Below are 72,089 nucleotides of genomic sequence, written 5' to 3' on the forward strand. Positions count from 1 at the left end.
AACTAGCCTGCCCCGCCTGTTTCTCAGTCTTGGGGCCACGTGTGGCTAAGATGGCGGCGCCTAACAACAACGTGCAACTGCTACAAGTGTCTTTGGTTATAACCCAGAGGCGGTTCTGTGGGCTGTGACACCCCAGCTCTTCCACCCTTGATGGACAGCTCATGCCTCCCCTTCCTGCCGATCTTAGACCTGATTGGCTCCTGTGCCTCATATTAGTGGCACGTACTTCCCCAATAAACGAGATCTTGCGCTGACTTGACTCCCAGGCCCTCTGATTGTCCTCCGGTGAGGGAGGGCTGGGTGCGGGCCGTCTGTCGACCCTTTCCTTTCTTGGCTCGTCCGGTCTGGACATGCCTTCCCCATCTCTCCTGCGGGTCAGGGAAGCACGGGGGGGGGGGGGACAAAGACCCCGACAATCTAATACCTTTATCTAGTTCCATTTTTCCTCTGTTCCATCTTCTACAGCTACCTTCTGAATGTAGCGAAGATCTGAATTTGCCTTTTGTAGTAAACAAATATGCAGTTATTCCTTTGTAACTGTCACCTGCTCATACTCCTGAATGCATGGTTTTCTATTGTGCAGTTCACCTCTCCAGCTGATTTATCTTTATTTTCTTGTTATTGTTCATCTTGCTTCCTGGTATACTGTGTTCCATATCAACCACCTGTTGCTTAGTGCAGTATCTGTTTTTGCTGAGTTATGTTTCATGTGAGCATCCTATAACACACAGGCCCATATAAATTTACATGCCCTAGTGAGTCAGTTCTTAGAAGCTATCCATAAAGACTCTAGGGAGTAAAGAACTCTCTTATTCCATCTCTTTTATTGGGAATCAATATAGTGGCTACCAAGCATAGTACCAGCAGGAAGGCAATTACTGGAACAATAGTTCCAGAGAATCACCTAGATGATTATAAAAACATGACTTTGAGGGCATCTCCCTCTAAGTTGCTGGTTTAATATGTCTTGACAGAGGAATGGAGTAAGTCCTGAAATACTGCTTAACATATTTCAAGATGGTGTGGGTTTTTCTAAGTCTAAAGACCATATTTTGAAAACCACTGCTTTAGAGCAAGAGGAAAAATGAAAGTTGATCTGCCATAGCTTCCATCTCATAGTACTTTAGCTAGCTTCCCAGTTGTTTGAAAATTTTGAAAACTATCTGTTATGTAATAGCAGACTTAAGGTCCTATGTATAGAAAGATAATAAGGCAATTATCTGTGATGTCATAGAGTTCATGACTTTAAAGTCATATAAGAAAATAAATGCAACTACATATGATGAAGACTATGACAGGGACTAAGCATGATAAAGTCAAAGGACGAAGAAGAAATGATGAAATCTCTCAGGAGAAGTTACACAAAGCTATTTATATAAGTAATATATAAGTCAAGGAGCAAGTACTAGCAGTAGTGGGGAGAACCAATGAAAAAGGTGAAAGTGGGTGAATGTGCTAAAGTACTTTATATGAATGTGTAAAAATAGAACAATTAAACCTGTTGAAACTGTTTCAGAAGGGGTATAGAAATGAAGGAAACCGTGGGTAAGGTGGAGAATATGTTCTATGTATATATGTATGCACATATGTATATGTGCAAATGACCTGAAATCCCCTCCTTCAACTGTTATGTGCTAATAAACTTTTATTTAAAAAATGAAAATGTATCCTTGAAAGAAGGACAAGAGGTACATTCTAGGCAAAAGAGGGTATGTTCAGAGCCATATAACTTTATTTAAAGATTATAGGGAGCTGATAGGTTTTAGTGTGGTTAAGGTGTTAAATGAGGTGAACAGCAAGAGATATTAAAGGGATATGATTGAACAAATAGTGAAATGGAGCCTTGTGTGATCTACATGCCCTTTTCCTAGGTTTGTGAGAATAATTCCAGTGTTTCTATCAGTGGAAAATATTATTAGATTTGAACTTTAGAAATATCACTGTGGAAAGAGGTTGGGAGGAACAGAGAATCTGCAGACAAAGAGAGAACATGGAAGCTCTGGAACTGAAGACCCATCAATTAGGACTCAAAGGTTATTTCAACCTTATTTGGAAATTAGGTTATTTTGACCTCAGTTAGAAATACTGTACAGCCAATGTTCTGAGTAGACTGTGATCTCTACTATCTTTTTATTTTTGCCAGTCCTGGGGCTTGGACTCAGGGCCTGAGCATTATTCCTGGCCTCTTTTTGCTCAAGGCTAGCACTCTGCCACTTGAGCCACAACGCGACTTCTGGCTGTTTCTATATATGTGGTGCTGAGGAATTGAACCCAGGGCTTCATGTATATGAAGCAAGGACTCTTGTCACTAGGCCATATTCCCAGCTCTCTACCATCTTTTTCATAAGTACCTATGGTAAGGTTAGCCTTTAAGTCAAAGCTTAAGCAATGATAACTGAATAGACAAACACATTTATGAAAACCTGTGTATCATTCATTTTCTTTTAGACTTCAGTGTCATTTCTTCTAAAATGGGGACTTGAGAATTTATTTCATTCTCTCCAGAGTATGACAAATGAATGATTGGATATTAATAATGCATTATGTGCTTATTAGGAAGGAAGTGGAAATAGTGATGAAATTTATCACCCAAATGATAACCATTTGAACCTCCATTTATTTGAATACAATTTCTGAAATTATCTCCAAATTGCTTTGGTATAGATAGCTGGAATGAATTAAATGTGTTATTACAGAAGTCTTCAAATGCCAGTTAATTCTTTGGCATAAGTAGGATAATTTGCAGATTTACCTATCCATATGTGAAACCAAGGCATTGCTGGTTCTGTCAGATAATTTTCCTCAATTACATCTCTAGACAATTAAATTGCAGAAAGAAGTCCGTTGCTTCTAGAAACTCCATTCTGAAAGGAGTGAAATTCGTACTCATAAAAGACAGAATACTGGTGATCTAAAAAGAATTATAAAGTAATATCTTTTAAGCTTACCTACTCACTTTCCTAATCGGTGCTTTCCCTAATACCATAGTGTTATCAAAACTAAGACATTTTCATGTTTCTGTGATTTGTTTGTTTCTTCTAATGAGAATGAAAAAGTTCACTGATATAGATTCTAAGTACCAAAGAGAAATAATGCAACAAGAACTACATCTAGATACATAATATGGAGAGTTGTGAGCACAAGAAATTCTAGAAAGAGTTAAAAGCAGGTTCCATGATAAAGGTAATGAAAAATCTTTTCTTTTTTCCCAACAGAATTCCTCTTCCTCAACTATCATAATTTGTTTTAAACTTATTGGTTAATATTTTCTGGCTTCTGACATCAAGGTGCCAGGAAAGATCTATTGTGAAGATAATTCTCAGCTTAAGATACATAGTCCCATATGATGAAAATGAAGTTAATTCCCTCCAGTTCCAACCCACATATTTTGGGAAATTTCAGCCAAACTCATGCTTTGTGGGGACTTAAAAAAAGGATGTTATTGTTCAAAGACTGTGGCTTTCCAAGATTTGACTAGAGTTTTTAAAACCTGCCTACTCTATATATCAATATTGCATGTCTCTAAAGGTATGATGCAATGCTTATTCTTAATTTATTCAACACATTCACCCAGAGTGTTTTATATTTGAGAAACTGCTGAGTGACAAAGTTTATATCACTTTGATAAAAATTAGTACATATTTTTCAAATCATCATGAAGAAATGCATATGAGTATTTTGGAAACAGAATGATTCCAACATTCCAAATTCTATGCCAGGATGCTGAGCAAAGATTTTTGTGTGATTCTAATTAAAGTTTACCTCTTGTAATTTAAATTCTACAGCCAAAGTACAGCTTGATATCTGTTGGCATCTTATCAATAGATAATAGGCGAGAGTCCTATTGGGTCAAAAAGTGATTAGGTGTCTTCAGACTCTTAAACAAGTCCAATAGAAATCGAATCCCTTTAAAATTCATTAGTCTAATGTCACTTTCATGCGCACTTTGGTGCTATTTTATTGAGGTGCCTGTTCTTTTTGTCCTGAACCATTTAAGAAAATTTTTGAGACACAATCTTACCATGTAGCCCAAGTTGCCCTCATACTTATTCCTTCTGCCTCAGCCTCTTGAATGCTGATGTTATAGGTTTGAGCCAGTATATCTGCCTCTTGAACTAATTATTGACTACAAAATTTCTTGTCTGGCATGCAAAGGACACAGAAATCACTCTGTCATAAGAACAAGTGAAAAGCTAAACAAACTGAATTTCAAAAGTTCCTGTCAGTTTTGGCAGAAAATTGGTGATGGATAGTCTAAAATTACAGAGATGACAGATTCAGTGTCTGATGAGGTTCTCTTACCTTGTTCATAGATGACACTTTCTTATTGTATCTCACCTAGAGGCAACTCTCCAGTACTTCTTATGTAAGAGCAAGAATTCTAATTATGAAGGCTTTGTCCTCATGAAAGAATCACTCTCTCAACTCCTAATACCATTACCGTAAAGGCTGAGATTACAACATATAAATTATATGGGAACACAAACATGCAGACTATATTTCTGCAGTATATCCATAAATGGAATACCATTCAGAGATAATAAAAATGAGTTATCAAGCCATGGGAAAAAAGATGGATAAATCCTAGATGTATATTACTAAGTGAAAGATCATCTGAAAAGGTTGTATATTGTGTGATACCACCGACATAAGATTTCAGAGAAAGCAAAACTAAGGAGGTAGTAAAAAGGATTAGTAGTTGCAAGTAGCTGGCGGGGGGGGGGGGGCAGTGGAAGTAGGCAAGGATAGCTAGAATGTTGAGGGCAGTGAATCTATTCTGGGTGATACTACTAACAGTGGATACATGGTATTATAATTATGTCACAGCCTATAACATGTACAAACCAGGAAAGTATGCATGTATGAATACTGTAATAACTGTACCACCCTAGTGCTAGATGCTGATAGGAAAGGTGTGTTGGCATCTGAATGTTGATAAAGGAATTAGAGATATATAGACTTTCTGTGCTTTTTACTCAATTTTTCTGTAAACCTAAAACATTTCTTAAAATCAACTCTATAAAATTTTTAATTTTTATTTTTATCTTTATATAGTTGTACCAAGGAGTTGCCATTTACCAAAGTAGTATATGAGTACAGTGAATCTTTATGTCCATACTGAAGTTTATTTTAATCATTATACAATTATACAAACATACAAACTGGCAAATAAATTAGTGGCAAATAAATTGGAGTGATAATAAAGTACAAAACAGAGTCAAAATATAACTGATTGAAATTTTTTTATGAGATTATTTTTAGTTTCCAGCAATTTGAACCAGAATACAATGAAACAGAAATCCTGTGGTTCCCTGAGGAAAGATTACAGGCTGCATTGTAAACTCTACATGAAATACAGTGAATCTTGATCATTGTCACCTCTTTTATCATTCTCCCTCATCCTACCCAATCCCAACCCTTCCCTCAATTATCTTAATTTTGTAGGTTATGCATTGAACTTTCTTGCTGTATTCTCCCTTTTCTTTTATTAAAATTTTACAGTAATTTGTGAGAAGTGGTTTTCCTATTTTACAAATGAAAAGTCGCCTAAAGGAGAAAGAATACACGAATTATTTTAATTAAATACACTAATTAGAGAACACCTATGTGGCAAACCAAATGAACTTTCTTTTAGAACACTATCTCCTACTGAGCCATATTTTTTAAAGTCCACCAAATCACTGGGAGAAATTAGTGACAACAAATATTAATTTCCTCTGTAACAGAAGCAGATTGGCCTTAGCTCTGGGACTTCATATATTTATACAAAACCACAGCAGATTGGCTTATGAAGGCCCAATTCTTCCTACTGTGGTTCTATGTGACATTGCTTATTAATTCTTGCAAATGAAGGTATAGATAAGATTCTTTATTAACCTGATATATATTTATTATAAACTTCTATAAAACTTAGCCATGAGCTAGATGCTCTGGGAAAGACCTCCATAGCTTCTGTTGGTTTTTTTTTTTGGACACTCCGTGCCTTACATTAGATACTTTTAAGTTATTTTAAGGGAGATGCCTACAAGAGCCATGTTCTTTTCTGGGATCTTTCTATAATCTATCTAGAAACAATGGGAATACAATGTTCTTGAACGAATCATTGATAGCAGCAATGATTTGGGGAAGAAATGTGTTCTACACATGACCCAGGAAATACAAAAGTCAGGGAGATCTGACATCATCATGGACTTGAACTTCTGAATATAAAGGCTAAAAATACTTCAAATCACACTGTTGTTAGGCAAATGCAGCGATTTCTTTTAAGGCAAATGCAGCAATTTCTTTTACCAGTTAAACATAAGCATATTTTATTAAATAGCTGCATCTGTGTTGTAATAACTAAGCACAATTAATAATGTTTGTGGTTTCTGGAACAGTTCTACACGTATAACACGATTTTTAAAAATAGGATTTCTTTAATTACCCCAAACTCTAGTTTTCATATTAATGTCACTTCATTCAATTCTTTATTCAATGATTAATTCCACTTCATTTTCCCCCATTCAGCTATTCAAAGACTACTTTAATATCTACTCTAAGCCTCAGATTTAGTCTTCAAAGAATTCTGTGATTTCTGTTTTTATTGCTTTATTTATTTGATATAAGATGAGAATAACATCTGTTGACTTTCTTAGAAAAGGTACATTCATATGCCTTATCCACTCCTATGTGTGTATCTTCTCTATCTTTCTATTCATACTTACCCTGGGTTTGCATAGTGTATTTGGATTATGTAATTATGTTTATCATCTTCAGTGTGATACATTTCAGTCAAATAAAAATGAATATAGAACAAAATTGTTGTTGTTGACTCTGGGGGAAAATGCTGAAACATGGTTTTTGACAAGGCTTAAATAGTATTGTGTCACTAAATAATGTATTTGCAAAAGAAAGTTATAAAAACCTAATTCATGCTATTTTAAAACTCACCACATCAATCAAATGTGAATGTTACACAATAATGGTCCCTTTCCATATTTGTAAAATGCCACTGTAGGTATATGGTTTTCATGGTAAACATGCCTCTACTTTTTTACATTTGTCACCCTGTATCTAATTTATACTTTTCTGTATATATTCATATACTTTATCAAATACAGTATCCCTGTTGATTTTAAGGAAAATATAGAAGATGGTAGAAAAGTTAATTCAAAATAATATATGAGTCTACTCTAGTTTTTTTTCATCCACATATTTGGAACTAGGAGATTCTGCTTTTCAGTACAATTTATTGCACTAGATATATGCATGACTGACTAGATTATGTGTGAAATTGAATGCTAAGCATGGGTGACCTTGAATATTGCCCTTTTCCATTCTCTCTCTTTCATTCCTTATGATTTTTTCATATCTCATTTATCAAATTTTATCAGTCTACTTTCTCAATGTAGGAAGAGTCTCACGAAGGTGAGAAAACAACTTCAGAGAAGAAAAGTAAAGTAGGGATCCAGTCAGAACAAGTGGAAGCATAAAGGACACTAATGACAAATACTGCTTGCCATATTGAGACACTGTGGGAGATTCCCAAGTTGCCCTGAGATGCTATTAAATTCACACCGCCTGATTTTATTCTATTCCCTTAAGATTTTCAGCAACTGCCAGAAGCTACTTGAAGTTTTTCCAGGCTATTCTCCACCTCTTCTTCCATGTTCTTAATGTCCCCAAATCCATTAAACAGGGTTAATGAGAAAGGATGTAGATTTTTTTTCCTTCAACCTAGTGTGCAATAATAGTATCTTAGGGACTCGTTCCATGAGAAAGGCAGAAAGATCTAAGTGTTCTCTCAACAACATTTGTTCCAATGATTTTACAAACTTCAATTAAAATATTACAATAGTAAGAATGATCAATTTCATGAGAAGATACAGCATATAAATTTTAAATGTTCAAAAATAATCAAATTAATATGCATTTGCATGACTGAAGAAAATAGTTATTTCATCCAAGAAAATGATCAGAGGAGATGACAGTAAGTACTGCAAGTACAGATATCCATCCATGTAGTTAAGGATCCAGATTCTTTCTCTTTTCATGCACTACCATCTTGTAAACATGGGTGTTGGTAATTCAGTAGTGAAGTTCAGTAAGAAGAAACTGGGTTGATTTGGCCACACCTGTCACTTCTTTTTTGCTACTATTCCTGGGGCTTGAAATCAGGGCCCAAGCACTCTCCCTGAGCTTTTTTGCTCAGGACTAGCACTCTACCACTTGAGCCACAGCTCAACTTCTGGTATTTTTGTGGTTAATTGGAGATAAGAGACTCATGGACTTCCTGTCTGGACTGGTTTTGAACTGTGATCCTCAGATCTCAGCTTCTAGAGTAGCTAGGATTCTAAGTGTGAGCTAGTAGTGCCCAGCACACATCTATCAAAAAATTAAGGTTTTCCTAGAAAAATAGTGGTATACAACCCTTTGCATCTCATTACTAGGAGTTGGATCATATGATTGTTTCTAGCACTAAGAAGTTGGTACGCTGGTTTTCTGGTACTTTATTCTTTAGAATGAGAAGAATGGAAGAAGTAGACAGTGTTGAGTTAGTTACTGGGCCAGACAACCAAGAGTATCTGTCACACAAACTAAATTATTTTTATGATTCCTGCGCTTCTTTGCCATAAGTATGTGATTCCAGAAGATACATTCATGAAAATAGGTATTATGGAATAAAACTTCCTACAATGTCTTGTTGTAATAAACTTTTACCCTGCCTATAAATCCCCAGGTTGGTTATTAGGGATTTTTTTTACCATAAATTAAAAGGGGTTTATTATAAATGTCAGTCATTTTATCTAAAGATAAAAAATAATGTAATGTAGATTTTTAAATTATTGAAAGGATTTCTTTTTCACTTAAAAAATTGGGCACTTAAGCTCTTTACCAAAAATTTCAAGTTAAAACACAACACATCTACCATTGTCACTGATTGAAAAACAATGTGATAAAGATTTGAGCAATTAAATGTCATTGAAATATATAATCATTAGGTTTCTAATGAGGATGCTTCTGACAAATAATTAATCAAGCTTCAATAATTTGGATGAATCATCCTCACTCCTTGATTTTGTTTCTTATGAGACATCTTCTCTTTTAATTGGGGGCTGAATACATTTCAAATGATGCTGATAACAATTATTGATGTGTGAATTGCACAGAATTGTGGAAATTTGTTTCACTTGGACAAGAAAAGACAAGCAATTGAGCAATTAAATTCATTACTATCAACTGAGCTTCTAGAAAATCAGCTTAACTGACATTGTGGAATCTAATTTAATTTCTATGTATTATGTGCTAATATAACTGTAGACCAAAGATTTAGCATCTTGGACAAATATTTGACATTAGAAAATAGTTTATATGTCATCTTCTATCACCTTAGATTATATGGAAGAAATAAGTAGGACTTTAAAATGATCTTCCTTAAAATTTTGAATGAAGTACCATAGTATATGAGAATCACTTGTTTACAATAATGTAACTGGTTAGTTAAATCAAGAGCAAGATCCAAATTGTCTTAACACTTGTGTCAGTATGCAGTCCACTAGTTTTATATTTCTCTCTGAATTATGGCCATATCACTATTTCACTTCATACTGCTTGAGAAAACTGATAGAAATAAAAATCAGGAGCAATTGAGAATTTATAAATAGCATTAATATATGAAAGGAAGAGGTTAAAGAACCTGCAATACATAATAATAATACATAATAATGTAGCTTAGCAAAGAAGCTGTAACCTTTTTAGAAAGAAATAAACAAATCTTAGATTTAAAAGAAAAAAGCAAAGTAACCTTATTAAAATGGGATATTAAAATGGGATAAGAGAACAATGACTCTCCATTGTATCCTGTCTATATTGTGTTCTCCAAGAAATCACTTTAAGGGGAGAACAATGAAAATATTTGTGACAGTCAGATGACTGAATTCTCATCTTGGGAGTTATAAAGCTGGTTAAAAAAAGAGGAGGTTTTCTCTTAACTCAGTTTGTATTCTTATATTTTCTGGGCTCAAAGTTTCCTTGCAGGGCTAAAAATAGTTTTCACTTTTTTTCCAACACTATTTTCTGTGTAATTCAATACTAGCTAATAAAAGCAGCCAGTATTTAGTAAGCTTATTTTAATCTGGACCTGCACCTCATTCTTTAAGGCTTGCTTATTGATAGTCACAAAAATCCTATGTGATAATGCAATTGGTCTTAGAATTGATCACACACTGTTCTAGTCCTTTTGGTCAATGCTAGGATTTCTCTTTCCTTTCCTTTCCTGGGGATTCACTATGTTCATATATCTTGCTTTTAGCCAATGACAGGTAAGTGAAAGTGATGATTGTCATATCTGTGTGACAACTTTAAGATCTCAAGTATAATTCATCAGGGTCTCGTTGTCCTCCACCATTTTATTTAGCAATGTTCCATAACGTAGTGTCCTATTAGCCTACACCCTAAATTGAGACTCACAGCTGCCTTGCATTGAAAATGTATAGAGATTAAGAAATGAATGTGATATTAACCATTGAGATTTTGAGTATTCTTTGTTACTGTTGCATAGTCTAGTACATTCTGACTGATACATGTAATTATTGTTTCTACTGTCTTATTCAGTTTAGAAAGGAATAAAATGAAGACAATTTTTTGCTTCATCAGTACAAACTTGAATGCTCTTGTCCTCAGTGAAGAAAAAGAATATGAAAATATCTACACTTGTCTCTAAGGGACCCTTTTAAAAATACCATCGCATTTTAACTTCCTCAGTTTATCAAAACAAAATACTACCAACCAGGTGGCTTAAATAATAAAGAAATTTATTTTTCCCTAGTTCTTGAGGCTAGTACGTCCAAGATCAAGGCATGCCTCCTCACTGTGTCCTTAGGACACTGAAAGAGAAGCACGGCCAATTTCTTCTCCCCTTTATCTAAGCACAGCAGCGCTATCAAATCCAGGCTCTATCCTTATGCTCTCCATTATCATCTCATAGACCCTGCCTCCAAATATAGTAGTGGTAGTATGGTATAGTATGGTAGGGAGGGCTTCAATATATAAGTGGGAAGAACACACAAATATTCAATCTGTAACTATCCAGGAAGCCCTGAGAAATGTTAAAAAGGTTTAGTAATAAATCGTCATTCTTTTATATTTTCCCAGTGTTTCAGTGTTCAGTACATGAAATTAGAAGGAAATTCGAGTTAAAAGTATATCATTTATTCATAATTTTCATATTTATTGAATATCTATTGTAGGCTAAATTATTATAAGCTTTGGAGTAGATAAATGAAACATCAGCTTTCTTTTTTGCATGTAATTTATATTTGGTTGAAGGGAAAGTGATACATATCCATCCATAGGTATACAGATATATAATTATGCCAGAGAGTAACATTAATAAAAGTAAACAAATACAGGGAATGATGGGTTCCAGAAGTGTTCTTTTTTTTCAGTAATCATTTTATACAGACCCAAAAATTCATAATGTTAGCATCTTTAGCAAAGGAAACTTAATTAGAGAAGAAAGTCTCAGATTTCTTCATTTTATAGAAAGATAAATTGATATCTAGAACAAGAGTTGACAAACATTCTCTTTATAAGGCTAGGGAGTAAATATTTCCAATTTTATATTTGTAGGTATCTATTATAACTTCTCAACTCTGCTGTTGTAGTGCCCAAAGAACCATAGAGAACAAATTGTGCCTATATTCTAATAAAATATGATTTATGAAAGCAGGAAATGGGTAAGATTTGTCCTTCAAACTATAATCTTTGTCCACCCTTGACCTAAAACAATGAAATGTTTCCCCCAATGTCACATTTTTCATGGTTGATGACAGAAGAGAGGACAATTTCTTTTGTCAGTGAAAACAACAAAGGCATCTTTAGAGTATTTGTTCTAGCTAAGATACAGGGATAAATAAATAATAATGTGTCAGGGGAGAAACAAGATAGTCACTTTAGAGAGGGAACTGTCTTTAGGAAAACTCATTGATCAGCTATTTCTTAGTGAAAATGACACTTCCAGGCTCCTTTAGCTGGAAGCCATGAAACAATATGGATAGCTCAATAGTTCTGCATTGAATTAACAGAAATATGATGCATTATGGATAGATCAAATGATATGATTGTTTAGAAAGATTGGTCCAAAGACCAACAAAATCAGCACCAGGAAATAGGTACTGAGGAGAGTGGTAGACCAATGAAAGGGGGAAGGAAGGAGAACACCACCAAGAATTCATTGTATATACCATGAAATTAAGCAAAGTAAGGAAAGGGAGTAAGGTTGGGAGGGATGGAGGAGAATTGTGAAGGGGATGACACTGATCAAGATGCATTGTACTCATAAACTTCTTTGTTGAATGAAAACTCCTTTACACAACTACTTAAAGATAAAACATTAATTTTTAAAAAAGTGAAGTGAATTAGGGAAAAGACAAAAGTAGACAGGAAATGGGAAGATGGAGAAAGAAGAGCCAATCCCACACATCAGGGTAATAAAAGGCACTTAAAGGAAACGATACCCTATCAGTATACAATAACCTGAAACCTTCTCTAATCTTCCAAAATTGTGTAAACTGATGAACATATCAAAAATCCTGTATGAATGGGCCTTTGAAGATGTGGGAGGAGAGTAGGAGGAATTAAAGAAGGAAGCTGAGTTTCTTGCCTGGACCAATTCTTTTGTGTGTGGCATTTAATTAAATCTCAACTTTCTATAACAAAACCATCTGTTTTCTCTATTTCTGTAGTTAAATACTGCCAGAGAAAGTCCTGTTAACAGGGCATATTGGTCCAGTTATAATTAGGAAAAAAAATATCTCCAACTTGCTCTCAGCGGTGCCTATAGCTTCTCTGCTCTTTGCAACAGCTATTGAAACCTTCTCCATTCTACTCAAATCCTCGAACTTTCTCCTCCATTGCCTCACTTTTCAGACAATAATATGGCCTTTGAGAAGAAAGAACCCATAAGATGGCAACTTGGTCCACCACCACCATTACGAAATATAACAGTCATGGAATTTCCACCTTGTTGGTATCCTCCTTACTTTCTTGGAAAAGAGAAGGCTTCTTCTCCTCCCTTGTCAAATGGATTAATGAATTGTCCACCCTTGTCCTTTATCATGTTCATAATCCAAATGCTTTCTTGTAACTGAGCCCTTCACATCAGAGCTTAAAACAAACAAGGAACAAGAAAGTTCTCTGTTCCACATATCCCTATCAGCTACTTTTCGGTCCTTCTCTTCATCACTTAGCTCTTTGAAAGAGATTTGGGGGGAAATTGTCATTTCCCAATTCCCTGTTCACTCCTCAACCCACTCTAATCTGAAGTCTTTTCCATCACTTGCCCATCGCTAAACCCAATGGCAAACTTAAATCATTACCTCATGGAAGATCTCCACAGCTCTTGATAATGTTGACAATGCCCATTTTGTTAATTCTTTGCCTCCCCAAGCCATTATCTTGTCCTGTCCTCCCTCCCCTCTCATGTCTCACTAATTGTCTTACATTCTGCTTCATAATCCTTTTCTCCTTAAGATTACAGACATGAGCCACCTGTGCTCAGCACAAATTTATAATACTTCTAACACTGTCATTTTGTCTGGTATAACATCACATCACAATGACCTTTGTGATTTCTTTCTCATCACAGTGATTTGCATTGTGTGGTTTCTCTCACCACCTTGTGTGTCTTAGTTAACTCTTACTATTCCTTAGTATCACATAACAATGACTGTTTATTTAATTTTTCAGGGACACTTCCTCTCATCTCCTAGACTCCACATTTTTTGTACTACCACACTCCCACTAACATAGCACTTACTTACTATAAATAATATCCTAAATATTTATGTGTTTTGCATGCCATTTCCCCTGGCATCAGCCTAGTTCTGCATACATAATGTGACCCAACAAATACTAGATCTTCAACAAAACATTGATAAGTGTATAAATAATAAATGAGTGAATGAATGCAGAATATACTAGATTGTCAACTGCTTATACAATGTGCTAATTTAGAATAGACAGAATAGCACAACCAGAGGTGGCCATAATCTCTTCTAGAAGATACAGAAAATTGGGAAATGACATTGAACTTTCTAGAATGCATGAAATTGGGGGTTGAAACAAACTGCGTCAGTCTATCCATTGTATGTAGATTATGATTCATATTCAGATTCAAGAAGAACTGAAACAGTTTTAATTTAGTGGTGTTGCATGGGACAACTAATGGGGAACAAAATGAGTTTTAGACCGATCTCTGCAGTGGCAAACAAAGACTTCACCCTACCAAATCACATGAAAAAGTTTTGACTTATTTTAATAGCATCTACCTCACTCATATTTTATAGGGGTATACTTTTCTCAAAGTATTTCTTGTTAAAAGAAAATCGAATTAATTAGTATGTATTATCAAGCAAGGTCCAAATCCAATTTTCACTGGAGTTATTTCACAGAGGGACATCACACCTGCTATATTAAGAGCCAGTCATGCTGAGTAAGCCTAAACTAGTTTTAATACTTTTTTTAAAAGCTGGAATCGATCATTTAAGTCATGGAACATGTCATATTTTATACGTTGGGTTTTATGGGCATCAGATAAAGGTATAATTCCAAGGTATTAATCCAAGCCCTTCATCAATTCTCTGGCAGACATCCAATGCATCATGACTTGGTTCTCCCAATTAATCATCTTCTCGTTCGACTCAGATTGCTCACAGCTGTGATCAAACATTGGCATAGCTCCTAAGAAGGAGGGGCAGGCAAGAGCTGTTATTGGGCAAATAATAGAAGCTGTCACACAACCTGTGTTTAGTTACAAAAAGTTTGCAAACTTAGAAAATGCTGCCTGTTGGCTTAGTGAAAGAGTCTCATTGGAAAAGAATCCCCATTATTTATATTTACATGTACTATTTTTCTTTCCTGACTTTGAGAATCACATGCTTTGAGCTATGAATCATTTTTAGAATGTATGTAAATATTTCAGGAGTGATTCCTTGAGGGACAATATAAGCAGACGAAAGTAAGGAAGTTGACAAACAGAGAAAAAACATTCTTACATGTAATTAACATATTCATCAGACCCTTTTGGGGGAAAATATGTACCTACTGTCTTTTGATACACTCTAGGTACAAGGGTAAATTTTTTCTCCCTCTTGTTGGTTTTATATTTTAAGTGCAAAAAAATCAAGAAGAATAATCTCTTAGCATAATCAAGCATAATCAATTCAAGTAAAGTTAGAATTTATTCCTTAATTGCATTCTATTTTTAAATTAATAACTTAAGAGATTCATACATACTCCAGAACTCTGAGATTCAGAGAGATTGAGTAACTTTCCCCCATAGTTGCAAATCTGGGGTTCAAACCCAAGTCAGTAGACTATATATCTCTAACCTTGAACCAAAGTAACAGTTACACTGTTATTTTGTTTCCTTTATTAACATATGATATGGGCAAAAAGGAAAGAGAATCAACAATATTTCAGTTAATACATTTGTATGCACTTGCATACCACCCAATGTTTATAAGCTAAATATAGCTTCTACATATAAATTGATTTGTTAACTGATTTGTACAACTATATAAAGATAACAATAAAAATTTAATTTAATTTAAAAGTAGCTTATGAAAAAAAGAACAAAGAGAAGTCATCAGTAGGAGTACAAATTTTAACTACAGCAAATTGTCTCTATTCTACAAAAGGCCAGATGTTTTATGAAATTATTCAGTTACTTAAGGAGAATCTCATATAGTCCTTGGGTCATCTTTCAGATCCATAAATTGCATAGACTACCATTTACATTAAAGGTCCATCAGTTTTATCTACTCAGAGGCTAAGTAGTATGTTTACAAAGGTATAGTGGAATGCTCATTCTCACTCAGAGCTAGAATATTCCAATATTCTCAAACTTCAGGTATAAATGAAGGTAGTTCTGACATTTTAGATCCATTGCATTGATTTTATTTCATTTTTAGAATTAGCATCGGTTACTTGTTCAAGGTGATTTTACTTTGACATGTTCATCCATATATATACAATGTACCATTAGCAGACTCACCTCCTCTTTCACTCTCCCAACTCTTTCCTACCAGCTTCCCTAGTCCATTTCAACAAGATTCATTGTTCAATTTTAAACGTGTAAATAAAGTATATTGACCACATTCATCCTCTTTTATCCTCTCCATTCCTCCTCACTGTCCCACAAGTACCTGGACATCAATCCTCATGCTTCTCATATTTTTCATTTGTTTGTTTATTTATTTATAGTGAGTTCTTGAAGCCAAGAGTAGCAAAACTATTGCTATAGTTATGTTGTTTGTATAATTGATATCATTAAACTTGTGTAGATCATACATATTCATTCTTTTCCACTCAAAGAAGTATCTATACTCACAGAAGCTAGATGCTAGAGCAGAATTCTCTAGAGAACAGCTAAGTTTGATTTGTGCCAGTAAAAAAAATATTTTTTCAACATGTATTTTAAAAATTACTTTCCCAGCAATTAAAAGCTTAAAAGAGTCAATGTTATTCAATCTGCCTTAAAGTATTGATTGAGATCACTTTAAGGTCTATTCATGTTCTCTGTGGAATTCCTTTGCTGAAAAATAGGACAGGGACAAAAAATATTTAGAAAAAATATTCTAGCAATAAAATAACAAAAATGGATTTTTTTAATCTTTAAAAATATATGAATGAGTCAGAAACATAGTAAAGCAAATCCTCAGAGGACAATAATACAGTGAAATAATGACTTTAAAGATATAAACAAGCTGTCAAAGCAATGTTTTCCCAAACAATTTGAGCCACATGAGGAGCAAAAGTAAAGCCAATGACTCATGAAATATGTGGAATCAGATTGGATCTCACTGAATATAACTGAGGCCCAAGGGCTATACCCTCAGTGAAAGTATTTTTAAAATATGTCTCACAAAGGAAGGAAGGAATCATACTGCCTCTAAATTTTAGATCTGGATAGAAGGGAGAAAGTAATCCACCCTAAGGTATGTTTATATTTTCTATATTTTTAAGCCAAGGAATTTTTTAAAAGCCAAGAAGATAAATAGAAAAGAAAAGAAATGAAGTTCTTTTTCAGAAGAACATCATTTCTCCCCATTCTTAAATATTTTCATAGAGAAGGTTCATACACATGTGATCTTATAAAAAGAAAAAAAATCTTAGAAAGCTAAAGAATTCAGACATGAAGGAATTTAGGTATAAATGACAAATAGCTATGTCTAAAGAGGACAAATTGGGAAATAAAAGTATTTTCTCAAATTTACTAATATCCTATTAGCCAAAATCAATTATATAACTTATCATAAAACTACTCATGAAAATAAGGAGACATAGGCTGGTGACTCAAGCCTATAGTATTTGCTACTCAGGAGGTTGAAATTGGGGGAATCATAATTCAAAATTCAAAACCATCCTGGGCATAAAAGTTAGTGAGACATCATCTCCAATTATCCAGCAAAATGCCAACACGGGGACGTGACTCAAGTAGTATATCACCAACCACCCAAACAAGCAAGCTGAGCCAGTGTGAGGCCCTGAGTTCAACAGAAAACAAAGCCAAGCCAAAGGATAACCTTTCAACGTGATACTAGTCCCACACATGCAAAAAACATGTTGACCCAAATGAACACCACACATGCAACTATCACTTAGACTAAAATCAAAACAACTGAAATTTTCTGTGTGTTTCTCCATTTCCTTTATATATCGCTTCCAAAAGTAACTACAGAGAAGCCCCTTTAGAATCAAGTTCACTTGAAGCAGTGTATTTGAATGGGAATATTAAATTCTAATATTTTAAGTAGTTTTTAAAAATAATGTACTATCTGTATTACCTTTTACATTTTAGCTTACAAGTTTTGTTTTTCCAACATAGAAAAGGAAAATCAGAATGCAGAATGATTTATTCTTTACCCTACAGAATAATTTTTCAAACTGTCTTCATACAATTGTGATGACTGAAATGTTGAAAGGTTTTAATCCCAGAAGACTGAAAAAAAGCTGGTCCATGTTTCCACCTATCAAAGAGAAGGAACATTTCTGCAATAGACTACTTTAAGGAATGACAACAATTTGCTTTTAAATAGTGAAGTGGAAAGCTTCTTTTGGTACCTAACTTTTTTCACTTATTTTACTTTCTAGTTGCTCTGAATTACTTGAAAAAGTAGCATAATGACTCAAAAGAGCAAAAGTGGAAACACTTATATTAAACATTCTGGTCATACTCACCAAACCAAATGTCAGATCATGCCCTTGTTAGCACTAAGAAGAAAGAGCTCTGTGCAAAGCTTGATTATGTGAATACTTTTCAGTTTTGTACAAACTGGTCACCAAAACATTCTGAAGGCTCCAATTAAAGCCACAGTTACTGATTACTTCATGTGAATGGAAAAATATAAGCTATGTTCTCAAGCAGATGCCCAGTTTTAGATATATGGCCTATTAATTTATTGAAATAGCCTTTTGTTTTTGGTGGTAATGGGGTTTGAGCTCATGCTTGATAGCCAGGTACTGTACCCCCTGAGTCAAGCCTCTGGCCTTTATAATCTGCTTTATAACAAAGAACTAAGACCTATTTGTACTTCTTTAATATTATTTTCCCAACTTAGAAACATGAATACAGTTTCCTAAGCCAGTTTAAATGATATGAAATACATATTTTCCAGTTTCAAAGTAATGCTACAAAATATTTCCTATGCTAGTAAGCAAAGTAATGAGAAAGGGGAACTGTTAAGTAGATAAGGATAAAAAGTGATAGACATAACATATGGCAGATAACATGTGGTCTTTCATGGTGCTTCTTGCTCTCATAGTGCCTCAGGCTCTTGCTCAAATACTTCTTCATTCCATCATTTCCTGGGTGCCAACTCAACCAATAAAAATAGCTGGAGTGGGTGTATGTAGAAGCCATCAAGCAATCGATACAAAGCCCAGGGGCAGAGATATGGGAAGAGCAGTGTACTGTAAAAACAGCCATCCAAGAGGATTTCATTGAACTCTTCTTGGGGCCCCTCTTTGGATGGAGAATCTCACTATTTCCTGACTTTTCTTTCACTTTCAAATAACCTTATTCTGTTTACCTTAAACTATGAAATAAAGTAAGATTACATTTTAGTTTCCAACTGCCTCTCTTTTTTGTGGATTCTATAAAGTTTAGCATTTTTTAAACTATTATGCACATTCCTAAGCCATAGTATCTTTGAGTTTTAGGTGGTAATAGTTTAATTTCCAGCGAGAATTTACATACATGCATTATGCATACTAGTATTTATTATGGATACATATACACTGCGTATGCACCACATATCTGTACCACGTGTATATTATATGCAATATATTATATTCCAGAACAGCATTGTGTGATGCACATATATATGCATATGTACATATATGTATATCTGTACATATATTCATATGTACATATATGCACCGCCACATAATCCTGGAAAACAATCACCACAATCCAAAGTGTGTAATTCTAAAACAAAAGTAATCTGAGTTTTGCCGCATTTTCTACTTCTAAGTAAAAAAGTGGAAATCATAATATAACAGGAATGTGCAGCCTTTCTGTTTAGTAATTCCGGTGCCTGTAACAAAAAGCAGTGAACATGAATGTCTGCTGTCAATTTGTCCTCATCCCTAGCTCCTTAATTTCCCTAAGTGTATTGCAGAGTTCCCCAAATGCTACTATGTCCATGTTTGATTTCCAAGATGAGTCAGCTAAAGGGAAGCACTTGGTTGAGATCTGTAAGATTTTGTGAGATATGTCAACAAATGTGATATTGACCCAGCTTCAAGAAGACCTCTTCAAAACCTCTTACCTCACTGCTGCAGGTTGACACTTCCTAGTGATTCTTTTGAGTTGCAGCAGTTTATAAGTCACTTCCTAAGAACCACTTTCCTGGGTGCTTTATCCTGAGATGCTTTTTTCTCACTACTTGTATGAACTTCATTCCTCTAGAACTTCCAAAGTTTATATGGGCTTTTACTTTTTCACTTTCAATTTGAAATACATAAAGCAATTTCTGTTTCCAAGCTTTATAGTATAGAGAAGAAAGTAACTTTGGGACTTGATGTGTTTCAAGCCATGTGTCAGACTGAAGAATGAGATTAATCCCATGTGACCTCTGGGAAGGTGGCAAAAGTCCTGATTATTTAATGAAATCAGATCAAAAGCATACTGAGCTTAAGTTTCCTTCAGAAACTAAATGCATTCATGTCTACTTAGCTTTTCTTTGGCCTATACTCCTACAATCTCTAGCTACATGCAAATGAGCAGAAAGCAATGTGTGCCCATCATTATTGTTATAAGGGAGTGAAGGCAACTCTCTTCTCATATCCTGACACAATCATCTACAATGTATTCAAGTTAAGAGAATTCCTAGAACAGTGATTCTCATGGATAGGCTCAGCTCTGCCACCATCATGGATGTATTTGGGAAAACCTTTGTAATTCTATTGTAAGCCACAACATCTTTTATGACCTCACTTCAAAAAGCCTGCAACTTCTTCTCCCTGGAATTCTACCCAATACAAGTGAGTCATAAGAACAGCTCAGATTCAAGATCTGGCTCTCTAGGGAAGTCCTGTCAAAGAATTTGCAGATATCTTTTAAAATACAATAGTGCTCTACCTAAAATTACTTTCACCTTCAACATTCATAATCTATTCCCCAGATTTGCTTTACAAAGCACATAATCCAATCTTGTATATTGTATCTATCTAATCTATCCAACACACACACAAACACACACACGCATATATGTACTTATGTTTACTCAATGGAAGCAGCATGAAAATAGGGATTTCATTTTATTTACTAGTGCACCACAGAATCTAAAACTGTGCCTGGCACTTGCGGGCATTCAATATTTGTTAATAAGTCAGTGAAATAATTTCTGTACGTTGACTTTCCGTACTTCAGCACTTTTGTACTAATGTTGAAGATAAAGTAAAAAGAAAATATTAGATAAATTTGATCACAATAATCAAGTCATGAACTTGGCTAATTAAAGCCAGTTTCTTTCCTATTAAGTTGGAAAATCTTTACTTATTGCTGAGACAAAGACTTCATCTCTTACTAACATATCTGTATGATCCTCTTATTTGTAAAGTGTAATTGAGTTGACCTCTTCTCTTTATAAGCCAGAGAAATAAACAACTCTAGGATAATTCCAAAGAAGCAAAATAATGGAAGAAAAATTAGAGTTGTGCTCATTGATTAGTTGAAACAATATGTTATAATGTAAAAGATTAATGCAAAATGGCCCTCAGAATTAGACCATAGTATCACAAAGATCAATAAAATTGTTTACTCGAGGTTATTTCCTACCACAATCAATGTCATGCTGCTACCACATCAAGTTTTAGGACCCTAGTTGTCCACTTGATCAAGCTAGAATAGACTCATTTTCTTTTACAGTACTACCTATATGTATACATTAAAGAAAATGGGAAGAATTTAGGCAAGGCAATGACTGGAAAATGTATGTTGGGATCAAGAAGCAGACACACATACCTGGGATTTAGTAAGAATCTGTCACTTATTAATGGTGAAATCTGTGATAAAGAGTGTTAGCTCCAGTGAACCTCTGTTTCCTTATCTGAGAAATGCCTATACTAGCACCATCTACTTAGGATTTTGTGTGGCTTAAAGAAATAATAAGTATAAAGCTTGTTAAAGCACAACCTAGGTGGTAAGTACCAGTGACTTATGCCTTTAATTCTAGCTATGCAGAGGCTGATATCTAGAAGATATTGGTTCAGAGCCAACCCTAGCAGAAAAGTTAGCTACACTCCATTTCCAAAAGAACCAGCAAAAATCAGGGCAGGAAGTTGGAAGTATGGCTCAAATGGTGCCAGCCCAGCAAGTACTTGGCACTAAGTTCAAACCTTAGTGCTGCCAATAAAAGTGACTATAACTCCCAAACTCAGACCTTCCCAATGTGATGTTACAATCACAACTTCACTAAACCACTTCATATGAAGAACAAGCTGTATGTAGAGCTGGGAAAATGAAAGTTCTCACTATTTCTTGACCAACACTATCAGGACTATTGTGCAGATATTTTCATATTCATTTCCTCATCATCTTAGCCACAGGGGTAATGTGGATTGTTTCACTGACAGAAAACTGTGGGGCTTTACCCTGCTGTGAATAATTATGTTCTTTAAACTTTATGAGGATATGTATAGTCATGGAGTTTAAATCTCCCTTGAGTCGTCTCTTTGTCTGCCTTGGCATGCTCTGTGCTGGGATTTTCCAGCTGCATACTAATAAGCTGAGCAGTGAGGGAAGAAGCTTGCCCAGCTAAGACAAAATGGTTTGACTCTACAGCTATGTGACACTACAGCCGGAATTGATTACCTCTGCTTAATAATTCCTTCCCTCCTTGCATGACTAAGTGTTGACACAAAACAAGTACCTACGTTTAGTCAAATCTCCCCTTTTCAAAAGTAGAAGGAGGTTGAATAATTCTTTTACTTAAGAAAGCAATTCAAAATACTGCTCAAATGTAGTGACCAAAGTTTTACTGGGGGTTTTAATTTTCAAGACCTTCCCCAGGCCTGCTCCCAAACTGTCTAATGTTCTAGAATCTCAGAATTCAAATTCATTTACAAGTAACTCTCTTGCATGAAGCATGTGCAGATTTTTAAAGAAACAGACTTTGCAGGTCAGACAAGAGTTCTGGAGAGCATGGGTTAAAAGTCAGCTTGAGATAAAGGACATCAACTTTGGGCAAGTTTCTGTACAAGCATCTTGAACCTAAAAGAAAAATATCTCAGAGACATTAAAACACGAATCAAGATTCTATTATTTTTCTTTAATTCTAAGAAAACATACTACAAATAGAGAATCCAAACATGGTCATTTTTATCTAAAAGTTAAAGATGGAATGCATTTTTCTAACTCCTTTTTATATGTCCTTCCTTTGGTATTAATTGGATTTTTTCCTATGGCCTTAAGACAAAGAATGAAATTCTCAGGGGCTCCCCATTAGTAAAGGCTGGCTGATATTAAATCATAGGTAACCGTAAATTCAAAGGAGAACAATGAGCATTTATCATTTATTCATATTGTGTCTGTTCATTGCAAAAGCCCACTAACTCTTTTTTCCAGTATGACTCATACGCTTTCGAAGAACTATTTATAAGAAAATGTTTAACGAGAAATATTTCAACCACTCCATCAAATAGGCAGGACTATTGCATTCCCTTGTAATTTCCACAGTGCTTAATTGAAGAGTTATTAGAATTCTGATTAATGAATAGCCTACTATGTATTGGTTCTTTTCAGCATATTGCCTATCTGAATCTGAGCTGTGTGTTTTGGTTGCCATATACAGGAGCAGGTAGACAATCGATCATTTCTTTGACTTATGTGATCGAGATTGATTTTGTAGCTGCATCACTGCATTGCAAAGTAACTTTGGAAAAGAAACAGGTTAGAAAGTTTAGTTGCATCTATTTTCTTCTTCTAGTTATGCTTTATTTTGTTCTTAAACCCACATTGCACAGATAACTCAGGTAGCAAGTAAATCTACCTTTTGGGTTTGAAACCTTGTATGTGGGCTTAAATCTCAGGCAGAAATCAAAGTGTAGGGACATAACCACTGAACCATCAGAAGAGGTGGATTTTTCCCTCCTTGACAAACATAGGTAATGCTTTCCCAGGGACAAAAAAAAATCACTAGCAAAATTCAGTGGGGGATACATTTGCATAATGCATCTTCTAACGAGGGACCAAGTAAGGGCATCCGTGACAATGTCCCATGATGTTCTCTCCCTCCTGTCAATTATCCTTGAGTCACCCTGGAGTTTAAGCTTTAGGTCAATAAAATGAATTTCAAAGCAAAAGCCATCAGCACCATGGAAGAATTAACTCTGTGGGGTTGCTTACAAAAAAAAAAAAAAAAAAAAAAAAAAAAAAAAACAGCAGTGCATTTTCATGTCCTTTACCTCATGCAATATTTGTTACCAGTTTTTGCTTTTTATCCCCATGGTCCTTTGTTCAAATTGAATTACATTTCTTGATAAGAATTCATCACTTCAAACACATACTTCTCATTTTAAATACAATAAAATGGGAATCGAAAGGGGTTTGTGTTGTTGTTGTAAGTCATGGGGCTTGAACTTGGGGCCAGTGCACTGTCCCTGAGCTCTGTTGCTCAAGGCTAGCACTCTACCACTTTCAGCCACAGCTCCACTTCTCTTTTTCTGTTTGCTGGGTAGTTGGAGTTTCGTGTATTTTGCTGCCCTGGTTGACTGTGAACCACAGTCCTCAAATCTCAGCCCCTGAGTAGCTAGGATTACAGGCGTGAGCTATGGCTACCCAGCTTTAAGTTGTTTTTATTTTGAAATACATATTTGCAAGTAACTGTTTGGGGTTGAATATCACAATATTTTGTATATTTCTTTCCAATTTTCTATGCCATGCAATATGCTGTCTTCCCACGCTTAAAGAAATAAGTGAATTTCCCACAAACAAGAAAGGACTCATCAATTGTTGAGGGTAATCTGAAAGCATCTTATCTTTCTTCAACAAATTTACTTTAAAAGAAAGTCTTCCTACAAAAGTCTATGTCAGTCAATCACATTTTGTATCACATAAAATAGGGTCAACTTTTTTGCTTCTGGTACCAGTCCTGGGGCTTGAACTCGGGGTCTGAGTTTTATTTGCTCAAACCTACCATTACCACTCGAGCCACAGCTCCACTTCTGGCTTTTTAGTGGTTAAATGGAGATAAGAGTCTCATGGACTTTTATGCCCAGATTTGCTTCAAACTGCAATCCTCATATCTCAGCCTCCTGAGTAGCTAAGATTACAGTATGAGCCACCAGCACCCAGCAGGGCTGACTTTAAAAACAAGAAAAAGATGGCTGGGAACCATAATACTAGCTACTCTGGAAGCTAAATATGATCATTCAAAGCTGATTTCTCTAAAGTAATGAGCACAAAGCCAGACGGGAGGCATAGCTCAAGTAGTAGAATACTAGACTCGTAAGTAAGCAAACTATGTAAGCACAAAGCCCTAAGTCAAACCCCAGGACTGCCAAGAAAAATTTCTTTCTACAAACTAAGAAATTGTCTGAATTTAGTCTATGAGATGTATTTTGCTGACTCTGATTTAAAGCACAAATGAAAAATCCTGAAAGCTAGAACTGAATTAATCATCTCATGTATTAAATACATAAATAGCCAAATGAACCAATCAACAGTTATGTTTGACAAAGATTTGATGGTGCTGAAAACATGCTTCTTTGACAAACCCATCATGCAGAAGAATTTTAATAAACATACAAAGTCTGGGTATAGTGGCAAATGTACATAATTTCAGCTACTATGGTAGTAGAGATTGGGAGGATGATGGTTCAAGGACAGCCTGGGCTATCAGTAAGTAAATTGAAATGGGCAGCACACATCCCCTATCATAAAGCAATCCTAGTTGGAGGATAATAGGGGCAGAAAGCATGAGACCCTCTCTGCATAATAGCTACAAGCTAAAAGTGTTTGGGACATGGCTCAGGAACATAGCATTTACCTAGCAAGTGCAAGGTTCTGAGTTCAGATCCCATTAATGCAAAAAAATCCAGAGAAACAATAACAAAAATTAATATTAAACACAAACAATTCTACTGTTACAGCCTTTGTCATAGACGATACTATATTACCCAAGTTCAAACAAAGGGGGGAAAATTTTTTTAGAAATTACTTTTACTTTCTACTTTAACAAAGAATAATATTTGAATCTAATTAATACAAAAGAAACAATGGGCTGCTGTCCTTAACTACAATCCCCCAAATGATCATTTTCCAATGAATGCCTTTAGTAAGAAATGTAATAAAATCTGTGATACCAATAACTATATCCTTCAAGAAATTAATATCCTTACTAAGTAAGATGCGTTCACTGAGTTAAGAGTTAAAGCTTTATGGTATGAAAAAGAAAAAGCAGTTATCTAAGCTCATGAATTTAAGTTGAGTTAGGAGAGTGCAAAGCATAACTTTTAGCAGACTATAAGAACATAACAGGCTTAAATAATGAGGCAACTAAATTAGAATTTTCATTACCTATGTTACAAATCTAATGACTATAGTAAAAGCAATATATTGAGGGAAACATCCTCCAAATACATTTTTTAAATACCCGTCAGATGAAGATGCTTCAATGTGAAACATGTGAAACAATATCCCCAAACATTTCCCCTTCTCAAGCAACAAATTTCTCCTCAAATTGCAAATTAGGAACAGAGTGAATTGATCTCCTCTGGTGAATAGTATTTAACTAAAATATTTTATGTATGCAATGAACTTACTCTGTGCCAACTTCTCAGACCTGGATTCCACTTTGATTTATTATACTATGGCTGTAGGAGCTAATCTGTCTTTTCTGAGATTGCTTAAATCCTCTCTTACTTATTCATTATCTCAACAATTAGTTCTAGTTGCTAACATCTGTAAAGGCAGATGACAGTGTTAATTCAGCCAGTGAATATCTGCTGTCTGTCTCATTGACACTAGTGATTCACTTCAATGACTACTGACACTTCAGCTCCAACTTGGGGTAAAAGGCAGAGACACACAGGATGGCAGCCACATAGTTTCAGAATTCAGTGTTTGTAAAACTCAAATTAAATATGTTCCCCTTTCATTTCAATGCCATTAACATTGTAAAATTTTCAGTCTCACCCTTTCTGATGAAGATAAATCTTTCTTAAATGATGCCTGTTTTATTATTAATAATAATGTGTCATACATTCCCAGTACATTTTCTAATTATTTATGGTTGGCATATAGGTAAGATTTTAAATGCTTATCTCGAATACTTTTATCAACAGTTCACTTTTATGTTGATTTTTCCCCCCTCCTCCTCCTCTTCTGTACTTCCAACCCTGACTTCATGCCTTTGGATGTTGATTTTTTTTTATCCCAATAGCCAATCATTAGAGTTATCTGAGGGCCAGGGACATGGAGTGTATTCAGGAAGTAGCCGAAGATGTGGATGGATAGGGTGCTGAACCCACAGCAGCTACAGATGATTTCATCATGTATGCACACTAGACATTCTCACCCAGTGTGTCTCTATTTCCTGGGTATCCCAATTCAAAATAGCAAAACCATCTTGCAAATGAATATGACTCTCATCCAGAAGCTAAAGACCTTTGTGACAATCATATCAAAAGAGTGTGCATTTAGGAAGCCCCCCAGAGAGAAGAAAGGACAAATAGAGAGCACTGGCTGCTTCCCAGGTCTTTCTAAGCTGGCTGCCTTCCTGCCCTTGAGTTTGGGAAGACACTTCCATATCCTTTTAGCACATTCTTCCATTTTCCTAAGACTAACTTGATTTGATTTCTGTCACTCATGGCCACAATAACCTAAGATAATATCTTACCATTATGATAGCATTTTGACTACTCTCTAATTATTTACGTCTACATCAAAATTCTTGTCCTTATTTATCCCTTGAACCCACCCACTCCTCCTTCTTTTGTCAAGCAGTATTTAGTAAGTTATTTTATTGTATCTTTTTATGTGTATGTAAATACATATAAAATATCATGACTATATAATGTTATAAAATATATTGGTATTATAATTGCATAATATGCTACTACATAATATGCTTATTATGTAATAGCATATTATACTTTTATATTATGTAAAGAACACATACACAATATAGTTTAATATATTATGTATTTATTATAAAATTAAATATTATATATGTATATATGTGTGAGAGAGAGAGAACAAGAGAGATATGCAATTTGTTCATGGTCATCCAACAAAGTACCCTCTCCTTCCTCCCTCCCACTGATTCCCATCCCCAAGATAATTCCCCTTCTATGCTCATGTCGCATTATTTTTACTATTATTATTATCATCATTACTGTTACTATTATCATTATCCTTTTAAATGTGGGAAAAACCTATGATATTTGGCTTCGGTTGTACTGAGGTTTTAACTCAGGGTCTTTTACTTGCCAGATGGATGCTTAACCACTTTCTAAGACTTCGCTTTATTTATTTTGTGATTATGCCCAGGTAGATATAGACTAAAATCTCCTATGTTATGTTTCCTACATAGCTGTGATGACAGGACTACTATACCCTCAATTAATGGAATCTTATGATTTTTTTTTTGTTTTAACTGGCCTGGAATTGTGATCCTTTTGACTTCTGCCTCCTGAGTAGCTAGGATTCCAGACATGAGTCACTGCACTGAGCTAATGTTTGGCTTTCTGAGCTCAGTATATGTTGCTCAATGGGATGATCTCTGGTTCCATCCATTTTTTGTGAAAATTACTATTTCATTTTCTTGTTATAGATGAATAATAGTCCATTGTATGTTTCTGTGTGTGTGTGCATCACATTTTCATAATGTATTCATAGGCTGATCCCAAGGCTTAGCTATTTTGACTAATACTGTGGTAAACATGGATGTGCAGTTATCTCTCTTGAATGTTGGTTTATGCTCCTTTTAGCGTATGTCCAAGAATTCTATAGCAGCGGTGAATGGCACATTTATTTTCAGTTTTTAAAGTTTAATTTCTCAATTTTTTGCTGGTACTGAAGTTTGAACTTGGGCCATGAATTCTACGCTATTGAACTACTTTTCGCTGGTTATTTAGGAGATGGAGTCTAGCAAACTTTTCTCGACTACACTTGAACCACCATCTTCTGGATGTCATTTATCTGAGTAGCTAGAATTACACACAAGAGCCACTGGTATTCAGCTTAGTTTTTGTTTTGTTCATAAACTTTCACACTTATTTCCGTAGCCCCACTAAGATTTTTGAAGTGGCTCTAACTTATTTTTTCGATACTTCTAGCACTATTAAACCCTCAATAACTGTCTGCAAAGCAATGTAAGAAAAAAGCTAGACTTCAGGAGACACAGTATAATGAAACCTACTGCAATGGTCATTCTTACTCATATACAAACATTTTTCCATAAACTATTTTACAAAGCAAACTTCAGAAGAGTTTTTCACAAACTATATTCAGAAGTCACCCACTGTCTCAAGGTGAAAATAAGTGCTCAGGACAAAATGATTTCTTAGTACTGATTTATAGAAAATACCATTTTATGTAGTTGACAATTTATGCAGTAATTCTCGGAGGTTCTACTATGATATAGATATACGGCACATCTTGATAAAAATAAAATGAACAGGTTTCCCCAAATTCTTTGATGACAGAATCTTTTCTTTTTTAATTAATTAAATCAATTAATTTATTTATTAATTTATTGTCAATGTGATGTACAGAGGGGTTACAGTTTCATATGTAAGGGAGTGAGTACATTTCTTATCAAACTTGTTATCACCTCTCTCATTTTCTCCCACCTTCCCTTTCCCAAATACCCCCCCCCCCCATCATACGGTTGGTTTATAGCATATTGTCTTGTAAGTATTGCTGTTGCATTGGTTCTCCTCTTACCCTTTGTCTCTCCTTTTTGATGTTTCCCTTCCCTTCCCTAGTTCCCATAAATGGATATACAATACCCAGGGTACCAAAATCAGTTACAGTGACATCAGGGGTAAAATCATGGGGAAGAAAGACAAAAGAAAAAGGCATAATGATACATTGAAAATAACAGTAAAAATGATAAACCATTTATTCACATAACTTGGAGTTCATTTTGCTTAGCATTATCTTGTGTGATCATATGCACATAGCTATTAAGCTGTTGTGACCTTTTGCTAGGACTATCCTAGACATGTACTAATTATTACTAATGATGAAAACACAGAGTCTATGTTTATGTTTCTTTGGGTCTGGCTCACTTCACTTTGCATGATTTTTTCCCCAAGACTTTCCATTTCCTTATGGATGGAGTAATATCATTCTTACTGGTAGAAACATAGAATCTCATTGTGTATATGTACCACATTTTCTTGATCCACTCATCTTCTGAGGGGCATATGGGTTGGTTCTATATTTTATTGACGGTAAATTGTGCTGGGAAGAACATATTGTGCTGGTAGCTTTGGTGTGGTCTTGCTTGTAATCCTTTGGGTAAATGCCCCAAAATGTGGTTGCTGGATCATAGGGAAGTTGTATGTTTAGCATTTTGAGTACCTCCACACTGCTTTCCAGAGTGGTTGAACAAGTTTACACTCCCACCAACAGTGTACTAGGGTTCGCTTTTGGCCACATCCCTGCCTGCATCTGTTGTTGTTAGTTTTCTTGATAATGGACATTTTTACTGAGGTGAGGTGGATCTCAATGTTGTTTTGATTTGCATTTCTTTTATGGCCAGCAATGTGGAGCACTTCTTCATGACTCTTGGCCATTCTCATTTCCTCTTCAGAGAAGTCTTTTTTTTTTTTAAGTATTTAACCCATTTATTAGGGGGGCAGTTGTTTCTTTGAGGATTTGTCTTGGGTAAGTTAATTATTTGAGTTCTACATATATGTTAGATATGAGGCCCTTGTCTGTTGTATGGCCATCGAAGCTCTTCTCCCAATCTGAGAGCCTTCTATTTATCTTGCAAGCTATGTCCTTTGCTCTGCAGGTTCATGCAATCCCATTTGTCTAACCTTTCTTTGATTTGTTGTGTTTCTGGACTTTATTAAGAAACATGTACCAAGGAGCCCAAGTGTTTCTCCTATTCCTTCTTGCAATGTTTTCAGGGTATCTGCTTTTACCTCGACACTTTGATGCATTTGGATTTGATTCTGGTGTAGGGTAGTATATATGCATTATATATATACATATATATATATGGATCTCGCTTTAGTTTGTTACAGATGTTGAACCAATTTTTATAGTACAATTTGTTGAAGAGGCTGTCTTTCTTCCATTTTTTTTTTAGCTTATTTATCAAAGATAAAGTCTCTGGGTTCAATTTCGGGTCTTCAGTTCTATTCCATTGGTCCTCAGGCCTATTTTTGTGCCAATACCAAGCTGTTTTTATTACTATAGCTTTGTAATACAGTTTGCAGTTTGGTATTGATATTCCTCCAGCACTGTTCTTTCTGCTTAGGATTGTTTTGGCAATTCAGGGTCTTCTATTGTTCCCTGTGAATTTTTGGCTTGCTTCCTGTATTTCATTAAAGAATTGTGTTGGGATATTGATGTTCATAGCATTGAATTTGTAGATAGCCTTTGGCAGTATTGCCATTTTCATGATGTTAATCCTCCCAATCCAGGAGCATGTGAGGTTTTTCCAATTCCTTAGTTCTGCTTTAATTTTCTTTATCAAGGTTTTGAAGTTTTTGTCATAGAGGTCTTTCACTTCTTTGGTTAAGGTTATTCCTAAGTATTTTATTTTTTGAGGCTATTGCAAAAGGAGTTGCTTTCCTAATTTCAACCTCATGTTTTGCATTGTTGGCATACAGAAAAGATGTTGGTTTTTGAGGATTTATTTTATATCCTGCTATTTTGCCAAAGTTTTGGATCAGTTCAAGTAACTTGGAAGTCGAGTCTATGGGGTTCTTTAAACACATGATCATGTCATCTGCAAAGACAGAGAGCTTAACTTCATCTTTCCCTATTTGGATCCCCTTTATATTGGCCTCTTGCCTTATTGCTGTGGCTAGGAATTTTAGCACTATGTTGAAGAGGAGTGAAGAGTGGACATCATTGCCTTGCTCCTGATTTTAAAGGCAATAGCTTTAACTTTTGCCACTAAGTATACTGCTAGCTGTAGGTTTGTCATATACAACCTTTATTATATTCAGGAATGTTCCTTGGATTCCTAGTTTCTCCAAAGCTTTCATCATAAATGGATGTTGTATCCTGTCAGATGCTTGTTCTGCATGTATACTAATGATCATGTGATGCTTGTCCTTGCTCCTATTGATGTGGTGAATTACAATAATTGATTTGCATATATTAAACCAGCTTTCCATCCCTGGAATAAATCCAGTTTGAACATAGTTTATAATTCTTTTGATGACTTGTTGAAGTTGCTTGACCAGAATGTTCTTGAGAAGTTTTACATCTATGTTCACTGAAAAATGGGTCTAGTCCTCTTTCTTTAATGAGACCCTGTCTGGTTTGGGGATGAGGGTTATGCTGGCTTAATAGAATGAGTTTAGTGGTGAACTTTTGCTTTCAATTTTATTGAAGAGTTTGAGGAGTATTGATGTGTATTCTGCTTTGAAGGCCTTATAGAATTCAGCTGTGAATCTGTCTGGTCCTGGCATTTTCTTGGATGGGAGGTCTCTTATTGCTGTTCTACTTCATTACTTGATATGGGTCTATTTCGTTGGTTTAAATCTTCTTGGTTTAGTTTGGGAATATCAATATTTGCTAGAAATTTGTCCATTTCTTCCAGATTCTGAAATTTGTTAGCATAAAGGTTTGAGAAACATTTCCTTATAATATTTTGAATCTTGGTTGTTTCTGTCGTGATGTTTCCATTCTCATCTGTGATTTTGTTTACTTGGGTGTCCTCTCTTCATTTTTGCAAGATTTGCTAAGCATCTCTTAATTTTTTTGAAAACCAACACTTAATTTTGTTGATTCTCTCTATGGTTTTTTTGGACTCTATTTCATTTAATCCTGATTTAATTTAAATTATTTGCTTCCATCTGTTGGCTTCGGGTGTGGTTTGTTGCTCTCTTTCAATAAACTTCAGGTGCATCATTAACTTGTGGCTTGAGATTTCTCCAATTTGTTGATGTAGGCACTCATACCTGTAAATTTTCCTATGAGTACTGCCTTTGCTGTGTCTCAAAGAAGCTGATACTTTGTGTGCTCATTTTGGTTAAATACCATAAACAATTGAATTTTTGTTCTGATTTTTTTCAATGACCCACTGGTGGTTCAACAATGTTTTGTTCAGCCTCCATGATTTACAAGATTTTCTATGGTGGCTCTTAGTGTTGAGCTCTACTATTCCATTGTGTTCTGAGAGAATGTATGGAATTATTTCAATATTTCTGAATTTGTTCAGATTTGCTTTGTGCCCTAAAATATGGTCTGTTTTGGAGAATGTTCCACATGCTGCCAAGAACATATATCTGTTGTTGCTAGGTAGTCTGTAGATTTTGGTTAAGTCTAGTTATGCAATTGTTTAGTTCTGGGGTTTGTTAAGTTTTTGGTGTGTTAATCTATCCAGAGGTGATGGTAGTGTGCTAAAGTCTCCAATAATCAATGTGTTTGGATCCATGTGTGTTTTTAGAGTCAGTAGTTTTTGTTCGATGCTCCAGCATTTGGTGTATAGATATTGAGGATGGTTATATCGTCCTGTAGAAGAGAGCCCTTTATTAGTATGTAATAAACTTCTTTGTTGCTTCTTACTGATTTTCATTTCAAGTTAATTTTATCTGATACTAGGATTGCAACTCCAGCATGAATATGGGGCTGTTTGCTTAATAGATTTTTTGTTCTTATTTATTGTCAAAGTGGTGTACAGAGAGGTTACAGGTTCATATGTTAGGCATTGGATACATTTCTTGTGCTGTTTGGTACCTCCTCCCTCATTCCCCCCTCCTCCTCCCCCTTGCCCTCTCCCCTCATGAGTTGTTCAGTTGGTTTACACCAAACAGTTTTGCAAGTATTGCTTTTGGAGTCCTTTGTCTTTTTATCCTGTGTTGCTTCATAGATTTAAGTCTAGCATTTCACTTTCAGAATTTGTTTGCTCATGTAGGCAAGATGTATCTCTTGAAGAGAGCAGAAAGATGAAGTTTTCTTTTTGAGCCAACTTGTCAGTCTCTGTCATTTAATTGGGGAATTAAGTCCATTAATATTGAGAGTTAGGATTGAAAGGTGTTTGTTAGTTCCTTTCATTATATGTATCTTTTTAACGGCTGTGCTTTTTCAATTCTTGCTGTAATAACTTGGTTTTCTATTTAGGGTCCACTTCTCTGCCATAACCGGTTTTCTATTTAGGGTCCATTTCTGTGCCACTGTCATGTTCTTGTTGATTTTCAATGTGTAGGAGATATTTGAGAATTTTCTGTAATTATAGTTTCATGAAGATGTATTCTTTCAGTTTTTCCTTGCTGTGGAAGGTTTTTATTTGACCCTCAGCTATGAATGAGAGTTTAGCTGGGTACAGTATTCTTGGTTGGTAGTTATTTTTCTTTGGGGTGTATCATACCTCATTCTAGGCTCTCCTTGCTTTCATGGTCTCTGCTGAGAAATCTGGAGTAATTCTGATTGGTTTTCCTTTATTTGTGATTGTTTTCTTCTCCCTAGCAGCTTTTAGGATTCTCCTTTGTCTCTGTTGATCCTGTACAGATTACAATGTGTCGGTGGGATGTCCTAATCTGATCTGGTCTGTTTGGAGTTCTAAAAGCTTCTTGTATCTGGATGGGCCTTTTCTTCCAGATATTTGGGGATTTCTCTGCTAGTATTCTGTTAAACAATTTTCCTATTCCATTAACTCCCTGCTCTATGTTCTCCTCAATACCTATTAGCCTTATTTTGGGCTTCCTGACTGTACCTTGGAGCTCCTGAAGTGATCTCTTTAGCTTTTTAGATTGATTTTGTATTTTTTTGTTGTTTCTCCATAAAGTCTGGATTATCCTCAGTTCCTGAGATTTGATCCTCTGAATCATCCACTTTGTTTTTTGCTTTTTGTTTTTTTGTTTGTTTGTTTTTTATTGCCCTTCCTTTTGATTGGTCATTCTTCTTGGCCTCCATCTGTCTGCTTTAGTTTTCTTTAGGTCCTGCATGGACTTGTTTACTTCATTACTTTGGTTCTGAATGTGCTCTCTTAAATCTTTCAGCTGAGAGGCCATCTTTTCATTGGACTCATTTTCTTTGGAATTCCACTCTTTGAAAAAGCCATGAATGCCTCTATTAATCTTTGGTGAGCTTCATCTTGTTCATGTATTATTCTTTGATTAGCCCCCTCATGCTCAAGAATAGCTGTCTGATGAGTTTCCAACTTTTCATTAATCATTTTTTACCAGTAGAGCATTTTGAGGACTGTCCTCTAGGTCTTTGATTGACTGCTGTGTTTCCTGTTTATTTTGAGTGGGAATTGAGATAGCCATTTTTCTTGTGTTGTTTTTTCTGCCTATTTGGACAAAAAAGCAATTCCAAAAGCACAGTTTAAGATACAAAACTAACCTGCCCAAAGACCTGTGGTTGCACAGACCTTAGAGGTTTTTTGGATATAAAAACAGTTCAAATGCCTCCACAGATCATAGTTATAAGACAAAAACCATCCCCAGATTCTGTAGTTGCACTGATAGTAGAGGTTCAGAATGTTAGGGAGCTATTCCCCTATCTCAGCTTTTCTATGTTGGGGAAGGGGTATTTTGCTTCAGGAGTTAGATTATATATAGTTGTAACCAGTGAAAAACTTTGTCCTTACAACTAAACAAATAAGGACTGAAAGGCTTACTCAATGAACCCCTTTGACACAATCAGTTGTATACAGATGCAGTCTAGCTAGACAACCAATAACTAGGGTTTGATGGACTGGGAAGATCCAGGATGGAGTGAAGGACCAGAAATTAAGAGATAAGGAAAAGAAGGAGGAGAAAGTAAGGGTAGCAAAATGAGGGGAGTGAAAGGAATAGAAGGATGGTCATTGAGATCTAAGTTCAAAGAAAGGAAACTAAAGCAAAAATAAAAATAATGGAAAATGGTAAAAGAAATATGAAAGTTTAAGCACAATTTTTAAAAGGAATAAATGAATAATACCAAATTTGAGGGTACTGAGCTTGAGAGATAGAGGTTTTAGTAATCAGTCTGGATTTTGTGTGTGTACAATGAAGGAGGAGACCTATTAAAGATTGACTATGTCTCTAATGATGAGCTTGAAAAGGAAGAATTTTTTTTAAAGAAAGAAAACACAAACAAACAAAAAGCCCAATTTAACCAAAAATAGGGAAGGGGTGAGAGACAAGGGAAAAAATTTAAAAGACAATGAAAATTTGGGAAAAAATTAAAAATTACATATAAAGAGTTCTTGAATGTCAGTTGGGGGTCTATGGAACAAGTGGTGGGGGGAGGGGGGAGTAGCAGGAGAGGTGGCCCTTGTGTGGGGCCTTATTAGGATGGATTCTTCCCTGAGGTCTTGGCTGTGACACGGTGGCAGCAATGGTGGGTATGGGGGGGGGGGGTGCAGCTCACAGCTGTGGGAGGGGTGGCAGTTGCTGTTGCCCAGTGGGCTGGCTCTGTGGTGGGACCGCCCCTCTGTGATCAGGTGCAGTGGCTGGACAACTGGCCCTAGTGCCCAGAGATGTTTGGGTGTGGTCTTGCCTTAGGTGCTGATGTCAGCCTTGTCAGCAATCTGTGTGGGTGTCTGCGCTGGGGAGTGAGGATGCTGACAGGCACAGTGTCCCTGGTGCATCCACTCAGAGCCTTGCCCCCCACCGCCCATCTGTGCACCAATTGCTTTGGCAGCAGTAGCTGTAAGCACAGAAGTGGTGGCAGCGGTGGTGGCCACGCTGGGCAGCAAGGTTTGTGGCCAACACAGCAGCCCCTGTGGTCCGCTCAGTCTCCATGGGGATCATGGTGTCCTGTAGAGGCATCGGCAGTGAAATGGGGTCCCCCCCAAGGGAGGGGATTCCTGGTTCCTCCTAGAGTCCACTACACAGTCTCCAGCTACAAGATGATAAAAAGATGGGTTTATTGGGGAAGTAAAAAGTGAACAAAAAGTGAACTGACCGGCCTTGGTTGCACCCCAGACTCCGGAACTGAAACTGCCAACCACGTGTGCATGGTCTTGGCCCCTACCTGGGAGCTGGAACCGCGTGCCCATGTGGCCTTCCAGCCTGGTTATAAGGCAAACATCGCAGCCAAACTTGCCACACGCAGGCAGCCAATGAGGATACAGCACTTACAGAGCATGGTAGGCTGCACGCAGGTGGCCAATAGAGTTACAGTCTTTCTCCTAGTATCTGTTTGGACCAACCTATCATTCTAGTTAGAACTGGCGCATGAATTTGATGTCAGGTGGATATGCCCACTCATGGGAGGACACAGCTTCCCTTGAAACTTCCATGCTTCAGGTGGTCAAGCAGTTTACACAATCTTATCACAGCAAAGGAGAGCTTCCCTGGATAGGGTTGGGGAGGGCTTAGTGGAGATGGAGTTGGCTTCTGCTCTAATCTGAGCTGGAGTCAATCTGACGCCCCTCCACAGTCAATGATGGCATTGGCCAGATCTGAACTCCCTATTACAGGCAGAAACAGCAGGCACATTCGTGGGTGAAGAGGCCCTGGTGCTCAGCCTCAGTGTCCTTGGGCCAAGCTCCTACCTCTAAGCCAGTAGCAACAATGGCGGTAGTAGCAACAATGGCGATAGATAGTAGCAACAATGGTGATAGATAGTAGCAACAATGGCGGTGGCAGCCGTAGCAATGCGGCGCCAGTGATGGCAGTCACATAGAATGGGGGGAGTGGCTGCAGGCACAGAGGCTCCTGGGGACCCACTTGGTAGTATGGCTCTCCTCCCAGTAGTGCCGGTGGTTCGCGGTGGGGCTGCAAGGGCTGTGGAGGAAGAAGCTGCCCAGGTCCATGTGGCAAGCTGTTGTCTTTGGTGGCCGGAGTAGCCCTGGAGCGGGGAAGGTGGCGGTGGTGGTTGTGCGGGCAGCAGCGTGGGTGATGGTGGAGAGGCCCCTGCGGGCTCGCTTGGTGGCCTGGAGCCCAGCGGCGGCGGCCCTTGCACCTGGCTGGGCGGCCCGGGCTCTTCCGGAAGTGCCCGGCAGCAGCGGAATCCTCCGGAGCAGCCCAGCCAGCCAGACTCAGTGCCGGGCTCGCGTGGTGGACTCCGGGAGGGAGCTTCGCCGCTTCCCCTCCTCGGTTTCCAGGGTCTGGTGCTGCGGGGTTTCTTGGGGGTTGGAGTGATCCTCTGGCTGGAGCTTGCTTCAGGAGGTCAGGGTGTTTTTCCTTTTTTTTGCTGGGTCTCCCTGCACTTCTTGGGGGGAGGGGGAGACCGCAGAGCTGAAAGCTGCCTTGCTGCTGTAGTGAAAAGGCAGGGGACCCCTCCATGTTTCATTGGTTTCTGTCTTTTGTCTTTTTGGTTAGTTCTTTTTTTTTTTTAATTTTTATTGTCAAACTGATGTACAGAGAGGTTACAGTTTCATATGTTAGGCATTGGATACATTTCTTGTACTGTTTGTTGCCTCCTCCCTCATTCCCTTTTTCCCCCTCCCCCTTTCCCTTTCCTCCCAATGAGTTGTTCAGTTCATTTACACCAAACAGTTTTGCAAGTATTGCTTTTGTAGTCGTTTGTCTTTTTAGCCTGTGTCTCTCGATTTTGGTATTCCCTTTCAGTTTCCTTCTGTAGTAAGCTAAAGTTGTATGTGCTTAGAGCTGGAATGGTGTGAGTCTATTGAGGTAAAGTGTGACCTGTGACCCTAAATCTCTGTGTGGTCAGAGACACCTAGTGAGCTTACCCGTGGCAGTGTCCTCATCTTGCTCCTATCCCAGAATCTTTTCTTTTACCATGAACCATCACAGTACCCAACCACCAATCCCATCAAAGTCTATTTTTTAAATTGTTCAATCTTTTTAATCAACTTTTTTTTACCAAAGAAGAAACACATAGCCAACAAGCAAATGTGAATTAAAAGTTCAATGTTACTAATCATTAGGAAAAAAAAAATGAAACCCACAGTGAGATAGTACTGTACCAACATGATAGATCATTTCTATAAGAAAAAATAACCAATAATGATAAGAATGTAGAAAAAATTAGAACCCTTTTACCCTGTTGACAAGAATTCAAAATTCTACCATTACTATGGAAAAAGGAAACAATATGGTAGATGCTCAAAAATTTCAAATAGAATGCCCAATATTAAACTGTAGCTGTAGCTATGTATTTATAGCCATTTAAAACAAGATCTTGAATTAGGTATTTATACTTCCATGTTCATGGCAACATTATTAACAGTAGATTAAAAGGAGAAGTAACCCAATTGCTATCCATGGAAAAAGAAAATGTCATATTATTCTGCATAGGATATTATTATTCAAGTTTAACTAGGAAAGGAATCCTGACATATTCTAAAAGATGGCTGAACCTTGAGGACATTGTGCTAAGCGAAATAAGGGAGCCACAGCAAGAAACTTACTACATAGCATAATTCCACTTATCTGTAGTACCGAAAACAGTTGCCCCAAATAGAAACAGACCCCAAATAGAAAAGCTGTAGTCAGGGCCTGAGAGGTTGGGAAAATGGGATGTGATACTGGATGGAGAATTTTAGTTTTACAAGATGAGAAGCATTCTGAAAATTGGTTGCACATCAACAAAATGTACTTAAGAATACTAAGCTGCACATTCAAGACAGTTAGGAGAGTGAATTTCATAGGTATTTTAATCACAATTTTTTAACTCCATCCACAGGAAAATGTCCTCTGCAAAAGCACTTATAGAAACAATGTCAAGATAATCCCTTGGGGTCTTGCTTTCCAAAAATATTGACATAATGTCAGAGTCACTCTTTCTCAAAGGAAGAGTGACATTAGCTTCTCAGTGCACTTTCCAGTATAGGAAGCTGGAGGGTAATCAGAATAATGTGGTACCCATTTGTTGCCACTTGGTTAAGAGTTAGTAAAAATCATATAGCTAACTTTTGTGTCCTAGTGGATTCCTTTTAACATGCTATCATTCTGCCTTCTATATTAAATAAGCTAATCCAGACAATAATGTCATGGAGAAAAGTTTTAGGAATTAAAAAAGAGCAATCTTGCTCTACTTACTCCCCCCATTTAGTAGCCCCTACCTAAGATGCATAGCCCCCAGGAGATCTCTGAAACAAGTGTAGACTTAGAAGGTTCTAGCAATTTTTAGTGAGGTGTTAGCTCCCAAGGATAAGAGGGATTTAGTAAATCTGAAAAAAAATTCTCTCTGAATTTCTCTCCTTTTTGATCATATAGTCAGAGACAATGCAACTCAGTTATAGTCTCACTGCTTCCATTTGCTATCTTTCATCCCATCCCATAATTTCTCAGTGCTCATTGTCCTCTCTGAAACCTGAGGCCACTGTTACAACAGCCTTCTTGAAGCCACCCTGAAGAGTAATGAATAGAAATGAGTTATAAATATAAAATGCTGTATAAATCTTTTAGCACCAGAGACTTGGGATGTTTGAAATACACAAAGGACAGACTAATAAATCTATCAGTCCTGTCTCCAACATATAGACATTTGCAAGTAAGATCCTATATTTCTCTGATTCTTAAAGCCTTAGTTTAAAAAAAACAAAAAAAAATCTATGATTTTCATCAGTATAGAGAAATATGACCTTTTTGCCTTTCTTTCTGGGGCTCATTTAATGAGTTTTCCCGTATGTGCTAAGACAGTGTCAGATGGGGTTGCATTTTCTTCTGTAATGTAGCTAAACTCTTTATGGACAATTTTCTTCATTCAGCGGAGATTCCGTTCTCCATTTTGCTGCTCCCATCTGGCTACATGGAAAACTTCAGAATGAGTGAATATTGATGATGAGGTTATCTGCATATTATATTAGCTGACATACTGAGGGAAGCACAATTCAAATGTGAAAGAATCAAAGCTGGCAGTCATAAAACCATAATGGGGTGCTATTTTTGATTGTGTTAAGCTATACTATTTAATAATTTGGCTTTTAAAGGATGCAATATTTTAAATGACATTTGTGTGGGGTTTTTAGAAATAGGATAAGGTTGACTGTTAATGAAGCAGTAATTCTCAACTATACTCAAGTCCATTTATGTAACTTTAAAGAAACAATCTGTAGGCTTATACCTGCCAAAATGTTACTTGCAAATAATAAATCTGGGTTAAAGAGGAATGTATGCATATATGCATCTAATTGAGGGACCTTTGTGTAAAACCTTATGGCCTAGAATTAGAAAAGTACCTGCATAATCTAGTGGAAGAAACTGGATCATTACCATGCTGATACACAGCACTGAGAATCTGTCTTTAAATATCTAGCATCATTTTTTAGGAAATAGAGAAAGAAAATCTATATTCTTTCAAGTCTAATTTCTAAAACAAAGTTGATGCTATTGTATTCCAAATACATTTTCTTTGCAACCTTGCATTTGTGTGTTAATGGCCTCTAAGTTTAGGGGAGGATACCAATAAAGTCATTTTCTCTTCATTTTCCTTCATGAGGCTGACAATGACCCTGTAGACTCTTTTCAATGACAGGCTTGATAATTCTTCCTTATAACCCCAACTACTCAGGAGGCAGAGGTCAGGAGGATCACAGTTCAAGGCCAGCCCAGGAAGAAAACGTTAGTGAGACTCACATCTCAACCAATGAACCAAACATTGTAGGTGTGTGCCTGTAGTCCCACTGTGTGGGAAGCATAGGTAGGAGGATCATAGTCTGAGGCTGCCACCGAGGGAAAAATGTGATACTCTATATGAAAAAATAATTAAAACAAGAAGTAAAAAGGTCCTTCCTGAAGAAGTAAATTGTTCCCAACTTTCATTTCTGTCCCATTTCCTCAAATTTTCCTTTCCCCTGCAACTAGCTAAACTAACAGGAGATCTGTATAATGATATATAAAGCCTACAGAATGCTGACTTCAATTGAGATAAGGACCTGAATGAAACCATTGTTTTGTTGATCAGCAACCTTTCCAAAACCAACCAGGTTAGGCCAGCTTCTCAGTTGAGTCATATATGTTGTGTGTACATATTCATAAGGAAATGCCAAAGCCACAGGAAATTAAAAACCCAAAACATGGTCATACCCTCAGCTGTCCTACCAGAAAGATAGCAAGATAACTTCCCTGCAAATAACCAGAAGCTCTTCTGGAAGAGGACCAAGTCATCCCTTCCCTATCTCATAGTCACCCAACCTCCAATGACTCATCATTAACTTTTCTGCTAAGGCTCCTCAATATTACTCAAAACTTGGAGCCTATTAAAATACCAACAACTTTCCTATAAAGATGTGTTGTATCAAGGAACAATTTTAAATAAACATTGCCCCCCGCCCTAGGTTTGGCAGAACCGTTTCACTGATGACTAAACAGTATTTCCAGATACTTCATGAGAAAAAAACCAGACCTCTTCATATTTGTGAGTCATTCCTTAATTTCTGCTTAAGGTGTGCTTACCTGTAGTGATTCTTGCCTGGAAAGGGATTGGTGAAAATGCTTAGGCACATACACATCAGCAAGAAACTTTACTTCTCACTCCATAATATGTTCTACAAGCTTTTCTGGATCATCTTGAGGACAAAAAATGATTTTAAGAAGATAGAAACTAACCTGGAAACTCCACATTCAGATAATCAATGGTTACCAATATAGTTCCTTCTCCTTCTCTAGACTGATTACAAGTTTGGAGTCTCAGCAAGAGGCATATCATATTCCACTTACCAAGAACTAAGCCCTCACACTGATAACTTTGCAATGTTTTCTAGTCTTCATATACTTGTCCAGAAAAGAAAGCAGTTTGAGGAATAATAATAAGGTATCATTCAACAACAACAAAAATACCCTTCATCTGCTGAAATTCAAGACTTTGTGGCTTTTCAGAAATATGGTTCTTTCTCCCAACATTTTTGTGGTCAGAGTAAAATCAATTATTCCATGACCTGGGCTGAGAATGTTTCTGTGTAGTTTCAGGGAGGGAAGAATGCCAGGACCACAAGGACTCCCAAGTGAAAAGCTGCACCTGATGCATTTATCAAAGGAGTTGGATAATGTTTCAGAGCACCGATGCCAGGACTTTTGTTTCGTTTTTATTTTAATTTCATCGTGCTTTTGAAGCCATTTTTCTTTCCTCAGGTCCCTTTCAAAAAAGCCATTCTCCTGAGTCATCCAAGAGCCTCACAGAAGACTCACTGTCCTCTGCTGGGAGGGAGATGGCTTTCCAAAAGCCTTCTATGTTCAACCTTCAATTAATTCCACTCACACTATCCCCCCGCTGGTAATGAAGACAAATAGCACTGCAGTCTTTGGGTACAGCCTTAGTGTTTACTTCTGGTACCAGCCAAGAATATTCTGCTCAGATTCTGGGAACTATAAAAAATCATTTTGAAGAAATGTTTTGACTTTCTACCTCCTCTTTCTTTGCCGCAGAAGAGGAAGGCCACAGTAGTGGTTGGGGAAACTGAAACAACAAGCAATTAAAACGGGTACAGAATATCTGGAAGTCCTCCTTCGTTGATTTCAGACACTCTGCTATGTAGGATTGATCACAAATGTCACTTATCAAATATTAGCAGTTCCCCTCTACTCGAATATCTGCTTAAGCCTTCCTATTTCAGGGCCCTGCCAACTGCCAGGACCTGTCTTTCCTTGCCCTTGAGCTTTCTGTATCCTTAAGGTTATCAGAAACTCTATGTGTCCATGCACAAACAAGGCCACAAATGCCAAAAGTCAGTGCCTCCTGACAAAAAACAGCTTTGATGAATGACAACAGTTGGTATATAAAAACAAAAGTGTCCTTGTCCCTTCAGTGATGGAACTCTGGGGACCCTGAAATCCCCATGAGCTTAAGCTCTGGTAGTAATAACAGAGACTTGTTTGCTGACTTCCCTCCATTATTTTACTTCCCGTTTCCTCTTCATTTGTCTCCTGAGATTGCACTCTGAATAAACTACCTGCACTTGAATCTTTGTCTGTGGGTGTACTTCAAAGACACAAAATTGGGGGATATATATGGTAAAAGGAAACAAAAAAGAGGATGAGCTGCTTTGGTAGCTGAGTTTCAAAAGCATTAGAACTCATCCTTTCTATGTACTTCCTCCAGCAAATATTTGCTTTTTTTATATAACTTTACCCTTTATGGTTAAATTTTGCTAGATTTGTAGAAAGGGGAAGCCTCTCTCAATGTTTGCTTTATTTTCCTTGGTGCATGTTCCTACTCTACTCATAGGTTTAGCCTCACTCAACTTCTGAGTCCTCATAGAAGTGCACAGAAAGAAAGAGAGGGAGAGAGGAGGGAGACAGAGACAGGGATACACACACACACACACACACACACACACACACACACACAAAATTATGCTATATATTCCTTTGTCAGCCTATGTCTGTTGTGGGGCTAGAACTCAGGGCCTGGGTGCTGTCCCTAAGCTCTTTTGCTCAAGGCTAGTGCTCTATCACTTTGAGCCACAGCACTTCTGGTTTTCTGGTTGTTAATTGGGGATGAGTCTCACGGGACTTTCCTGACTAGGCTGGCTTTGAACCATGATTCTCAGAACTCAGCCTCTTGACTAGCTAGGATTAAAGGCATGAGCCACCAGTGCCTGGCTAAAAAGTTTTAAATTTACAAAATAAAATATGTAAGGCCACAAAGGAAAGTAATGATAAAGAAATATGATTGGGAACTTGTACTTCATGTAAGAATATGCTGCTATGTCCAGACATAAAGTACCATAGGGTACTTGGATTTAAATTAGGATCTCATAGAATTGCTGATTCCTGGGACTCTTCAGGCTTCTAAGTGCCAAGTTTAGTGAGGAATGTATGACTAGAGGCCAAGTCTTTAACATATCACTCCACATTTAGCATTTTTCTCTTTCCTTTACCCCTTTCGTATGTAGACATGCCCCATTCTTATTAGTGCTCCCTTATTAAGTGCTCATCTCTTTGCCTGGTTGCCTTCCTTAGTGGCTATGACATCAAAGTTTCCAATACCTCCATATACACCTCACTACACCTCTAACTCACTACTTAAAGACCTTTTATTACCAACAGAGATGTCTTTAATGTCTGTAATCTTAAAAAATACTTCAACGTAGACTGTAGGATTCCAATGTATTAATTCTCCACCTATAATAGCATCAGCTATCCTAATCAGGAATCTATATGAGAGGAGGTAACCACTGATAAGAAGTCCACTCTGGGGATGGCTTTTACAAATGTCTCCAGTATCTTTACCTTCCATCAGCACTACAAGTTTGACTAATTAGTATAATTAGTAGTAGACATGAATTGTCATTGGTGAAATTTCGAGCCTGTTAATTAGAGTGAGAGATATTAGAAATGGCCCTGCAGAAGTGAAATTGGTGGTGTTCAAGATGTATTATTTGTTTTACCAAAAAATTTGAAAGCAACTGCCTGTCTTTGCCTAAATAAGAATCTAACAAGCTTTCACATTTACGTTTTATATTGGTAAATTATGTTTAAAGCATGAAACAGATATTCATAAATATTCTTGATGGTTTTTCTATAGTGGATTGTTTGTCAAATTCAAGCATGATAGTTATATGTTATAATATTACAATGATACACTTGCTTCCTGCAAATTTATCTGGGTTACTTATGCAACACAAGAAAAGACAAATATCTGGGATTTCTATCCTTTGGAGTGATGGTCTTGCATATACATTCAGACTTCCTTTTATTACTAAGTTATAATCGAGGTGCCAACCCTTGCCTACCTTTAAGAATTGATGGCTTCTGAAATCTTCAAGAATGAGCCTAAAAATTGTGAAGACCAGATTGCCTTATTTTTCCTCATCCTATTCCTTAATCAGTACATATTTCCAATTATGCACAAGATTGCCATGTTGAATATCCATTGCAACCATTTTTATAGAGATAACTGAAATTGTTTCATTGCATCTGGCTGACTTCTTTCATCCAAATTCTGATCTTGAATAAGGTTTCCCCCTTCCTCATCTTCTCCTAGAGGATAGGATTTGGGTGGTTCTTTACAGTTACTAGTGTCAGATTCCTTTCTTTGTTCATTCAACAACAACTAACCAAACCCCCTCAGTTTTGTAAACACAGGGGATATTTCAGTAATCAAGATATATACAATCTTGGGCATAAAGTTGACTAAAAGTAAGAAATATTTCAGATAGTACTGAGTGTAATGACTTAAAAAAAAACTAGATATGAATGAGGTGCAGCATTATAGCTGAGAATTGCCTATTCTCTAGTCCGAAGAATAATAAATAGTTCTATTGAACTTTCCATATTTAATAGGATTAATAATCAGTGAAATTTATAAGGAAGGTGCTTCTGAAGGCCATAAGAGTTCATTTTTAAGCTTTGAGGAGCAGTAAAATTCTCTTCAGTACCTATACCTCGCCTCTTATCAAAAGTGGTTCAATCAAAATGGGAATAAATTCCTTCAGGAACCAATATACATTTAGTTATCTTGAAGAAATATAATGCACAATTAGCACTTGGGCTTTTTTTCATCCAATTGATTAGTTGGATAAGTTTGTATCAACTGATTGACTTAGCATTTTGTAGTGCACAAAAAGAATTTTTAAATCAGTCAAAAGCCAGTTCAACTTAATTAGTATCGATGGAGCACGGAGAATAATAAAATCTGAGATTTCGAAGAGCCTTTAGAGATCAGTGTACACAGAATTAAAAAAAAACAATTTCTGCAAAATTAACCCCAAAATACTCACCATGTACAATGCAAGCTCTTGTATTTGTAGTTCTACTTAATTACAAACATTTTTAAAAAGATCTTTGGCATTTATATTCCACTTACTATAAGTTAGTTTGTCGTGAACTTTTAAAGTTTTCAATGTAAAAATAATATGAGAACTTTAAAGTCAAAAAATTAAGAAATTAAGTCACCCACTATATTCATTTAGTTTTCATATCTGGTGCATGTAAATAATTATACCTATTTGAGCCTCCATGTTTATAAATTCTTTTAAACTCTTCATTACAAGCCTTTCTAATATTTCTATGTAGTATTCATGTTTTATTTAATGGCTAATAAAACGGGGAGTCAGAGCGGAGGGAAAGTGGGAGAAATCGAGGGAGGGGGTAACACCATTAGAAAAGGAATGTAGTCATTATCTTACTTATGGAACTGCAAGCCTCAGTACATCACCTTTACAATAAAATAAAATATAAACATAAAAATTCCATTGATCAATTATATCCCCATTTATATCACTATTTTACTGTTTTAGCTATTAGAACTGCTTTTAATTGACATTGTTATTTGGAAAAAAGTTAATGTGTTCTTGAATTTGAATTATATCCTTAGGCTAAAGTCCAATAGGGAAATTCCTACAGGATTCCTAAAGGATATGAATAGTATTATAAGTATCAAAACACAAAGCTGTTACTTTCTGTAAAGTTTATGCTAATATTCAAAACAACAGTAGTAAAAAAGGAATGTGATTCAACATATACATATCAAGATTTTTACCTTGTTTTTAAGGCTTTTCTAATTAAATAGATGAAAGAAGTTATCACTTTTTGTGATGCATACATGATGAATTTTTCTTTTGTGAATTGCTGTTCACTTTTTTCTTCTCTGCCCATCATTTGGACCCTTTATAAATTAGAAGTGTTCACCCTCAGATGTCTTTTATGATAATATTTTCCTAGATAAATGCTTACTTTCTTTTGCGAAGTACATATAAAATTATTTGTCTGTCTTTTTCTTTGGAACTATTTTGTATCTCTTGCACTTACTGTTAAACTTTTGGTAAATAATCCATATAATTCAATTTCTTTCCATCTTGTTTGTGGAGTTTTGTTCTTTTATTTATATTAGAAGTTTACATAAAATTCTGCATATTTAGTGTGATACGTATGTTCATTTCATTGTTACCCATTTACTAATGAATTGTCTTGTTTTTAGTTATTGCCTCTTTTCTATATTAAAACATAAAAGGACTTTTTATTTTCAAATTTATATACAATAGATCATATGTACTACAATAGCTTTGCTAATGGGCAATTAACATATAATAAATGATAACTACTTAAAATGTACCACAATTATAATCAAAGTAGTATGAATATGTCTCTCAGTCTCCCCAAATTTTCTAGTACTTTAATTCATGCCCTTCCTCTTTGCCCTCACCTTTCACAGTCTCTCCCTTCCATCCTCAGGCAACCACTAGCCACTATAAATTAGATTGAAGGTTTTTAAAAAATTCGATATGGGAAGGAGACATGTGGAATGTTTGTTTTTCTTTATTTTGCTCAACTAACTATTCTGAGATTCATCAATGATGCAGTGCATATTAGTAGTTCATCTAATTGCTGAGTTTACATATGTTATATGAATACAAACCTGTTTTATATCCATTCATCTCTTGCTAGATATTGGGTTCATTTAAAGTTTTGGGCTGCTAAAAAGTAATCTCTTCTTCTACAACTTCATTAACATTTGGGATGGGGTTGGGAATATGGCCTAGTGGTAGAGTGCTTGCCTTGCATACATGAAGCCCTGGGTTTGCTTCCCTAGCACCACATATATAAAAAAAGCCAGAAGTAGCGCTGTGGCTCAAGTGGTAGAGTGCTAGCCTTGAGCAAAAAGAAGCCAAGGACAGTGCTCAGGCTCTGAGTTCAAGCTCCAGGACTGGCAAAAATCAAAACAAAACAAGCAAACAAAAAATTTGAATTTTCATTTGCCATTCTAGTAGGTATATAATAGCAATCACATTGTTCCTTTAGTTTAAACTTATCAAATAGCTAATGATTTTAAGCCTATTTTATTGACTCATTTGCCATATATATGTATAGATATATAATTATTAGGTTTTCTTAATGAATTAGCCTTGATATCACTATACAATAATCATGATTTTCTGGCAACATTCTTTACATCTTTGATATTAATATGGTTACTCAAGCTTTATTTCATTACAATTAGCATGGTATACTTTTTCCATTCTTTCCTTTTCACTTATTTGTGTATTTACAGTATGTTTCTTGTAGGATGTTCCATTTTTTTCCTCTCTAACAAGCTCTAAATTTTAGACCTTCCTTCCTTCCTTCCTTCCTTCTTTCCTTCCTTCCTTCCTTTTGTGGTTGGTTGTGGGGCTTCAACTCTGGGCCTCGACCACTGAGCCACAGTGCCACTTCCAGTTTTCTGGTGGTTAATTGGAGATAAGAGTCTCAGGGAGGTCTTTTCTGTCCAGGCTGACTTCTAACCTCAATCCTCAGATCTCAGCCTCCCGAGTAGCTAGGATTACAGGCATGAGCCACTTATGCCCAGCTTTATTTTCTTTTTCTGCCTTCTTTTGAAATAGTTTAATACTTTTTATTCTGTGTTATCTCTTTGTTGGACTTGATCTTATAACCGTTTTCTATTTTGCTAATTGTTTTATTTTTATATTACACACCTTTAATTTATCTCTAGTTACCTAAGACTGAATACCATGTTACATATAATATGCATATACAAAGCATATGCATTATATTCGCATACATATACACATACACATATACAATAAAAATTTCACTACGGTATATATTTCTCCCTCCTGGTTTTTGTGTGTATGAGTGTGTTTCTGTGTACTATTATAATATATTGTTATCTTTTTGCAAGAAAATTATGCTTAATTTAGCATTACACCAATTTTCAAGTGTAATATTAAGTGACACATTATTGAGAGACCATCACCACCATCCATCTCTAGAACTTCTTCTTCATTCCCAACTGAAGCTTTACCCATTCCTTCTAACTTTCTATTCCCACTTTCTGTTTCTATGAATTTCCCTAAACTAGATCCTTAATACAAGCAGAAATCTCAAATGCTTGTCCTTTTGTGTCCGGTTTATTTCACTTAACACACCATATTACAGATTCACCTATGGTTTTTGCTTTGTTTTGAATTTTGGCAGTACTGAGATTGAACTGGAGCCTTGGCTTGCTAAGCAAGTGCTCTATCACTTGAGCCATGCTCTTATCCCTCCCCCCACTATTATTTTGCTCAAAGCTTGTATTCTACCACTTGAGCCACAGCGCCACTTCTGGCTTTTTCTATATATGTGGTGCTGAGGAATCAAATCCAGGGCTTCATGTATGAGTCAAGCACTCTACTACTAGGCCATATTCCCAGCCCCGCTCCTATCCCTTTTTGCTTTTATATTATTTTTCTGAGAGGGTATCAAGCTGTTCCCCAAGTCAGCATTGGAACAGAAGCTGCCCATCTCTGCTTCCCAAATAGTCCTACAATGAATCTATGTTTTTAACACACATCAGAATTTCATTCCTTTTTAAAGCTGAGTACTGTCCTATTGTATGTAATTTATCATATGTTGTTTGTTCACTAATCTTTCAATAGACATTTGGGTTGCTTTATTTTTTGGCCATTATGAGTCACCCTGGCTTGAACATTACTATGTAAGCATCTGTTCAAGTTCCTGCTCTTCAACCCATTTGATTGTGGACGTAGAAATTTAGTTGATGAGTTATATGGTAATTCTTTGTAAATCAGTTAACTATCTTTTTGAAAAACATGTAAATAAAAATTTTAAATTGTGATTAAATGATTATAGGTTCTTCTGTGTTTACCGATATTCTCTTCTGGAATTTTGCATTCCTTTGTGAAGATACTTATTTCCAAATGTATATTTATAAAGGTTAATTAATTGTTCTTGTGATTAACCTTTAGAATAAAATAATCAGCCTCCCAGAAAACAATAAGAATTGAATTCCATTCCACCCAAAACATAAATTAGAGACAACAAGGAGAAAATAATTCTGTCATTCCATCTTATAGTATGACACCTTAACCATTTATTTAGATCTCCTTTCCGATAGTTTGCAATTTTATTTATTCAATTCCTACATATCTTTTGTTGCCTTTACTCCTTTTTTAAGGGTATTATATTTCTATTGAATGAATCTTTGTGATATTATGTTTTATTCTTTATAATTAATGCATAAAATATTATTGACTTCTGTTTATCATTTACTGTTCTCATAATTAAGCTTTCATTAGACTGGCTATTATTTTTAGCTGAATGCATTGAATTTCTAGATATATTATCATGTCACCACAAAATAGTATTTTGTGTATAGATTTCTTTTATTCTTCATTTCTTTTACATGATGTACTATATAAATAAAATTTCCAAAATGCTACTATACAAAAAATGAACATAGATATTTGCTATTGTTCTTGAGTTTACAGCAAAAACTATCTCCAGAGATTTAGTATTGGTTATAATGATGACAGGTTTATAAGAACAATGAATTACACATATATTATTAGGAAAGCTTTTTATTGCTTTTTAAAGTTCCTTTAAATGTACCATCTTAGCAAATGCTTTTTGGAGCTATTGTGTTAACACATAATTATATTACTGCATGTCCTACTTTATTATTTCTGCATTTCTGTGACAGGCTCTACCATAGCAGGTTTTTCTTATATTATTATATTCTGTTTGCATCTTCTTTAAGGTGGTAATATGAATTATTGGGTTCAGGGTAATAAAGAAGAAGTAGAGAATCTTATGCTACTCCACAGGTAGCATTGAAGAAAAAAATCTATAATATAAGAGTAGTGGCTCTATTAGGTAGTAGAGGAAAAGATATTCTTTGAGGCCTTTTCCTTACTTTGAGCCATTAGGGGCTACATTCTTTAAAATTATGGTGATTACTGTGACTACAGTGCACAGCAATGTCTAGCATAAAAATTGGAAAATTAGGTAAAATTTTAGTAAAGGAGCATTAAATCTACTTTTAGAACAGTAATTCAATATTCCCTGTAGTACCCTTGCTGACCTGTCTGTAGAGTCTAGGTAAAGTAGGATGCATTGTCAAGAAACTGTTTTAAACCATCACAATGTACACTCTCTTAAAACTGTGGCTCATAAAACCCATTTTATGGAGAACTTTCTCTTGAAGGAGAAAACTAAACACTCTAAAAAAGACCATCTCTTAATAGACTACCATAAGGTTCACCTTTTCCATTGCATTCTATTGCTCAGGTGCATTTTCTGGATACTAGAAACAAGTAAGACTTGTATTTTTTTTATCATATCTGCGGGGTTGAGTTCACATTAAGTATCCTATAAATAGATGAGTAAATTAACAAAAAATTGGATTATAATAGGTGGGTACTAGAAATAGACACGACAAGGTTTGCAAAATGGCAGAAATGGAAATGGTTGGAGAACATTTTTTTATCCTATTAGAAGAAAATCATTACCATTTTCTGTGGCCTAATTTTACTTTAATCAAATATTCTATAATTTATTCAAGGATTTTGCCCATTTTCAGATGGTTATAATTGAGAAACATTTCTTATAATCGAAATGTGGTCCCTTTAGCAATTGGAGTTGTTGGTCTAACAACTCTTTGTTGATATAAACTGTGGGAAGTTCTGTTGCATAATCTCATTGTCTGAGTACAGTTTTGACTTTGAAGTAAGCTCTCTAAAGGAGCACATATTTTTTTCTATTAGACATCCATTTTTAGAGCAGTTTTTTAAGTTCACAGTAAATTTGAGAAGCACAGATGTTTCCCACATACCTGCTTTCAGTAGACATATATAGCGTCTCCCATATCAACATCCCACACCAGTGGTACATTAATTACAACTGATAAATTGCAATAACCTATCATTATCATTCAGAATCCATAATTTACATTAGGATTTACCATTGGTGGTATATTTCCTGTTACTTTGAACAAATATATAATGAAATGTATCCACAATTATTGTACCATAGAGTATTTCTATTGCCTTAAAATTTCTCTGTTATTAGCTGTCCTTTCTTCCCACTCCCCAAAACCTAGCAATCACTGATCTTCCTACTGTCTCTCGTTTTGTCTTTTCTGGACTGTCATATACCTGGAATTACATTGTCTAAAGCCTTTTGAACTGGCTTCTTTCACTCAGAGATAAGCATTTAAAGTTCCTCCAAGTCTCTTTATGACTTGATAACAGAAAGAGCACTTTTGGAAGAGCTGTTAGTCATAGACCAAGCTTAGAGTTATAGAAGATCATTTTACAGGACTGAACTCCATGTGGTGGTGAGAGAGGTCCTTGGAGAACAGTGCTTACTACAGTCCACTAGAGCTCTGCCACTAGCCATCTGGCAAACAGTATTGGCTGAGTAATCATTATGTATAGAGCTAAAATGAACCAAACTGTAGTGTATTCTCTGATAAGAAACTAGGTGAACTACTAACAAAAAAGAGCAAGAGAATAGTAACAGAAAAAAAACAGAGTTAACAAATACCTTCGCAATCTTTTCCTATAACCCTAGGGGAATGTCTTACACATTTTTGCCAACACTCTGGTCTGTACAGCCTAGAGTGTGATAGCAAGCACTTCATCACAATGCAACAACCAAAATATGTCTCCAAACATTACTAAATTTGGGGGATCAAAATTACCCCCAGGGGCTGGGAATATGGCCCAGTGGCAAGAGTGCTCGCCTTCTATACATGAAGCCTTGGGTTCGATTCCCCAGCACCACATATATAGAAAATGGCCAGAAGTGGCACTGTGGCTCAAGTGACAGAGTGCTAGCCTTGAGCAAAAAGAAGCCAGGGACAGTGCTCAGGCTCTGAGTTCAAGCCCCAGGACTGGCAAAAAAAAAAAATACCCCCAAACTGACTATATAATCCCCAGTTCAAATGCTTTTTCTTTTTACTTATGCAAAATTTGGTAATACAATACAGGTATTGTATAGCTGTACAATACTGTTACCTGTGCATTTTAAAATAATGCAGGCTATTTAGACATGAATATTTGCTCTCCTTTCCTTATCATATGGTCAGGAATTATGTTTTGTTAGCCACTGTATATCTTGCCCCTAGAAGATGATTCCTTGCATGTCCCAGGCATTAATGAGAATTTATTTACTTATTGAACACACTGGGATGAGTCTCAAAACAAAGACCTTAATAAATCTATATTGCTATGGTATGGATTAGTGTTCTCCAAAGGCATATGTGTTAATGGTTTGGTCCTTGGGGTGGTACCGTTGGGATGCTCGGTGGACTATAAGTAGGGGCAAGTGGAAGAATGCTCTGTAACAGATTGCAAAATGCCAGCCTATCCTTCTCTTTCTGATTCCTTGGTTGAGATGGAAATACCCATTCTAGCACATACTCCTGTTATGATATGCTGCCTTATCTTGTACTTCAGCCTCCAGAACTATGATGTCTGTATTCCATAAGTAGCCTGTGTCAGATATGTTGTTGTAGCTTTGCAAAGTTAATAACAGACAGACAGATATATATATATATATATGCATGCATGTATTGTATATATGTAGATAAAAAGAACTCTGTTCACTCAGAATTATTGTATAGTGAATTTTTTTATTATAAGTTCTATTCAGCTCATCAATTACTTAGCTATCTGCATGAGATATTTCTTTCCCTTTTGCTTCCTGTATTATAAAACTTGATACAAATATAAATTTTAAAAAAGCTATAACTATTACCAACAGATGCTCTAGAGAAGTGTTTTTCATACTTGAATTTGCAGATGAATCACCTGGAGAGCTTGTTATAGATCTTGATTTAGCAGGCCTGAGGCTGTGCCTGACATTCCATGTAGCTAATAAGCTCCCAGGTGATGCCAATGCTGATTGACCACTCTTGAATGACAAAGATCTCACACTGTGGATCAACCAGCCACATGTGGCTAAATTTAAATATATTTGAAATCCAGTTGTTTGGTATGACTATACACTTAAAATGCTCAATAGCCACATGTAGCTAGTAGATTCTTTATTGCATAACAATATAGAACATCCCCACTTTCACAGATATCCACTAAGGAGTGAATATCCTAATACTGGGTGATTCCAAGAAGTCTGAGTATGATTTTCACAGAAGATGGATTCAGTATAGAAATGTTACGAATCAGTTTTGTACAGGGGCAATAAATAAGGCTTTGGAATGAAAGAGGCCTGGTAATCAAATTTATCTTGGACATCTACAAGCTTTGTGATTCAGGAGGGAGTTAATGTTCCCTAGCTCAGACTTAGTCATTGTAAAATTATCTGTCACAAAATGGGTGTGAGTTATATATGTGAAATACTTGTATTGTCAGTACATAGGCTTCCCAGCCATGCAGGACTCTCTTTGCCTGCCCACGGTTGAAGTCACTTGATCTGTACTTGTAGTCTCATTCGTGTTTTTGATTTGTAAGTCCAGAGCTATGAGTCATTCACTGAACTTCTCATTACTGGGTGGTGAGATCCTGGAACTGACATGAAGGATCTTGAATGCCAGAGCCAAAAGGTCAGCTTCCATCCGATAGGCAATAAGGAGATAAGGAATGTTTTTGAGTGTGTTAATGTAAAGAGTGGGAGGTTTGGGGGGAAGATTAGCAACCAGCATTTAGTATAAATCAGTTGTGAGTAATATAACCAGATAAGAGGCTGGAGATGAGAAAACAGAGGTTAGTTGAGCCTCCTCAATAGACAGCCTTTTCTCCCTTGTTAAGAAGCTTGTGCTTTATCCTATGGGACCTGGGAAAAGACTGAGCTTGTTGGGGTTCAGCTTTGGCCTTGAGGGGGAAGGGCAGAGGAGAGCGCTCCCGAGACACCGCCCTTCCTCCAGCCCTGGGGGAATGCGGAAGCAGGCCACAATTCCCTGGGTCCGGAACCAGAAGAACTGGCTTTGGGACCAGCCACCCAACTTTCTCGCCAGCCCATGTGCTCCCCATTCTCGCGGGCTTTTGCCCCTGGGGTGGTGCTATCCAAGTGACATTAGCTCATGAGGGGTCCTATGACAAGCTCGCCAGCCTATCGCCAGCTCATTGGTCGATCACCCCTTTTCTTGTCACCCCCTACTATATCAACTGCTAGCCACTCCCTTATTAAATCAGATTTGCTCTTGAAGCGTCTCCGAGACCGCATATGCCTGGCTTCCTTCATGGGTAAGGAGGGAGGATAAGCGATCTCATACAGCCGTGTGCATCTGAGGTCTTTCCTGAGCCCCCCACTCCACCCTGGCCTTACCTGCGGGTCGGGTGACCAGGGGAGAGGGTGAGAAAGGGAGCGATTAGAGTAGAGCAGAGCCTGACCCCCCGTGCCAGGGGAGGCGACCCGAGCCGGGCATGAGCTGATCTAATTAAAGGCATACCCATAGGCCTCTGGCTAAAGTGGGAGGAAAGAATGAAAGAAAATAGATTGGAGCTATGAAGGCTACTTGGTGATTGTTGTAATAGATAAAGAAAATGACCTGAATAGGAATAGAATTGATAGAAAATATGATGGTAGAGGAGGTGCTTGAAGACATTTGTATGAGATAAAACAAGTGAGATATAGTGAAACTGTCTGGGAAAGTAGGAGATTTTAGTCCAAACTCTGATTTTTCTATCTTGGCAATCTGTCAAATGCTAAAGTTATTATGTAGAAGAAAGAAGTTTAGAGACAAGATAAGTTCAGCTTTGAATATCTTGAGTTTGAAGTACATGAGGGTTATTCACATAGATGAAACATCTAGTAGTAGGATGGAATTCGAAAGAAGAATCAAAATTACAGCATGAGATGAATAGGAATAATTAACACTGTGGGAAAAAAGTAAAACATTCAGGGAGCACATGGCAAGGAAACAGTTGCAGAGTAAGGGTCAATGCTTAGTAGCAATGGCACGTAAACCTAAAACTACAACTTAAAAGAAATTATAACTAAGCTGAAGAAAATCAAGTTTCTACAACCTGTCTATTGCATAAGTCCTTGGTGTCCTCAGGAAGATTAAGCCAGTGGAATGCTGAGAGTGAATGCCTTCATCTCTCAAGAAGCACGTCACTGAGATCAATCAAGTCAGGGGCCAAACAAAGGTGATTTGAAGGGTATAAGATTGAAGGCAGGAAAGAAGGGGAAAGGCAGAAATCTGGATGGGAATACAGACAATATTATGTGATGGCATGTGTGGAAGTCATTCCATTTGCCCATACACTCAAGTTTAATACCCGTATCACAAGGTGGCCCTGAGTGTGAGAGAAAGAACATGAATTTGGTTTTCATTGTGTGTAATTTTCATGTTTCAGAAGAAAATCAGCAACTAGAAATGCAACATTTGAAGTCATTGAAGGGTCTGCCCTAATCTGTTCATTTGGAACATTTGGCCAAAGAAATAATAGTGAAACCTGAGGGATGAATGACATCAACAAGGATAGGAATGTAGTGTGAAAGAAAGAATACTGAGAAAGAAGTTTAACTAATGATCACTAAATCAGTCAAGACAGGCCAGGCTGTAGTGACTTAAAGCAGAGAAATGTTGATGACTTAATACAAGAAAAATGTATTTATCAATTTTTCAAAGTCTCCTGCAAGCCCAACAATTCTCCAAGATGCCTTTCCCCCATATGTTGCTTCAAAGAGCCAGATTATGTTTCTACCTTATGACTCACAGACAGAAGACAGAACCCCAGGAAGGAGAAGAAAATTGGACACTAGAAGGTAGTGATTACTACCACGTTGATTTAATAAGCCAGAACAATATCAAGAACATTGGCAAAAGGGGAAATTTTTGGCAAAGTAATGTAGGGCTAGGAATGCCAAAGGAGAGAGAATAACTAAAAAGAATAATTTATTGAGAAAATACTCCAAGGATTTCACAGGAATCCTCACAACTATTTTTTTTCTCATTTTGTGGTTCTAGGGATGAAATGTGGGATCTATGTGCCCAGTCTTGACCCTAGACCAAAGAATTTGGCACCTTTGAGCTCAGTGATTAACTCAGAGAGTGATGAATACACTGATGACAAACCTAAGGCCAAAATGAGCATTCCCATTTCTATATTATTGTCACTAATAGCATCTCAAAAGACTCTACAAGAAGATAATGGCGAGGAAGCTAGGGGAGGATTTAACAATCAGGAAAAAGGTTTACGATATTTCCAAGGATACTAATGAGAATCAATAAGACATGAAAGATTATTGAAGTTTTAGCTAAAATCATGTGACATACGTGAAACTAGTTTAAGTCAGCACTCTCATAATTATTTTCTAGAAATTATCCTTGGCCTATTAGTAGGAACTAGGAAATAATACTACCTCTAAGAGGCTGCTCCAAAAATGACTATCACATTCATTTTTATTGGTATTTAACAACCACGGTATTGCCACTTAAAAGAACACATGAAGCCGGACGTCAGTGGCTCATCTCTAATCCTAGCTGCTCAGGATCGAGGTTCAAAGCCAGCCCAGGCAGAAAAAGTTCCTGAGAGACTCTTATCTCCAAATAACCACTCAAAAACCGGAAGTGGCTCTGTGGCTTAAGTGGTAAAGCACTAGCCTTGAGCACACAGGGCTCAGAGACAGTGCCCAGGCCTTGAGTTCAAGCCCCATAGCCAACAAAAATAAAGAACACATTAACAATATTCTGGTCAGCATTTTCTGTATGGCTTAAATGTGGTTTACTCCTTCATTATCTAACCAGGTACATTTAAAGCATTAGGCCTCAGTTCTAATCTGAGGGTTTACCTAAAAGAGATCCAATTCTGATCTCACTCAGTTGTTGGCAGAATTTATTTCCTTGTTGGTGTAGGTGAAAAGCCCTCAAATCTACATACTGCTCATAATCATTTGCTCTTTGGACCTATCCATGCTTTACTTAGTAGCTCACAAAATGACTGCTTTCTTCTTCAGAGTAAGAGAAAGAGAGAATAAGAAGAATGAAAAGCAAGAGGAGGAAGAGAGAGAGAAAGTAAGAGACAGTACAAGCAAGACAGAGTTGTAGAAATTGAAATAATCATTAGATTCATAGTTCAATTGCTTTTGTCAAATTTATTGTTCAGAAGCAAATGACAGATCCAACCCACATCCAAAGTGAGAGGATCACAAAAGGGCAGGAACACTAGAACACGAGGACCATTGGCTGCTACCTTAGGGTCTATCTACCACAGAAATTGACAAGGAAAAAATGGCAAGGAATCAAAAGGGTGAAAGATTTAGGGCAATGCAGTTTTCATCACTCACAATGTTGTCATGAAGCAGCTGATACACTGAATCCTGGTGACTTAGAGTTTAATGAAAAGAATGACTATATTTTTAAGGTTGTGGACAATATAGAAAAACAGAAAGGACTGAATATAGTATACTAAGGCTAGCAAGCAACATTGGTGAGCAGGTGTGACCTCTGCTAAGGTCTAACCACACAGGGAGAGGGAATGTTGCTGGAATCCATAGAGGATACATATGAGACATCTTTTAGAAGATGTTGGGACACAACTAACCTCTGATGACTTGATAAAAATGGAGCTGAGAAAAAAATACTCCACCTCCAGTTGTTCCCAATAGTGGCTTGTCAATGTTTCCCATTGACCATACCCAATGGGAATAGAACAAAGTAAAGAAAGATAAGAAATGGGTTGATAGAGGTAAATGAAAGATACACTGTATTCAGCACACTGAGTCTGGAATTTCTGATCATGCACTATAGGACGAAGAATGAAATCAGACTGGAGTAAAGTACAATGGGAAAATGTAGAGAATGAATGTCACGATAAGAGAAAAGGAACAAGCCCAGGATAAGTGAAAACAGGGAAAGAGAAGTCTCTAGTGAGTGGTGATTTTGAGTTTAGAGAATTTAAAATCTGAGACTTTGGACGTGATGACAAGGGTTATATGCCAGTACAGGAGCTAAAGAGGAATGAAATCAATTTAAGTAAAAGCTCAAAAACCCATTATTTGAGAAAGCAAGTGAAATGGACTTATTTAATCTAAAAGAATTGTCAAAAAAGACTATCTGCAGAAGAACCTTTTATATTATACTAAATGTGCCTGAATTTCAAGCACTACATAATTTTCAACACTCAGATTTTCTGAGAAAAGATGTGAACCTACTGTGTGCCATTTGTGCTTCCCAATCATTATCATGAGGAAAAATATTTCCTGGAATTAGTTTTCTCACTCACAGAAAGTCAAATACTTTCACATTTGAGGAGGAGGGATATTCATTTAATGAATACTACTGGGTTCCATGTTATCCAAGTTGACCTCTACATGTTTATATGCATATATTATATGCCACTAGGAGATGTGACAGTTGATATTTAATTCCTTGTAGCCATTTCCCTGATTTCTGAACTGTTTGGTTCCTTCTAATATCACCTTCCCCAAATTGAGCAATTACCTGTATTAATATTGACTTGAAAGAAATAACACTGAAAAATAAATATAAATATACGAACAGCCTAAAATGTGCTTCCAAAATGAAAAGGACTGTAGTGTAAATGATATGCCCAATATTTCCTTCTGCTTATTTTAATCTTCTTTGTTATCCTCCTTTCTTCTTAATTTCTGGGCAGAAGCATATCATGTTGCAAATCTATTGTACCATTTAAACAACAAAAAGAAATACCACCCCCTTTACTGTTACATGGGTTTTGTTTGGTGATATAAACATGATTAATATTTTAAAAATTGCTTTTTGCTTCTACTGGAATACATTATTCTTTATATCGATTTCTAGTATTTGTGGCCTATCCAAATTTTTACCCAGGTCTGTTGTTTGAAATTAGGCAGAACCATCTAGCTTTTGGAGTTTGTACAACATATGCTTGTATAAAACTACTGCCTTGTATGAATTTTTAAATGGCTAAGAAAATTTCAACACTTTACCTTTCAACTTTTATACTTTCAAAGTTTATTTCAGCCTCCCTCAAACACTTGACTATTCATTGAACATTTCTTCACATATCTATTTACCATTCTCTATAGAGAAGTCCCTCTTTGGCTCACTTATTAATGGGGTGGTTGATTCTTTGATGATTTGATTTTGGAGGATTCAATTTTTTGAGCTTGTGGTCTTTTGGATAGATACCCAAAAGTGGGGCTGCTGGGTCATAGGGGAGTTCTATATTTAGCCTTCTGAGGAATCTCCATACTGCTTGCCAGCGTGGCTGAACCAGTTTACATTCCCACCAACAATGAAGTAGGGTTCCCTTTTGGCCACATCCCGTCCAACAATGCTTATTGTTAGTTTTCTTGATATATGACATTCTTACTGGGGTGAGATGGAATCTCAATGTTGTTTTGATTTGCATTTCTTTTATGGCCAGTGATGTAGAGCACTTTTTCATGTCTCTTGGCCATTCTCATTTCCTCATCAGAGAAGTCTCTTTGTTAAGTCTTTAGCCCACTTGATGAGGGGGCTATTGGTTCTTTGCGGTTGTGTTTTGGAAGAAGGTAATTTTTTTAGTTCTGCATATATTTTAGAGATGAGGCCTTTGTCCATTGAATGGCCGGTAAAGATCTTCTCCCAGTCTGTGGGCTTTCTGTTTATCTTGCGAGCTATGTCCTTTGCTGTGCAGAAGCTCTGCAGTTTGATGCAGTCCCATTTGTCCAACCTTTCTTTGATTTGTAGCCTTTCTGGGTCATTGTTAAGGAAGTTCCTTCCTGAGCCAAGGAGCCCAAGTGTTTCTCCTACTCCTTCCTTTAGTGTTTTCAGGGTGTCTGTTTTGATTTCGAGGTCTTTAATCCGTTTGGAATTGATTTTGGTGCAGGGTGATATATAATGATCTAGTTTTAGTTTGTTGCATGTGTTGAGCCAGTTTTGCCAGCACCATTTGTTTGTTTGTTTGTTTTTTTCAAATTTTTGTTATCAAACTGATGTACAGAAAGGTTACAGTTTCATACGTTAGGCACTGGATACATTTCTTGTACAGTTTGTTACCTTGTTGCCAGCACCATTTGTTAAAGAGGCTATCTTTCTTCCAAACTATTGTTTTAGCTCCTTTATCAAAGATTAAGTAGGCTTAGTTCTGTGGGTTCATTTCTGGGTCTTCAATTCTGTTCCATTGGTCTTCAGGCCTGTTCCGGTGCCAATACCAAGCTGTTTTTATTACTATAGCTTTATAATACAGCTTGACGTTGGGTATTGTAATTCCTCCAGCACTGTTCTTTCTGCTTAGGATTGTTTTTGCTATTCTAGGTCTTTTATTGTTCCATATGAATTTCTGGATCGCTTCCTCTATTTCATTAAAAAATGGTGTTGGGATATTAATTGGTATTGCATTGAATTTGTAGATAGCCTTTGGCAATATTGCCATTTTGATTATATTAATCCTCCCAATCCAGGAGCATGGGAGGTTTTTCCATTTCCTTAGTTCTGCCTTAATTTCATTTTTCAAGCTTTTAAAGTTCTCCTCAAAGAGGTCTTTCACTTCTTTGGTTAAGGTTATTCCTAGGTATTTTATGTTTTTGGGGGCTGTGTTTCTATGTCTTTAGTAAGTAAATTTCACCCTGTGCCAAGGAGGCCTAATGTTTGCCCTATACCTTCCTATAATATTTTCAGGGTATCTGCTCTTACCTCAAGGTCTGTGATCCATTTTGAGTTTATTCTGGTACAGGTTGATATAACTTGAGTTTTCTACACTGTTTTAGCCAATTCTTTCAGCACTATTTGTTGAAGAGGCTGTGAAAAGACTTTTCTAATGTGTATGTTTGGCATCATTGTCAGAAGATATCTACAGACAGCTGTAGACATTTGGATGTACTGCTAGGATGTCTGTTGTGTTCCATTAGTCTGTGCATCCATTGTAATACCAGCATCATGCTGATTTGATTACTACAGCTTTGTGGGATATTTTTTAAAAATAAGATAATGTAATGCCTCCTGTATTATTGGTTTTATTTATTTATTTTTGTTTCAGATACTTTGGCTATTTGGAGTTTTTGTGCTTCCCTATAAATTTTAGATTTTTTGACATTATAATGAATGTCAAGGATAATTTGATAAGAATTGCTGGATTTTGTAGCTTACTTTACACAGTATTGCATAAATACAGTATTAATAATTCCAATTCACAAACATGGGGCTTGTTTCCACTGTTTTATGTCCTCCCCAATATTTTACATCAATGTTTTATAATTTTAATTTCAGAGATTTCTCTCCTATTTGGTTAAATCTATTCTCAGATATATCACTTTTTTATTGCTCTGTTAAATGCAACTACTTTCTTGGTTTCTATTTTGTTAGATAATTGTAATTAGCAGTGCTTCATGCAATAGCACTATTAATTTTTGTATATTTATTTTGCATTCTGCAAATTTGCTGAATTCCTTGTCTATTTCCATTAGTTTTTAGTGGATCATTTCTGGCTTTCTATCTATAAGGTCATGTCATTCCCAAATAGTGACAATTTGAATTTTTCTTCAATTTGTACTTCTCTTATTTCTTTCTCATGTCTGATTATTCTGTCTGGGACTTTCAGAAGAATGTTGAATATAAAGGATAAAACTCAGCATCCATGTCTTGTTCCAGAACTTAGAGAGAAATCTTTCAACCTTTCCCTATTCAATGTAATGTTATCTATTGGCTTATTATAAATGGCCTTTGCTATGTTGAGTTGTGTTCCTTTTACACCCAATTTGTTCAGCATTTTAATCATGAAATGATGTTAATTTTATCAAATATCTTTTCTGTACCTATTAAGATGACCATATGTTTTTGTTCTTCATTCTATTTTCATGGTGTGTCATGTTTATTGATTGGTCTGTATTGAGCTATTCTTGTATCTGTTGGATAAGTACACTTGAACATGATGAATAACAGTTTTAGTGTACTATTGGATTGATTTTACTAATGTCTTGTTCAGGAATTTTACATTGGTGTTCACCAAGAATATTGGCTTGCATTTTTTTCTTATTTATTGTCAAAGTGATGTACAGAGGAGTTACAGTTTCATATGTTAGGCATTGGATACATTTCTTGTGCTGTTTGTTACCTCCTCCCTCATTCTCCCCTCCCCCCTCCCCCTTCCCTTCTCCCCCCATGAATTGTTCAGTTGAGTTACACCAAACAGTTTTGCAGGTATTGCTTTTGTAGTCGTTTGTCTTTTGTGTCTCTGGATTTTGGTATTCCCTTTCACTTTCCTAGTTCTAATGCCAGTATACACGGTTTCCAATGTACTCGAATAAGATACAGTGATAGTGCGGGAACAACCACAGGAAGGGGATACAAGAGGATCATCAACAATAGAAGTTACGGTATCACATGGCATGTTGACAGTAATTACAACAGTGATATATCACTCGTTTCCATAACATGGAGTTAATTTTACTTAACATTATCTTATGCATTCATAGGGGCATAGCTATTAGGCTCTTGTGATCCTCTGCTGTGACTAAATTGCATCCCCATCTTTTTTTTAATATCATGATGACACTAGCCTTGTAAAATGTGAGTGGAACAATTCCTTCCTTTCCTGTGTTTTTCTATTACTTGAAATTTGGTATTACTTATTTAAGTGTTTGGTAATGTTCAGCAAAGAAGATGTCTTTCCTTGGGCTTTTCTTTGATAAGGATTTATTTTGTGCTGGTCGTTGGGCTTGAACTCAGGGCCTGGACATTGTCCCTGAACTTTTTAGCTTGAGGCAAGCACTGTACCACCTGTGCCACAGTGCTACTTCTGACATTTTTGATAGTTAATTGGAGATAAAAATCTCACAGACTTTCCTGCCTGGGCTGTGTTCAAACCTTGATCCTCAGATCCCTGCCTCCTGAGTAGCTAATACTTCAGTCATGAGTCACCAGCACCTGGCTCACGATTGGTACTTCTTTTTTATATTACTGCTGCAATCCTGTTGCTCATGACTCATCTGTTCAGGTGTTCTCATTATATTTACCACTAATGTTTGTAGGACATTTTGAGAACTATCCTCTAGGTTTTTCATTGACTGCTCTGTTCCTGTTTCTTTTGAATGGGAGTCAAGGTTCCTTGACTTGCCATTTTTCTTGTGTTTCTGTGAATTGTTCTGTCCATTTGGAAACAAAAGCAAATCCAATACCACAACAAAACACAATTTGAAGTAAGAACAAACCCGGGGCCTATAGTTGCACAGACTTTAGAGGTTCAAAATCATTTATAGGTATTTTCTCTCTGCCTTTCCTTTTTGGATACAAAAGCAAATCCAAAACCACAACATAACACAATGTTAAGCCAAGCCCTGTAATAGCACAGACTTAAGAGGTTCAAAATCACAGTACTCTTCTATTTACCTATCCTTTTCTTTTTTTAGGGGAAGAGTATTGTGGCTTAGGAGTGGGGATTATATATGGTTAAGACCAATGTACAATTCTGTTGTGAGTGATAAAGCAATATGAACTGAATGGATAGCATGATAAACCACAGAAAAAAATAATATGTATAAAATAATACTAAAATTCAAGATACTACGATTGTGAAATTGAAAATTGAGTAATCAAAAATATAGCCTGAATTAAGTATGTACACAATCAAGAAGGAGGCCTAGTAATTACCATAAGCTTTATGTCTAGGACTAAGTATAATAGCAATGAAGAAAAACATCGGTTTGTTAGGGGGGGACTTGTGTGTCCCCTACACCTGCTATCCAGTATCTCAATGGATCCTTTTATTTCCTTGTGGTAGTCAGTTTTCCTTGGGTCTTAGTTAAATTCTCAAATCAGTTTGTTTGAGCTGACAGAAGAAAAAAAACACAAAACAACTTCTGCCTCACAAGCTTGGAGTCTTTGTGCTACTTGTCATTGTTTGCTGCAGAGGGACAGGGTCACCTCTCCCTATGCCCGCCCCAGGTAAAGCTGTCCCTCTCTTGGAGGAACTTCCTTTCCCTAGGTGGGGCTGCCTTTCCCTGGGTTTCTCTCTGGTCAGATTCCTTTGCCCTGTTGACAAAATGGTGCTGCAGTGGCTCCTTCTCTGGCCCTTGTTATTTGCTAGATGCTCTGGCAAACTCTATGCCAGTCTCAAAGACAGTGTTCTTCTCAAGTGGGGAGAGAGATTCCTTCCAGAAGCTGTTCTCTGCAAAGGAGTTAGCATGTCTTTTGTGGGGTGTTCACATTTTCCATTGGTGTTTTCTTTTTTTTTTTTTTTTTTTTTTGCTCTCAGAACTTTATTAGGTGGAATCTGGGCAAGGGGAAACCCCCGGAACAGTTGCCTGCCTGGTGCAGGACAACTGGCATGGAGGAGCCTTTACTTGGAGACGGGCTTTCACTGAGGTGGAAGCAGATCTTTGATTCTTTTGTGAAAGGGGAGCTGACTGGATGAACATCTGAGACCCAGTTCAAATTTTTTAAGTGGTCGGCCAGAAAAAGGCAAGTCTCTAGGGACAGGACTGGACCGAGCAGAAGCCCCGGTTTCTGTTGGGCAGGGGATGTCTCTGCTATTCCCAGATGATTTGGTGGAAGAGGGACCCTGACAATGACAAAAGGACCAATTTTCCATTGGTGTTTTCAACCATCCACAATCTGCATCCATCTGTGGCCAGCAGGATATGGATTTCAACTCCAAGTCATCCAGTTCCTGCTGGAGATGAGTGGAAAAACCACAATCACTCTGTCTCTGGTGCCTTTGTCCTGGCTCTTTCTGGCTTCTGCTCTGGCTATGGCCACCACCATCGGCCTATGCTGAAATCTTTCTTAAGCAGGCTGCCTGTATTTTTCTTCTCTGGCAAAATCTCTATAAAATTATGGCTGACTTGGTGTGGCTCTCTAGACAAGGACTATTCACTGGGACCCTAAAGGTCTGGTTTCTCGAAGAGAGTTCAGTTAGCCTCCAGCTGCACATCTGTCATCTTCCTTCTCCCTTCTTAGACTGCTAATTTTCTTTGAGCCTTTATTCACTTCTACAATTTAGGGCCTGGATGGTACACAGGTCCAGATTTGTTAGTGTGTTATTACTATTTCAATACTTAACAATCCAAGCCCAGCTTTGTTCCAAATACATTGTTGATATATTCTTCAGAAAGAAACAGAAGAATGAATGCCTAGAAAGAGTAATCTGTCACAACATCATCTACTGAGGTGATAGGTGTCAGAGTATGCCCAAATGCCTCATTCACAGTTATGAACCAGTGGTTAAACACTATAGGATTATTCTCAGATCTCTACCGGTGTACCTCAAGCTCTTTTGTTATACCTGTGGTCACCAAGCAATATTATACTCAAGCCAACACCCTTCCACGACAAGCACAATAATTGGATTAGGAGCAAGGCCCAAATTACTATGTGCTTCCGATTTCTTAGGTGGACTCATGGCTGAAGATGGCTGTGGTCAGCCACAAGTCAGGCCAATAGGAGTATAAATCCAATAGACTGGGTTTCATACCTTTACTTATCCCCATAATTACTCTACAGTCTCTACCTACAATTAAGCTTAAGCACCAAGGCCCCTAGGTACTTCCCAGCATTAGGTTTCACTAGCCAAACACTGAGTTCCAGAGGAAAGTTCTGTGCTTACTACCTTGTACTATACTTAGAAAATCAGGTTTTATATCACACTATGCAGTCTTCATACAGTGGAATAATGATAGTGAAGGCAGACACTTGGCCACTTAGCTGACATAAATCTGTCATGCCTAAGGAAGGAAGAGGGGTAAATAAATGAATAGAAGGAGGAAAAATATAGTCATGATATTTAATGAATAATCTATAAAACTAGGAAATTGAAGCAATGGATGGGGCTGAGAGGGATTTGGGAGAATGGTGGAAAGGATGAAATTGATCAAGATGCATTGTATTCATAAGCTGATATGTTGAATGATAACCTCTTTGTACAATTACTTAAAGATAATAAATATACTTAAAAGACAATAACATGTGAGGACCTTATACCATCTTAGGAGCACAGTGAGGCCAATGATGAAGCTGCCAATTGATGCAGGCTGAGACATGATATTTTCCTACTGGTGCACAGGTCTGATTGGTATAGCGTAAGTTCTAAAACTTCATCAGCCATCATAGACCTGGTGATAGCTGTCCTATCAAATGAGGAAGTGGGTGGTAGTTGCAGACAACTGGCCATCAAGGCTGGGTTGAGGCTGAATTATACCTGAGTGTCACAGTTACAAGGACCTTCACAGTCTTGAGGGGGCCAGGTATGAACTAGCTCACTCCTTGACCAGAATTGGTACTGTCCATACTGTCCCCCAAAGGAGGACAGGTCTTCATTTGATTCCAGGGTAGTTCTAGAATTATATCTGTATCTCTGGCTTTTATATGGAACCTTGAATTTCTACTGAGTACTGGATCTTGCAATTTGGGGCGTGGTACTGAGCTAACAGACAAAGTTCCATCCTGGATTTCATGTTCTATTCTCCACTCCACAACTCCTTAGGTTGAAGGGGAAGTACTGGAGCCTGTTTGCCACCTTTGGCCACCTGGCCCAAAGTTATTCCAGGAACTCAGCCTATCAGTCCTGACCTATGTAGAGAAATCATGAGAATGTCCAGCACAAGGCTTCCTGTAATTGTCTTGGTAGTAAATTTCAAGTCTAAAGTCTTGACCTTTTTTGTCCTTTCTTGCCCAAGTGGGAGGCATCTCTATCTGTCCTCGTCCACCTGAATTTGGGGGATCTGTGACACTGGCAGCTATTTCCTGCTTGTGCTCTTCAGTGTGTCTTCATTATGTTATGCTGAAAATAGGCAGTATTTCCTCATTTGATTTCTTTGCCTTTTCAAGACAGTTTGGTGCATGAATAGCTGTTCAACTTAGTGTATCTATGAAAAGACATCACAAGAAGATTTAGACACCATCTTATTCCATCCCCTTAATTTCTTTTGCAATTAAAACTTCACCTATCTGTAACCTAAATTCCTTGGGATGTGTTCTAATTTTTGTTTTAAGCCCCAAAGAATCTGTTCTAGTTTGTTCAGCTCTTCTACAAAAGAACACTGCATTAACACTGGCAAAGTTAGGAATAGCACACACATACCAAAAAAGGAAGGCTCCTTTCTCTATCTTCTTTCCTGTTTAATCAGGTCACAAAGATCTTAACTAAGAGTGTGCTCATGATGACATATGTCTAGATTTCACATGTCAGTATTTCAAAGAATACAAACAGGCAAAACATTTGAGGCTGAAAATGTCACATAGAAAGTATATGGAAAGTTCCAACAGAGCTGTGTCACTGTTGAGTCCTAGATTTGACAATCATTAATTTACTATTAATAAGCCTCACTGTTAGGAAGATTCACTTTACCAGCTGCAGGAAGAATTTGTTCTTTAGACAACCATTGCTTCAAGCAGTCTGTCAAGTTGATTCAGACATTCAAGGTAAGAAAGAGATGTAATTAAATCTTTTCAATAGACTGGCTAAGCACTCATCTGCTGCCACTGATAGATACAATTTGGGAGTTTCTGAGATTGCTTTATTCTTTCATTTAAAAAGATGTAAATGATCTTTAATGCCCTAACTGCTTACAAACTTGTAGCAGAATTGCTGTTACTTGGTAATGTTAAGTTCTTTCTCCATTGGTGAATAAGGAATACTCACCACAAATAGAATCTGACTGAACATGGTATGACACATATTGAGACCTTATATTTGGGGTTGCTATACAGTGGTAAGGGTAAAGATTAGATTACTTGTCAAAGTATGAAAATAAATAACTATATATTGTTACCCCCTTGATTTTTCTTACCTAGACATTAAAAATTAATGGGAATGGAAATTTCACTTCTGATTTCTAGAGCATTGTGGAAGAGGGGAAGAGAAAAACATGTTTCAGTCTGGGAATTCATTTGCATAATACAAGATTAACTCTATTCTGTCTTTCACCTTCCACTTAGATCCCCTACATTCTGTGACCTATAGAGATCACCCATAAGCAAATGACATCTCTTTTTACTTAGGCCCTACTTCTCTCTTGACCTTCTTACTCTGGAGAGGACAGAATGAACTCCAGAACTGTGTACACTAGTGTAAATTGGGGGAGAAATCTGGCTTGGACATGGATTAATGTCACTTTTGTATCTCTCCTGTTTATTTTATACACTTTTATAAAATATAAAAAATAAAAGCAAATATATCAGTCCTTAGCCTTGGAGAAGGTCTAAATACCAGATTCGTGAACAAATATGATAAGAAAATAGTACACTATTCCTAAACAGTTTGCAATCCTTATACTTCTAAAATGATCACTTTTACCCTGAAAAAAATGACCTTTGCAGTTATGAATAAAGGATTCCCCCCCCCCCCATAAATAGAAAAGTGTCTTAAAATGCCAGCAAAGCCCCAAAATGACAATTTGGTCATTTGCTCAGTTCCATTCATTATTCCATAGAGTTGCTTAGCCTCTGTTATTCTAAAACATATTCTTAGTTACCTACTGATATGCAGCATTTGTTGCTGAGATCTATTGACGGTATTTATTCTAATGCTTACTACAAGGAGAACATTGGTTTTTATAAGTAGAGTGTATTGGGTAGTTGCAATGAGACCTAAGAAGTTAGAACATGGATCCGATTGTATTAGTGATTTCTAGTCTGATGGAGAACACAAAACATATACAAGTACAAAAGAAGCAAAAACATAAAAAGTAATGTAGCAGTATATAAAACTCAGTAGTTCTTCTGTACATCAATGAACAGGATAAGAAGGCCATTTGAAGGACAATTACATTCAAAGTATCCTAAAAAAACAACCCTAGGGACCAAGGAGGGGAAAAGACTTGTACAATGAGAACTATAAAAACTTTGTATATATTTCCTTTATGAAAATATTACATTGCCACTTCTTGTTTTAATTTAATTTATTTTTAGTTATCTTTAAGTAGTTGTACAAAGAGGTTTCGAGTCAACATATCAACTAATGAGTACAATGCATCTTGATCAATGTTACCCCTTTCTTCCAACATTCTCCCCTACCGCTCCCAACTTTACCCATCTTCACAAGTTAACCTGGTTCAATGTTCACATATATACATTAAATGATATGACTGTATCTGCCCATTTTTCCTCCCTCCATTTGTCTTTCACTTTCCCCTTGAGCTCTGAAAAACATGTTTCAGCTTTCTGGAAATCACTTTGTTGAACTCTAAGTTATTTGTTCAAATGAATTACTCTCCCCTGCATATATCATATCAATTTGCTTGTGCATATGTATTCATATGTTTATAATTTAGATATAAATTTCACATATGACAGAAAACATGTGCCTTTTATCTCTCGGAGCCTGACTTGATTCAGTTGACATAATTACTTCCAGGTCTTTAAGTTTCCCTGAAAAATACAATTTTTTTCATCAGTAGAATGCCCTTGCATAGAGAGATCATATATTATATGTATATATATATACATATATATATTCCATTGCATATATGTGTACATAATATCATTTATTTGATTCACTCATCCATCATAGGGCATTTGGGCTCTTTCTATATCTGGGCTATAGTGAAGAGTGCAGCAATGAACATAGGTGTGCAAGTATCTTTATTGTATCTTGACTTATAATCTTCTGGGTAAATGCCCAAGAATGGGATCATAAGATACAAAACTATAAGACCTTGAAGAAAGAAACTGAGGAAGGCATCAGAATATGGGAGAAGATGGACTAACCTCCTATTCTTATGGTTTGGCAGAAATATTATGAAAATAATCACCATACTGTAAAAGTAGTCTAAAGATCCAATGCAATACCCATCAAAATCTCAATGTTATTCTTTGTAGAAATAGAAAAATCAATCCTAAAATGCATATGAAAGCACAAAAGACCACAAGTCACCCAATAATCATGCGCAAAAAAAGCAGTACTAAGGTATCACAATACCGCACTTCAAATTTTACTACAGAGCCATAGGAACAAAAACAGCACATTAAGCATAGTGTTGACACCAAACCAGACATGAAGACTGATGGAATTAGCTTAGAAGATCTAGAAGTGAGTCCATTTACCAAAGGCCATATGATTTTTGACAAAAGAGACAAAAATATACATTGGAGAAATGAAAGCCTCCTCAACATATGGTGCTGGGAGAACTGGATACCCACCCGTAGACAACTCTAACTACATCCCTACCAGTAGTTCTATACTAACAACAATTCATAGTGGTTTAAGGATATTAATGTAAGACCCAAAACTTTGAAACTCCTACAGGAAAAAATATGGAAAACAATAGATCTTATTAGCATTAGCAGCAACTCCCTGAATAGAACACCAATAGCTCAGGAAATAAGAGCAGGGGTTGACAAGGGAATTGCACCAAATTGAAATATTTTTGCACAGCAAGCAAAATAGCCTCTAGATTAAAGAGACAGCCTCTAGAATGGGAGAAAAATCTTGACAGCCATATGTTCAACAAAAGATTAATAATCAGAAAATAAAATGAGCTCACATACTAAACTCCCAAAGAATCAACAACTCATTTAACAAATGGACAAATGAATTGAATAAAGAATTCTTGAAAAGAATGGCCAATAAAGCATGAACAAATGTTGACATCCTTGGTCATAAAGGAAATACATATCAAATGGTTTTGAGACTTGTTAAAGTAAGGCTATCCTATGATTCAGGGATACCAGTCTTCAGGATTTATCCAAAGAAATATTTCAGGATATAATACCCAATAACATCTTATCTTTCCCTTTGAATACCTGCTGTGAGCTTAATTCATCTGAATGGCAAAAGTTTGTTAAAAGGGAAGCTCCAAATATAGAATTGGGATACTAATATGTAATTTTTTTCCTTTATTGTCAAAGTGAAGTACCGAGGGGTTACAGTTTCATATGTAAGGTAGAGAGTACATTTCTTGTTCCACTAGTTACCTCCTCCCTCATTTTTCCTCCATCTCCTCCCTCCCCTTTTCCC

This window comes from Perognathus longimembris, chromosome 28 (assembly GCF_023159225.1).
Source record: "Perognathus longimembris pacificus isolate PPM17 chromosome 28, ASM2315922v1, whole genome shotgun sequence".
NCBI lineage: Eukaryota > Metazoa > Chordata > Mammalia > Rodentia > Heteromyidae > Perognathus > Perognathus longimembris.